Source organism: Aplidium turbinatum, chromosome 2, assembly GCF_918807975.1.
Source record: "Aplidium turbinatum chromosome 2, kaAplTurb1.1, whole genome shotgun sequence".
Lineage (NCBI taxonomy): Eukaryota > Metazoa > Chordata > Ascidiacea > Aplousobranchia > Polyclinidae > Aplidium > Aplidium turbinatum.
In genome coordinates, this window is record NC_137473.1 from 52,274,988 (window position 1) to 52,347,076 (window position 72,089).

At 38.0% G+C, this 72,089-nt stretch overlaps 1 protein-coding gene across 1 annotated transcript; it reads right to left on the minus strand.

The window, feature by feature from the left end:
- Positions 1–4,290: 4,290 nt before the first annotated feature.
- LOC145765052 (uncharacterized) lies at positions 4,291–48,877 on the minus strand. Its single transcript, XM_082576791.1, has 7 exons — positions 48,605–48,877; positions 36,696–36,938; positions 24,832–24,939; positions 11,909–11,950; positions 10,182–10,446; positions 9,366–9,421; positions 4,291–5,849 (listed from the first exon to the last, which is right to left on the minus strand). The coding sequence occupies exons 1-7, from the start codon at positions 48,855–48,857 to the stop codon at positions 5,797–5,799; spliced, it is 1,020 nt and encodes a 339-aa protein (XP_082432917.1). The 5' UTR covers positions 48,858–48,877; the 3' UTR covers positions 4,291–5,796.
- Between the last annotated feature and the right edge of the window lie 23,212 nt (positions 48,878–72,089).

Here is a 72,089-nt window from a genome sequence, read left to right on the forward strand (position 1 = left end):
TTTTATTATCCTTGCAGAATTTCATTGGCAAATAGTTATTTCGCAATCTGAATCAACCAATCTCTCAACTCAAAACACTTTCCGAAAATCTTACTTTTAGAGTGACTAAAATCAATGAGACAGAAATCTCGTGGAAAAAAAATTCGCAGCCGGCTATTTCTGTTGAATGTAGTGGTATTGTCGAGCCCGACTGTACCATAGATATAAGAAACAACAGTACTTTGTGTACACCAATTGCATTCCCATCAGCATAATCAACATTTTGAAGTCTCCCCACAGGTACCAGTGGAATGTATCATATTTGATGGCTTCCAAGATAGCTTTCATACTTTCTGTTGACTCCTTCATTGTTGTAGAATATGCAACAAGGACCGATGGCTTTCTATTCCCATTATGTAGTAGTACTGCTTTGAGACTTTCTTTAGAAGAGTCGCCAATCTTCTGAATCATGATCCCCTTCCAGAATACCCATCAGTCCCACAACATCATTGCAAAATGTCAGCTGAACCCCATCATCAATCACCTTGTTAGAGAAAAAGTCAATGAACTCCTTCCCTCGTTCACGAACACCCCGAACAGTGGCAGCTTTATCAGTAAGTTTCCACTGTTGCAACCGTGAAGCAACTCTGTATGTCTCATTGACAACTCCAGTGCTCTGACCAAATTGTGGAACTCTGGTAATGAAATTTTGTGGTGGTCGCATCGTGGTCTGGGTTCAAAGCAGTCAGACAAAAAAGCATGTGAATCTGATGCAATACTTAAGTTACCATCACAGTGTTCAGTCACTGGATGTACAGGAATGGATAAGGCAGGGTCATCAGCATAATGCTGGCTGCACAGGTCGTATTGCAGTGGGAACATGAGGATACCGTACTCAATGGCAGCCCGATTTGTCTTATTCAATACTTGGGGCAGTTTGGTGAGTCAAAAGTTACATGTCAGATGCATGATTAAAGGGTTCACGCCACACCATGGGGACGGTAAACAAACTTCTCTTCTGTCCTACTTTCCATGCAGCTAGCTTTGATGAACAATCTGCACAAACGATGTGAGTAGCCCAGCTTCTAGGTCTTCATTGCAGGAAAAAATCATCATTACACAGTTAGTGGCCCATATACACAGACATTACTTTGCATTTCAGATTTACGTAGTGTTGTGTAGTGTATCAAACAAAAATTCAATTTTTCGCAAAAACTGTACACAGGAGCATCTTTTAATGGCCATATCCGTGATCAGCGACCCCAAATCAGCTAGAAACGGCACTTCTCTACCCAGTGACATTTTGGTGTAGCCTACACACTGTGTAATCAATGTAGGCTTAAGTTACATTGCATTTGTACAGTGGATCTCAACAAGATGTATTATTTTTTAGGTGCTATTTGTTAGCTTATTTTTGAAATTTAGAAGTTTAAAAATGGCCGACAGAAATGTGTTTTAAATACTTCAAGCAGAGCTTAATCAACAAAATACCAGTGATACTGACAACAGTGACAGCGAAAAGTCATCAGGAGATGAATATGTGCCCCCTGATACAGGTACTTCTGATTCGGAGGAAGATTTAAGGGAAAGAATAGAAAAGAAAGAAGTAGATGATTCATATTGGTCACCGCGGTAAACCATATCTTCGTGGGAAAGTTGTAACATAAAATTCACGGATCCGTTCGTCTGTATGCGATGACCCCGAAAAAGAATACTCTTCTGAAACGTCTTTTTCAAGAATTGTATTTCAGCAAAAAAATAGCCACCGGCTGTCGAAAATTAGTGAAACGCGTATGCACTACGCAGTAGAAAACTTGTCACCACAATTCAAATTACTGAGATAAAGACGGAAATTTCGTCTAGACTCTAGTTGGTAAGCACCAAGCCAACAGTTAAATATTCGACCAACTTTTCAAAACGACAATTCTAAATTACGAAACTGACTTGAGATATTTCAAACGCACGTAACCAGCTTCTGTGACGTAATAGTCCATATGCATTGTAATGCAATTTCAAAGGTGTTGAAACGGTTTGTGCAATGTTATGCTATAGGTGCAATGTTTTACAGGTCTTACGAAGTATGTTGCAATCTCGGCTCATTTTTTAGCAATTTTCATCACGTAAAGCGCCAGCTAAGTTAAGTAGATCATAACAGTTTTATGTGACGTTTGGTTTGGTGAACGATTGTCCGGAACACATACGAAGAAAGATCAGCACAAGTTGTTGGTCATACAAGAGTAAACTTCACTGCACAGGATGGAACTGTATTGCAGCCCACACCACCAGAAAGATACAGCAACATGTGCAAAGCCAACTAACATACAAGGACTGGAGTAATAACTGACATTGTGCAAGCTTTTAGATTGTAGATATCCGATAAAGTTCTAGATATCATTGTAACTCATACAAATACAGAAGCTGAGCGGGTGTTTGCTGCTAAACGAAGATCTAGTATAGATGAGAACGAAAATAGCACAAAGAGGAGATTGACAGACAGAACAGAAATACTAGCTTGCATTGGGCTTGTTATTACTGCTGATCCCTTGAAGCAGAATTATTTGTTACAAAGGGACTTGAGGGACAAAAATATGGACCTCCAATATTCAGAGCTACAATGCCGCCTTGATTAGCTTCATGCGTTTTTATGACAAAGACACAAGAACAGCACGACGATCCAATGACAAGCTTGCACCTATTAGAGATCTGTTTAACGAAATCAATAAATTACTTCTTAGATACTACACAAGTGGTTATCTAACCGTTGATGAGCAGCTAGTACCTTTCAGAGGTCGTTGTCCTTTCCGCCAATACATTCCAAGCAAGCCAAATAAGTTTAAATATGCATACTTTTTAGTGTCTTTTTTCGAAACACGCCAACGCCTACAACACGCCAATACCTTCCAGCGCTGCAGTTGAAAGAATGTTTTCAACGGGCAAAGACATATTGAAACCAAAACGCAGCAAAATGTCAGATGAACACTTTCAGATGCTTGTGTTTCTTTGTGGAAATTCAAAATAAAACTTATTTGTTTCGAGTGGTTTATACCGTGTGAATGTTTGGCACCTAGCAAACAAAATAAGTTTACGCTAGTGCAGGGGTGGGGAACCTGCGCCCGCGGGCCGAATGCGGTTCCATGTGGCCCGCGTCAATATTTCTTTACCCAAAATATATTGAAACAACAGCTTAAAAAAGAGTAGGCTAGGCTCTGCATTCTCGGTATATTGCGAATGGTCTTCTATGGCTAGTTAATCCATCATAGAAGGCAATTTGTAACAACAATGTGACCAGTTATTTTTAATCGGTCAGTTATGCCAGTCGTGAAAAGTGTTTTGCAGAGTAGCCTACTTCTCAAATTAGCAAAATTTTACGTTGTATTATGGCTTCTGGAAAGAAAAGAAAGATTAGTGATGAAGGCAGAATGTTTCAGAAAGATTGGACAAACTTGTACTTTGTTGAAGTAGCTTAAGTGGCAAACCTGTGTGCATTGTTTGTGGTAAATCTGTAGCAGCAAAGAAGAAATCAAATTTAGAGCGTCATTATGACTTCTGCTATTTGAAACAGCTAACAGGGCAGGCGAGGCAGGATAAGATTAGTGTCCTGAGAAGACAGTTACAAGCGCAGCAAAGCACTTTGTCAAGGTAGGCTACTGCAAACAGGATGAAGATATTGTCAGAACGAGTTATGAAGTTACCATACTGAACTGATAGCAAAGAAGCTGAAACCACATGCAGATGGAGAATTCGTGAAAGAATGCATTGTCACCGCTGTCACACTACTAGCTAAAATTTCGAAATTTTTAGTGGCCGCCTGTGTTATTTCTTATTTTATGTGGCCAGCAATACTAAAAAGGTTCCCCACCCCTGCGCTAGTGTATGCGCTGACGCTCACGCTGCCAACTTTTTTTAATCGTCATTTCAACTTCTTCATTATAGCATCAGCTTCATTGATCATCCTCAACGAGCACAGGGTTTCCAAATCGTTTCACAAAGGGCATTTTGGGGTAAGCAAACTAAGTTAAAACTCGACAGTGTAAACGCCTGGCTCGTAGTTCAGGGTTGCCAAATCAAAAAAGTGATAACAGCCGAAATATTTTTTTCAAAGTTTGATCAATAAAATATCAACTATTGTCAACAATAAAATATCAACTTAACGTCTGCAGACGTTGAATCAATGTAAAAAAACGACTGATTGAAGTCTGGGTCATTTGATCCTCGGCGAGTAGCAGCTATCTTTTTACAATAAAGTAAAAACGTCAGACAATGCTAGCTCAGAAACAATAGCCTGATTGTGAACTGACACACAAATCACAATGTAAAACGTTTACTAACAAATCAAATGAACAAACATAAAACAAGCAACTGCAGTACGGTGTCAAAATAAAAATAATACTTCTAGACGCCTTAAACGAGAAATTGCTAGCACAGATATTTCTAGATCAGACATCGTTCTATTTTGGCATTGTACTCATAACGCAGAATGAACACAACTTTAAAAACAAACTTTATATAAATAAACATATGTTTAAAAAACGTGGGATAAAACAGTGCTGATATTGCAATATGAACTGACACAATTTTAAAAAATGACAGTGTTTATATCAGGGGTGACGAACCTTTTTGCGGTCGCGGGCCACTTTGTTAATTACACATGAGATATCGGGTGACACAACTTTTTAATCGTAACCTACTATGAAATATTGTAGAAGCGACTCAAGATATTATTCATGAAAAGTAACAAACGGCAAACGAAAGTAATAAAACCAACACAGTTGAAATTATTTTACGCAGAATCGAAACATACAACAGTAAAAATAAAAACAAATCAACTTGAGCAAAAAGGATAGAGCAACAGTACTTGCACTGAAGACATTTTAATTTTCCAGTTTAAGCGTTTGTATTCATATGAGTATGATTTCTTCTTTCTTTGGCTCTATCCTTTTTGCTCTAGTTGACGAAATGTTTCGACCATTATGCTCCGAAACAACGAATCAGTTAATGAAATTTCTTTTACAAACAACAAACAAAAGCCCATGCGAATCATACAGCTGAAGCTATCTAATGCAGCATTGAAGCATAAAATATTAAAAAATAACATTGAAGCATTGAATATTTTTGCTTAGTGGGATTTTTGGAAAGTTTTTTGCTTGACTAAGCGTTCAGTATTAGGTCGAACAGACGATGTGGCAACTCTTAACTGCACACTAAGATTTTCATCTGTCAGCCTCGACCTGTAGCAAAGAAAAGGTGCACCAGTGAAGGCATAAAACAGCTTTGAGATGTCTTTTGTCCTTAATGCATGAGCGATTGTCAAATTGTTTTGCCGCACAAAATTCTTTGACAGGCCGCAGATTCGTCACCTCTGGTTTATATGGTTTAAGATCTCCAGCTATCATCACTCAAGCCACAGCGGAAACAGAACAAAAAAGCATCAGGAAAAATATTTCTTCAATTATTATACAACGTTGTGACCAGTGACCACCTTTAGAAATAATTGGCCAAGGGGTCGCATTTTTAAACAAAACCCTACGTATGAAAGATAGGTAAAAAACCAAACACTGAAAGCTACCTACTGCGTGCAAGAAATACATAACAGCATACGTGAACGTTTTTGAATTACCTAACAATATTGCGTATCACACCCTGGACAATTAAAATATGGATTTTGCAATTTCAATAAGTTTGAAAAGAATAACTTTCGGTTGAATCCATTTGTCATTTTGTAGGAATGCTTTTGGAACCACAATGAACGACATGCACGAAGGGAAGCCCAAATTCTTATGCAAGCTCGATCCGGTCTCCCTTTTGTAAGTTTTTCTCTTATTCAGGAAGATTCCTACGACTGGTGTCCGCGTCAACGTATTTAGAAAATACTGAAAAATTACATAACTTTGCGTTAGATCGACGTTCTTCAATGACAAAAGTAAAATAACACGTGCAACTTTGTTAACTTTGCATAACCAAATGCTTAGGAGACGCTGATCTGACATTGGTACAGGGGCGTATCCTCTATGAAAGCAAGAGAAGCATTGCTTCCGCTGTCAAAATTGAAAGAGCAGATGGTGTTTTTCAGTAAAACAATTTCGTAATTCCTTTGCCTGAATACGAATTAAAACAGCTTCTAACTCATGTCCCCGCATGATTTCAGCTCGCTTTTAATCTTAAAAAAGTTGGAAGCTTACGGAAGCAGAGATTCGTATCGCATCCCTTGCTCTCGTTTTTGCTATACGAAAAAACAAGTGAGAAACAAAGGAAAAAAAGCAGAGCAAAGTTTGCGCGATTTACGTTTCTTTTAACTAATCTGTGGAAGCAATTTCAAAATCGCTTTCTCAGTTGGCTATTGTGCAGAATTGCAAGATTAGCTTTTTCAGAGTCTTTAATTTGGCTTTTTTTTAATTTACTCTACAAAATGCATACTAATACTGGTCTACACGATTTTTGCTCTATGAACTTTAAAAACTGATTTAGAGTAATTTTGGGGTGCTGAATCCGAATCTGGCCTCTGATTTATCCTATCACGTCAGGTTTGTGGGATATGATAACAAATTGTTAGTGGAAGTGGAAAAAAGTGGAAGATTAGACGTTGCGTTTATTGCACATAACATTGTGCTATATCCAGAAATCCAAGCCATGTGGTGCATAAGTAGCTGAAATACACCCACCAACTATAATTTTGATACCAATTTGTTCTCTAAGCAACATTATTAACAAGGCAGTAAAAACAAGCTAAAAGGGAGGCCAAAAGTATAACTGACCCCCTCCCCCAATCAATGTTTCGCATGAAACTGTAGTGTAAAGGCATAATACATGTTATGCCCTGAGACGCCACGCAATGGTAATTACGCAGCACTGTGCGCGTACCTGCCGTTGGCCGACGCAAGGACTGCCACGTGAGCGATGACTGAGGTTTCTGTGGTCATTCGAGACTAACCCAATAGAAACCACAAAGATTTAAGCAGGCCAATGGCAATGCTTGTCCAATAACCTTATTCATGCTGTTTTGGCCTGTCTAATGTTGGTGGTAAACGCAACGCCAAATCTTCCACTTTTGGCAAAAATAGCAATTTGTTGTTATCATATATCTCAAAAACCTGACGTGATAGGATAAATCTGAGATCAGATTCGGATTCAGCACCCCGAAATTACTCTAAATCAGTTTTCAAAGTTAATGGAGCAAAAAAAAATTCGTTTATTGTAAACCAGTGTAATCAATATTTCTCATATATCGTAACCTTACCGGATGAAACCATAATCACCATTGTTCAATACATGTTCTATACTTGTAATGTGACGCTGGCGCGGAGTCAGACTGCGCTCACCCTCTAAACCAGCCAGTGGTGCCAGATGTCACTACTGTAGCGGATTAAAAACTCATTTGCTTCAGTCCTTTTATACTTGCTATTTTTCAGGCTACTTTCAGAATTGTTGTTGCTACAATTTATTAAAATCCGCTGCAAATCATATTTTACTATTTTTAATAGAAACAGGTAAATATCCATTTGGCCTTTTTATGTAATATTTTCCTTGTCTTGGCCTTTTTTGTATTATTTTGGCTTTATGACCTTTTCATAGTCTGGCAACCCTGGTATTGTGCCAAATAGGCTACGTAATGAGAAAATCTAAGGCCCTGTTAGGTTTATATCTCACTCTCAAAAATAATTGTTAGTTTTCTCTCTCGTTGCCGACCCCCTTTGATTTTTTCTAGTTGCGCCGCTGGTTCTTCTTATAATAGTTTCTTTGCATGTGTCGAGAATAGCCACTTTAAGGTGACAGCAGTCTTCAACAGGGTCAGGAATCGAGTTTTCCTGAAGACGAGTCTGAATGCACTGTTGAAAAGTTTCACATGACTTCATGTCTTGTAGAGCTTCAATGTTCTATTTTTGTGGAACTTTTGCTTGATCATGATATTTTAATTGAGCATACAGTCTTATTTTTAGTATCGATGCAATGAGACACGGCTCCAGTGACAGCTCTAGTAAGGAGCACATCTTGTTGGTCACGAGACCTTACAATTACGTAGTCGATGAGATGTCAGTGTTTTGTCCGTGGATGTTACCAAAAATTTTAAGGCGATTACCTTGGTGAAATAAAGTGTTGGTTATCACCAGGTTGCGATCACGCATCTTTGGAGAAAAGGAGGGTTCCATTAGAGTTGACCTTCCCCATTCCCTCTTTTCCAAAAGTATTTCTCCAGAGATCCACTTGTTTTCCGACTTTTGCTATCCTCTGATCATGTCACTGTGTGAGACAGTGAATAAAACATGATCAAGTTGGCTATAAAACGTCTTCCTTGATTTCATCCTTTCCATCAAGAGGGGGGCGTAAGCACTGACAACAGTTGCATGTTGATTGTTAATTGCATTGCCAAAGCAATTTGGAGTGTCATCAAACGAGCGTTTATTCCAACTGGCTGTTCTACCAATTTTGAGAGGAAGCAATTCTTAAACGCAAAACTTACGCAGTGGATGCTCGAACGAAGAAGATCATGACCTTTCCAGAAAAAAAATGAGATTGCTTCATTCTTCACTTAGTTGACCCTCTCCAGCTCTCCTGGCTTCGCTAAGAGCCACAATGTGAAACTTGAAATGCTGTAGTTCACGAGCAATGATAGTAGTTCGTCTTTCTGATATATTTGAGCTTGAATTATCCATTGTTCTAACATTCCAGGTTCCAAATTTCGAGGCTGCACATATCGTTTTTCGACCGCAGGAAAGGTGAACCGTCTGGACGCGCTTTCCAAGCAGGTTGAGGTAAAGTAGACTATGTTCAGGGCATCTTTTCTAGCCCCTACCCTATTCAAGGTGAACAGAGTGCACCTTAAGAGGGCTGCTCAGTTGTGGTAACTGCTGCCGAACATCTTTCCTGCTTCTTCCGAAAGATAAAGCGACTGAAACAAGCTACCACCACTAACGTGTCGAGTCTGCACTAGAAACTTTCAGCTTTCACTTGCGACATATAATTCATATAGTCTAAGACTCTAAGTGTTGATCCATGAAAAACCGCATAAGTGAAACACCGTTTCACTTAAGAATGTATTGAATTATTTTATTTCTTTATCAAGATTTTAAGTTATTTTATTGCAGATTTCTTATACAACAAAAATAATTTAGAGCACATTTGTCTAAAGCCGTATTGACTTGGTGACAATAGTTTTTTTTTATACACAACCTATAAGCATACCATGATTAGATAAGCACTTTTCAACACTTTTTTCCTATTGGATCTGTAGGTAAGAACAAAATCTTGTGCATTTGGCGGATGAAAATGGACCCAAGCATAACGGATTGATAATATTGTAGAAATTAAAAAATTAAGCACCGTATCACACTATTTGGTAACATGCAGAATTGCAGATGTTGCTGCTTAAAGCAAAAATCGTGAAAACTCACTTGACAAAAGTGATGCCCTGCCTTTCTGGTATGCAGTCCTGGCGCCAAAATAAAGTCTGAATAAACCAAGATTTGTTAAAGAAAAGGTTTAACGTTTGTTGATCGGTCGTCAGACCACTCGGCATGCAACATTTCAGCAAGTTTTTCAACTCAGCAAGTATATTTTAGCTACTGCCAAGTCGGTAAATGAGATTTACGTGCTCACGTCGGACTTGCTTGGTCATCGCTTGTCAAACTCATTTTGCTGACTTGTGACATTCCAAGTTTTGGCTTGCTCAGTTGTTACTTGCTCAGTTTCAACATTTACCAATTTCAGTTACTTGCTGAAATGTTGCTAACTCAGTTGTCACTTGCTCAAATGTCACTGGCTCAGTTCACAACTGCTGACTTGTTGGAGACTCTTGAAGAACACAGTAACCAAACGCGCCATTTTTCGGCAAAATTTGCAATTACATGATAGTAATAACAGAGTACTTCAGTCAACAAAATTAAAAAAATGAAATATAATTGGACTAAAGTTACATCAACACTGGAAGAATCCAGTGTTGGCTGAAATTGTTCACCCGCTATGTTGACCAGTTTTATCTGGGTAAAACTTTATTTATTAACATTTTTAAATGATACAGTGATCAGTATTAACTGATGGTGAGTGTTTGTTACCAACATGCTTTGGTTAGTTAGTTAATTTATGGTTTTCAGTCCTTTGTTCTACGTATTATGAGAAGATTTCGATCCGGCTTGATGGTGCCTTTCCACGCAATTCCATTAAAATAAATAAACCTATAAAAAAAAATCTGTACGGATAATCGTGCTTACGTGCTTCGTCTTGGTTGACTTGACTTGGTGGCACGGTTGGATGACGCAGAAGCACCTTCTTCTTCATCATCATCATCTTCGTCATAGCCTTCCTTGAGGGTTAGCAATATCTTACGTTTCTTTTCGGCTTTTGTTTCTGCTCGTTTTTTCTTAGCCAATGCGGCTTGTCTTCTTTTTAATACAACAACCAGAATGATCACAAAAAGGATAAGAGCCCCGCCCCCACCCCCTGCAGCTCCTGCTACAAGAGCGATGGGAAAACTGTCTGAAAATAAAAGTAAAGCCAGTTTCCAGTCAGGTAGGCCATAGTAGGCTCATCAAAAATATCCAAAAAAATTACACTGGTCAAAACAATTTTTAGTGCAGTAAAGATAAGTGCGGTTTTGGGGGTTTTCGAGGGTGGGATATTCGAAAATGAAGATGAAGTGAATTCATTTTGAACCTCAGCAACTCAAATTTACCCTAAAAACAGTCTTTTTTGTTCATGCACCAGAAAGTTGGTTTCAAATTGTTGACCTGCGTTTAATAATACAGATTTTGCAGGTGAGCTTGTGCATTCCCAGACAGCAAATGAGTCGTTTTTTACATTGATTCAACGTTTTTAAAGGAACGTGGTAATGCAAATTATGTAACCTGCCCAGCATCTGTTCAGAAATTACGAAAGGCTAAAATGGAACTCGTGAAGTACGCACAAGGTAAGGATTTTTTGAGAGCTTATCTATTAGTCACGGAGACGAGATCACGTGTTTATGCTTTAAAGCAGGAATGTGTAACCTTTCATACTGCTGGCCCAAATATGCGTATCTGAGTTAGACCACGGGCCAAACTTTTATTTCTCATCGACTATCCTTATCACGAAAAAAAAAGCAATTTGGTTAATTTCAAACGTAAATCACATGTAATCAAATGTAAAAAACGATTGATTTGCTATCAGGCTTATTCCTTTGCAAAATTACAAAGAAATACAAAAATGATGATAATGTTCGCCTTTCGCTTCCAACGAGTCTGAATCAAGCTTTAGTATGTGACACGTGTGCACTGTGCATGGGTGCGAAGATGACTGGTGAGGCCTATCTGTGCGGTGGAGTTTCTGCTGCAAGATGGACACGGAAAGGATGGTTGGCTGGAGTTCTTCTTCAAGGATCGGAGCTTGCGCTTTTCCCGTTTTTTTGACAGCAGGTAGCATACGTTGTTTCTTGGCTGATTTCGCGCATTCAAAAATGAAACTGCGCCATGTTGGTCGTTTTGCGGCTAAGTCTTCCCAAGAATCAATGTTGATAGAAAATTCTTTTATGAAGGCTTTCAAAGTATCCTTGAAACGTTGAAAAGTAGAATGTGTGAACCATGGACGCATGGAACTTTGAAAAATAGAAAGCAAAGGAATGGCCTCCAAGGATACAACCATGTAACAGACCACAAACCAGCACATAAATTGGTATGTTATCTGTCAATCAAAGCAAAAAAGGACGATTTTCTAGCTGGGACTAAGGGAATCAAACAGACCTCTTCGCAAGTGTCATGCAGCCACAAATCTGGAAAAGTTTTATTCTGCAAAACTATTTTGAAAAATAAACTGTCAGAGTCTCTGGTAACTAACAACTTGAAAAACAAGGGGCAGAGCTAAAAATGCAAAAACTAAGCGTGCGGTTCAGCAATCTTTTCAAAAACTATGCCGTTTTCACGTTCAGAACTAGATGCATTGAAAATACTATTTGTACAGTACATACCTTTTTCTACGAACACGTCTATTCCTGGGGAAGTGTCAGGTTCTGCATAGAAAGATATCTATTTGATGCTAAATTATGCAAAATATATAACAAGTACAATGCGTTATCGTTTTAGATTCCATAAAACAGAGATCCCCAAATTTGGGTTGCGAGACCATCCACTGTGGGTCACAAAACAGTTGTCCTCATCAGGAATTACAATCTGAATTATGTATAAAAATTGAATTACAATTAAAATTGTGTCCTCATCAAGAATTACAATCTGACTATACATTGTAACTGCAACGACACTCCGAACTGAAACAGCACAAACTCAACAAGCGATTCAAGAACGATAACGAGTAAATAACACGGTGGGAAACAGATCACATGCAGTGTAAAATACAAGCATGTGACACGACCTACTAGAACACGGCCAAATATGTTGCAATTTGGGAAAAATTCTAAGAATCTTAATTGTTACAATCATAGCCATGACAAACCTGTCATTTTCCCACGTGCAGAAGTATGTAAAATAAGCAATATTTGCATCTAGACATTATGTTTGGCTTGTTTTGCAGGAGATTAGATATGTATGTTAAGCACAATTTATGCAATAATAATGTAAAATATGTAAGAATTTTCAACTGCACCCTGAAGGTAGTCTCATCATACAGACGTTAGGTTTTTTGTATAGCAGGATCTTTCGCCACAAGACATTATTTTACTTGCAAAATTAAACTTGTCGAAAAACAAAACAAACTAAAATTTAAATTGGCACATTAAATGAACATCTCACAACATAAAATCCACAAAAAATCCATGATATTTCAAATGGAACATGCAATTGCACCAAACGATACTACCTCTAGGGTGCAGTTGAAAAGTTTTACATATACAACGGGGACATAGTGAGTATCGGGACGCGAAGGCGATTTCAGGCGTTGTTGGGAGAAGGGCGATTGTAGCAAACAACTATTTTTGCACAAATAGGTTGCTCATAACCGTTCCACTGCATTTTAATGCGCAAAAAGCATTCATGACTATTGTAGTTGAAAATATAAATTTATTGCAGGTTTGTAAACATTATATTATACGGTATTCATTATTATACGGTGTTAGTATATACGCGCACTAGTCCAGCACAACATTGATTGCACTGAAGCACGTACAAGTCGTACATAGACTACTGTCATTGACACATTATAGTTACGCAATACGCATGTTACCTAACACTATTAACAGCTACACAGTAATGAAAACGATAACATCTATTTTCGTACGTTTCGTCAATCAATATAATTGACTTCTTCAAGAAGATACATCAGATGGTGTAACATGACAGAGCACAATACCATGCAATAGTGACAATCAAGGAAGCAAGTAAATGATAAGATTGATGATACAAGCAATTTGAACAACGTAATTAATGCTTCCCATACCTTGATCAAATTTACCCAAGTCAAATATTCTACAGTGTAAATGTCTACTTTATATCGCCATTTAGATTACACTATGTTTCGTAATATAGACAAGTAGACGTAAATATACAACAGCAACTTCACCAATACTCACTTCATACGATTCGTTGTAAATAAACGTGAAATAAGCACATAATAAACATTACAGTACAATATCATACCAAGCAAGCTTGCAAAAACTGTTCAGGTGTTTATGAGAGTAGCAACTCTTTTGGCTGTGAGGTATAACAAATAAAAATAAAGTAGCAATCATCATCAACAGTATCATAGCCGATGCGGCCTTTGATGAACTAGATGCTCAGTTCGTAAATTTTTCCAGTGTTCCCTTTGTCGCGCAGTGTCCCAAAGTGTTCTTGGTTGGCTGATTGATGTATTGAAATTGGATATAAATGTTGTTCTTTGTCTGCCACGAGCACGTTTCCCGAGAAGGCGGCCGCTTAGACAGAGATTTTCGAAATCTTCCTTTCTGATAATGTGACCGAGAAATTTGAGTTGCCTTTGAGTTATGTTGTTCAATAGTTCCTTATCTTGATGTACTTGGTTCAAAACTTCTGCATTTGTGATGTGATCAGTATATGAAATCCTGAGCATTCTTCTGTAAAACCACATTTCTGCTGCTTCAATGTTACGCCTAGTTTCTGTGTTGAAAGTCCATGTTTCACAACCATACTGGAGAACAGACCACACTAACACTTTGAGAAGTCGCAATAAAAACGTGTAAACAAAACATAACTAACTTTTGTGTGTGCTTTTTAAAGTAAGTTTTCAAACCTTTTGATTAGTCACCATTGTGGAAGGTCGCAAAGTAGCAATAAAAACGTGTAAACAAAACATAACTAACTTTTCTGTGTGCTTTTTAAAGTAAGTTTTCAAACCTTTTGATTAGTCACCATTGTGGAAGGTGCAATCTCCAGGGCATTAAATCGTTTCAGTTCATTTTTAGCGAAACATTTGAATGCAGTGCACACAATTAAGTTTACGTCGGAATCTCCATTACCACACTTTTGCTGAACTAAATCGCCAATACCACGAGACTCTTCGACATTCAAGATTGAAGTAAAAATAAAACGCTAATTCAACAAACTAAACAGTTTCGACTTAGCCAAGTCATCACACAATATAGCAGTGTAATATTGAACAGCCAGCGCTGTCAATGCAAAGCAGTATTCTGTGGGAGCGGATAAACCACCACGGTCACTCAGCTATTTCAAAAAGATGTGCACGATAATGTGGTACCGACTCAAGGAGACTCGGCCCATCAACATTTTTTACCAATAACATCTTACAAGCACTCGAGATACTGTGGCCAATGTATCCGCTCACAAAATACGTCACATTAGCATCAGCATCGGAGAGGTCATTCACATTAACTGCAGAAAAAAATTAGTAAACCATCAAACATCTGTAAACGGAACAGTTGACATCGAAACGTCAAAGCCGAGTGGAAAAGTATCAAGGGTTGTGAGGTTACCTGCTGCAAGAAGATCATGTTGCTGCAACAAACTAAGAGTGCGAATTTTTTTTTAGCTTCCAGAACTTGTTTTACAAACATGAAAAAATTACCACCATTGGCTTGTTGATACCACCCAAACCGTCCTTCTATTGAATTGGAGAAAAATTTTCCAGTGAGAACATAGGTGAAATGATGGTTGGTTATCAATGTTGCGCTAACTCCGGAACCGCACCCATGGTCTAAATGCATGCAGTAATTGTCTGTGAAGTGAGCCCAGAAAGGTTTCTTTTTTTCCAAAGTATAAATAGATCTCTAGCTTTTCCCAAGAAGGTCAAACTCGGTTGTTGTTTGATTCCATCAGCTTCAATTGGAGAACACATTTTATCTCTTTTTCGAAAAGCTGAAAAAATGCGGTGCACATTAGTAATTTCTGAGTAGTGTACTACTGTACACCCATTGGTACACAACATACAATTTAGACCTACTATCCTCGCCAGAACGAACCTTTTTTGCCTCGAATCCAAGTCAGAAGACGGTGAATAAATGAGAAAAAAAACTTATTATATTTGCTGGGCCGTAATAAGTACTGTTGTCACTCTACACAATTTCAACCTAATTAAATAAATTTAACAACCAAACTAAAGCCATTCTTTTGATCTTATTCTTACCTTTTGTAGGTGTTGTAACAGACATGATTTTCCACACATTGCAATTAAATTTATGAAACAAGTAGCATTTTTTTTTCATTTCTTCATCTTTCGGAAATCAAAACATTGGTACTTTCACTACAGTCTTGTACCCACTTTTACAGCTTGTTACACAATACACAAACCCCATTTCACAAATATAGATTATTCAAGCACTGAATTTATCACAATAAAACCTAAATGAAAGATCAGATTAAAACCTTGGATTGCTACTAAAATTTAACATACATACTTTTGTTTATAAATAACTTTCTGGACTACTAACAAGCTAGCCCTTTAGTTAGCCTATACTGATGTACGGTACTTCATATTATAGCATAGGCTTACAGCTATATCCGTAGAGAGCCACTTTAGGGGGTAAAAATGTGTGCAATTTTAATGAAAGTACCCAAATACCAAAACAGCCATCGACTGAGTTTAAGAATATATAGGCCTAGCGTATATTACAACTACAGCTACTGTGAAACTGGCCAACTCTGCACTTTACGTTTACTCTGTCTGTTATGCAGTAGACTACTAAGACCTTTGTCCTTTAGAATAAAAAAATAACTATGGTCAGTATGATATTAACAAAGTATCATATTGTATTAGCTAGTATTAAGCAAACAAAGTATATATATATGGTATTCAAAACTGATGAGCAGAGCTGCATGTCAATTTTCTCTAAAACAAGGTCTTTCCATAATATATATTTCTTATTCCTACACTGAAGAAATGTTTTTGTTTCATAAAGGAGTGATTGAAAGTTTTTAACATTTTTAATCAAGTAAACAATTCTTCAGGTGGACATGAAGTAGCAAAAAGTGTAGGCCTATTCAGTATGTTTACAGGTTTTTGCAATTTCTATTTTGGGCAGATGCACAAAGGTTTACAAATGATTTCATGTCTGTGGGTACAAATATTGCTATCCTGTTATGGAGTTGTAGCCTACAAACAATAAATTAACATAGCCTACTTTATCAGATTGTGCTAGTTTTGTAGTTTCCCAAACATTAATTAATTACATATATTTTTGCCAAAATTAGTGACTTAGTTGATGATAGAGCCCTGGGCAACTGCTTCATCTGCCTATGGCCTAGCACAATTTAATATGCACAAAGGTACATTGGATTAGTCAATGATACTAGTCAGTGTACGAATGGTGTGATGTATTGAAATTAACCCATACTCTTACTTACTACTAGCTTTTGTTCTGACAAATTAACTCTTGAAAGCTCTCACTACAATGACAAGGCTACATATCCAATGTACCGTAGGCCCACAAACTAATCATTTGTATAAAAAGTATCCTCAGACCTCAGTCATGTTTTTAATACAAAAAATAAACCTTAATAATCTCAGAACTGCCTGTTTTGTTTCTTATTATTCCACTTTGCATAGAAAACAACACTGATCACACAAATTTGCTTCAATGGACAATACAAAATACCGTAATGTCTAATAAACCTAGTCTAAATCCACTTGTAAAGTATTTAAATGTGTATTTGCAGATAGCCTACAGAAAACCAGCATGCAAAAGACGTTCATTAGCCTTTCTGTCCCTATTGCACAACTAAACTTCATTACTAACTAGTCTTCAACGTGCATCCCAACCACCAACAGCCCTGTTTAAACTTTGAATGCTTGCCAAACAGTGACACTACTGTGCGCAGAAGTGCTCTCGCGAGGTCACGTGATTTTGTATCTCGAAGCTCACTATATCCCCGATATACAATAATACATTATTATTGTGTAAACTGTGCTCAACGTACATACCTAACCTCCGATTAAACAAGCCAAACGTATGTCTAAGTGCAAATATTGCTTTTTAAATTTTACTTACTTCTGGAAATGGGAAGATGACAGGTTTGTCATAGCTATGATTGTAACAATTCAGACTCTTACAAATTTCCTCAAATAGCAACATATTATTGGCTGTGTTCTAGTAGGTCATGCATGTGACAACAATTATAAGACACAAAGAAGGAAAGACGAGCAACAGGCACGTTCTAATTGTTCACATGCTTGTATTTTACACTTCATATGATTTCAGTTCGGAGTGTTGCTACAGTTATAATGTAGGCTATATTGTATTATATAAGTAGATTTATCTTATAATTTTTATTTTATGTTTATTGCAGATTTGTAATTCCTGATGAAGACAGAAGTACGTGTCGAGAACGTTAGAGTTCATTTTATTTTAATTATGTTATATTTTTTGTGTGTAATACATTATGTTAAACCAGTTAAATGTACCTTGTTTGGCAAAAACAAATATAATAACCATACATTCTTTGACGTGCTAAGTTTCATACCATTTTGTATAAGAAAATCTATACTTTCAATGGTAGTACAATAGTCCCCGCTCTAAGCTCATGGTTAATAGGTATATACACCCGCTTATTAAATAAATTATATATTAAATAACTTATATATATATAACTTATATATGAGTCATTCCATTATAATTCAACAAATTTTGAAGAAATTTTACACCACCATCTCTTAGATTTTCTTTATTTTTACATATTTGGTACATATTTTAGAATAATATTCATAACTGTTGGAATTTTTTTGATACCTTGTGTCGTTTTCAAGTTATCGCAATTTAAAATTTGACATTTTTGCCACTAGTGGCGCCATTGTGCGTGGGAATATTTTGGGAAAATGCTCAAAAGTCACCATTTCTTGTCCAATTATGATGAACGAAGTGTCTATTCCCACGTTCTCATGGGTGAGGAATTCAATTATGCTATTAAAATATCAAAAAAACAATTGCTTGATATGAAAATCCTCATGTTATTTTTTAAAAGTTCCTCAAACTTTAAGGCCCTCCCACCCCCCCATGATTGCATAAATTTTTTTCTGATTGGCTCCATTTTGTAAAGTGATTGTTTATTTACCAGGAAATGAAAAATCTTTCACTGAACTTTTCTCTAAGTGCTTTTATCACATTAACTGTTAGCATACCCATTGCAAGCTAATAATTATATTTAAGCTATTGTGAAGTTAGGGATAACAATTATGACTTCAGAGCCATTATGACTTCACAAAGACATAAAAATGATATGGTTAACCTCAATTTAAAATAAACAATATCACACCAAATCAGAAAAATCAATTTATTAAAATATAGAGCTTTTGCCACACAAGTGTGGCTTCTTCAGTATAATCTTATTCGAATAAAAACTATTGAAAATATTTAAATATAATTCTATTTGAATAAGATTGAAAATATTCAAATATAATTCTATTTGAATATGATTACACTGAAGAAGCCACACTTGTGTAGCAGAAGCTCTATATTTTAATAAATTGATTTTTCTGATGTGGTGTGATATTACTTATTTTAAATTAAGGTTAACCACATCATTTTTATGTCTTTGTGAAGTCATAATGGCTCTGAAGTCATAATTGTTATCCCTAACTTCACAATAGCTCAAATATAATTATTAGCTTGCAATGGGTATGCTAACAGTGAATGTGATAAAAGCACTTAGAGAAAAGTTCAGTGAAAGATTTTTCATTTCTTAGTAAATAAACAATCACTTTACAAAATGAAGCCAATCAGAAAAAAATGTATGCAATCATGGGGGAGTGGGGGGGCTTAAAGTTTGAAGAACTTTTAAAAAATAACATAAGGATTTTCATGTCAAGCAATTATTTTTTTGATATTTTAATAGCATAATTGAATTCCTCAACCATGAGAACGGGTCTGCTACTATTCGGCGAGTCCGATTCGTCGAGTCCGATTCGACTAGTCCGATTCGACTAGTCCGATTCGGCGAGTTCCCTATTCGGCGAGAGCCTTTTTCGGCGAGTGCCCTATTTGGCAAGTTTTTGAAATTTTTGAAAGGAAATTATCGGGTACCGTAGCCTAATTATAATTGCCGTTTTTACATCGTTTTAACGTCGCTAAACGTTGAAATCGTGCAGAAAGGAATAAAAATAAAATGTTTGAACTATTAAATTAAAATTCTTCATGTCAGTTCAGTTGTTTTCATTTCTGACCATCATATGAAAAACAATACACGTCAACATAGCAAAGGTAGAAGCGACAAAACGCGAACGTTTAAACGTGCTTGAATTCGTCATGTCAGTTCAGTTGTTTTTATTTCTGATCATGATATCAAAAACAATACACGTCAACATAGCAAAGGTGTGGAAAAAGGTAGAAGCGACAAAACGCGAACGTTAAAACGTGCTTGTGACCGAAGTAAGTTATTGAGTTGAAAGAAATTTGGCACGGTTGAAAGAAATTTGGCACGGTCGCAACACTTTCAGAAAAATTTAAGATATGAAGGGAAAATAAAACAAAGAAAATGTTACAAAAAAAAAAAAAATAGATCATGTTTATGTCTATAAGTTAGTACTTTTGAATAGTTAAAATGATTAGTTTGGACCAACAAATGTGTGGCCTACAGCTTGGATTGAAAGGAAGTTATCGGGTACCGTAGCCTAGTTATCCCGACCAGCAAAAATTTGTTCCAAGAACACAGTTCATTTTTACATTGTAGTAACAGAATGAAAAGGCTAAACAAATGTGTGGCCTATCGTGTTAACGTCGCTAAACGTTGAAATCGTGTAGAAAAGGGAGCTTTTGCTGACTAGGATACTTTGAAACTGAAAAACATTCACAGAAGCCCTACGCTTTGTTCCAAGAACCCATTTAGCATAACATTTCATTTGTACATTGATTCAACGTCTGAATACATTATCTTAAAAATGCAACGTATCGTAGGGCTTCTGTGAATGTTTCTCAGTTTCAACGTATCCTAGTCAGCAAAAGCACCCTTTTCTACACGATTTCAACGTTTAGCGACGTTAAAACGATAGGCCACACACTTGGTTAGCCTTTTCATTCTGTTACTACAATGTAAAAATGAACTGTTAGGCTAACTGGGTTCTTGGAACAAATTTTTGCTGGTCGGGATAACTAGGCTACGGTAGCCTACCCGATAATTTCCTTTCAATCTAAGCTGTAGGAGTGTAGGTCACACATTTGTTGATCCAAACTAATCATTTTAACCATAGGCGCCTAAGGCGTGGGGACCAGGCCCCCACGCATATTTCCGCGTGGGAGCAACTTTTTATACGGCATTGATACATAAAACAATAGATGAACTAGCGATCGGCAGCAGGAAAACATTTTTAAATGCAAACCGCAACAGCTTGGCAGTAAATAATCACTAGAACGAGTAGCGATGCTACAATCCCACCCCAGACAAAAAAATCTGTCATTTTTACGTTGATTTAACGTCTGCAGACGTTGAATCAATGTAAAAATGACTGATTTTGCTGCCTGTGACATTGCAAAAATCTACCATTTTGCGTCGATTCAATGTCATCAGATGTTGAATGCACCCAAAAACAACATAATTTGCTACGTTGACGCAGCGTGCGTTTAACTTAATGCGCTTGCAAACAGCCTCGCTGTCGCTTTCGAAAGTCGAAACCTCTGCAGAGAATTGTCGCGGCAGTGAATCGGTTGCTGTGAAAATGAACTTGAAGTCTCGGCCCGAGGTTACCACTAACCAACGTAACAAGGGCTGGTACAAACCGCACTGCCCACAGTCGCACAAGCGGCATAATCAACACAACAACGGACTCGTGCAAACTGCGTGCCCGTTGCCATGGAAACCCGATCAAAGGCGGGGAATATGCGCATCTTTTGTTTCATCTGCAACACGAAAACGGGCGTATTACAGCGAATTGGAACTTGAAAGCTGGTCAGCCATAAGTTGCGATATTGTAGTGAAAAGGGAGCAATGTCAAGTCGAAAACTTAATCAAACGTCTCTCTGTAACTATTTTTCAAGGGCTGTTTACGGATGTCAGCAACTTTTAAATTTATTAAAGGTGACGTGCTGTTGAATTGATGTAAACATGAATGATTTTGCTTTCAACAGGTATATTTTCAAGCATATGATCAAGTTAGTATTTTCATTCCATTTACAGTATACCTTTTAGTAAACCTTTTCGTCTCTTGTTTCATGCTAATAAATCTAGTTCGTTGCTAAACTTTATGTTGTGCTTAGCTTAAAGAGTCGCAGTCCATCAACCGCTAGCCAACGCAGACGCATAGCATGTGTTTTGGTCGAGCTTTGTTTATAATAATTAACGGCAGGTCGAACGTAGCGATAACTCCGAGTGTGGCAATAAAAGCAATCCTAGTGTGACGACATAATTACGTCATCCATCTGCGTGACATTTCGCTGAATTTACGTTGCTGCTGATGAAACACGCTTTCGCCCCCACGGCCAAAAAAATAGTTAGGCGCCTATGATTTTAACTATTCAAAAGTACTAACTTATAGACATAAACATTATTTTTTTTTCTAACGTTTTCTTTGTTTTATTTTTCCTTCATATCTTAAATTTTTCTGAAGGTGATGCAACCTTGCCAAATTTTTTTCAACTCAATAACTTTGTTTGGTCACAAGCACGTTTTAACGTTCGCGTTTTGTCGCTTCTACCTTTTTCTACACCTTTGCTATGTTGACGTGAATTGTTTTTGATATCATGATCAGAAATAAAAACAACTGAACTGACATGACGAATTCAAGCACGTTTTAACGTTCGCGTTTTGTCGCTTCTACCTTTGCTATGTTGACGTGTATTGTTTTTGATATGATGGTCAAAAATAAAAACAACTGAACTGACATGACGAATTCAAGCACGTTTTAACGTTCGCGTTTTGTCGCTTCTACCTTTGCTATGTTGACGTGTATTGTTTTTGATATATGATGGTCAAAAATATAAATAACTGAACTGACATGACGAATTTTAATTTAATAGTTCAAACATTTTATTTTTATTCCTTTCTGCACGATTTCAACGTTTAGTGACGTTAAAACGATGTAAAAACGGCAATTGTAATTAGGCTGCGGTACCCGATAATTTCCTTTCAAAAATTTCAAAAACTCGCCGAACAGGGCACTCGCCGAAAAAGGCTCTCGCCGAATAGGGAACTCGCCGAATCGGACTAGTCGAATCGGACTCGCCGAATCGGACTTGCCGAAACGGGCCATTCCGCATGAGAACATGGGAATATACACTTTGTTCATCATAATTGGACAAGAAATGGTGACTTTAGAGCATTTTCCCAAAATATTCCCACGCACAATGGCGCCACTAGTGGCAAAAATGTCAAATTTTAAATTGCGATAACTTGAAAACGACACGAGGTATCAAAAAAATTCCAACAGATATGAATATTATTCTAAAATATGTGCCAAATATGTAAAAATAAAGAAAATCTAAGAGATGGTGGTGTTCACCATTTGTTGAATTATAATGGAATGACTCATATAACTTATAAATTATATATAACTTATATATTAAATTACTGAAGGTACAGGAGTCAGGAGTGGCAGAAAATCGTCTCCCGCTTTAAACACCTGTGCATTTAATAAGCCTAAACTCGTCCGGTTTTTGATGTGGGCTTAATAAGCAGGGACAATCGTACTGAAATCGATATTAAATTGCAAAGTATTTTGCACAAAATTACATGCCACCGAAACGTTTGGATCGCAAAGATTTAGAACAATTGTTTTTGAGTCATGTCAACAAGTATTTTCGGACCCCTGCTTCAACATATCGAAAAACGTTTTTCTACCCCTTTGTGATCCTTGGAAAAAAATAGTGTTTCATGTTTTTCATAAATCGAAAACTAACAAAACAATTTATGTGTTGTTAGCTTTCACCAGAAAAAAGTCGGCTGCATTGCCGAATGGTGAGAGCAATAATGCAGCACTTGAAAGGGCGCTGGTTCGACTCCGCTCAAAAGCATGCGGCTGTGTCTTTGAAGGGACACTTAATAAAGGCATGCCTGAACATGGACACAAAAAATAGCTTTCTTGCCTTCCCAATTCCGATCCACTTAATCTAAATCTTCAACCACCAAGTGTAAGTCTAGATGCGACATTCAATCTGAATTAACGATGAAGAGTCAGCAGTTCAGTCCCTAGGTAAACTTTATCAACATCAAAATATAAACCTTAAATTTACAACAAAAGTACCTGGATTAACTATGAGTAGTTAACTATAATTCTATCAAAGTTCAAGGGGCAATATGTTGAACCAAATCAATAATGAGTAGGGCCCGCAAAAGTCAATAAAGTCAAAAATTTTTAAAGACCTTGTTTATCAACGAATCAAAAACACAGTTGTTTTCAGCACCTAGGGGAATAAGAAGTTTATAGGTCAAAATAATGTCAAAATTGACGATAAAGTCAAATTTTCAATAAAGTCAAAATTTGTCAAATTATGGCTTTTGACAAATTTTTTGTGTTTCTTGAGAGTAATTTTTGTCAAAATTCTCGTGGAATCGTTGTAAATCAGAAACTGCGACACAATTAAACCATATTAACCCCTAAAAGCAGAAAATATGTCACAATGGGGTCATTCCATATCAACTCAGCCACCCATGTATATGGCACCTCTCAGATTTTGCTGAAAAGTTGTCATACCATACCTTAGGCTACCAAACGAAAGAATCCTAAGTTTTAGATCAATATCTCAAACGGTTTTCACATGGCGGCCATTTGAATTTCGGGCGCTACCCTCGTTTTTGACTTGGAGGGGTAGCAAATAGCAATTTCAGCCATTTTCAGAGCCCCATAACTTTTATTGTAATTGTGGTAGAAGACTAAAAATTGCTGTGCTAGTTCATCATAAACTATACTACACAATTCAATAGTAACAAACAACATCTCTTGATGCATAAGTGTTAGGTGGGTCATCATAATCCTGTTTTTTTGCCCCGTATAAGTGATTTTTTCAATTTTCAAATGCTTCTACCACCCAAACCAATCAAAATATTTCTCTAAAACCTAATTATTTGTAATATTTGGAAACTTTTCTTCTGCCAACTTGAATTTGGGAGTTGTGGTGCCATTAACAGAGATCTTATGGGGGTCTGAAAACCCTATCAGGCAGAAATGGCCCTTTTTTACCCCTATGTTTAGAGCCCCAAATGACCGCGTGGGCATTTTATGGTCATGCTGAAATTTATACCAGACAAACACATACATTTATTCTTTCATTTCATGAAATAAAATGTTTGAGTATCAAACTCCTTCACTATAAATTTTATGTTTTTAAAATGTAACATTTTGGTCATTTTTGGCAAATAATCTCAAGTCCTTAATGTAGGTCAGAGAAAATTGGGAAGCCATAAAGAGAAAATTGGGAAGCCATAAAAAGAAAAAAAGAGCATGGGCAAAACACGTGGGCAAGGGCAAGTAAAAAAAAAGCATGGGTAGAACACGTGTCAATCGCTGAATGCTTGCTACACTCGATTGCCGAGAACCACAATTATCCACCTGTTGTTGCTTCCTCTGAAGTGACATCAAGGGTGGTCGCCTCTGGGGTAGTTGTTTGCACTTGTGTAGTTGCTCCTGTGAATCCAAGTGTTGTAGAAGATGGAGGCACTAAAAGACCGACAAACATACAATTAGTCCAACAATCGAAGAAAAACTTGCAAACGTCTTTCACTTACGTCTTCACTTAGAAAAATATGGTGTCCTGGTCTGAGAAGCGGAAGAAGGAAATTTTGTATACTTTTAAGGCATGGCCAAAGAAATTTTAGGTGAAATGAACTCAATAACAGAAACATTTTATGAGACTGTATTCAGAAAACTGATTCAATCTATTAGCTGTCACAAATAAAATACAACAAACGCAGAATATTTACGCCATTTTACCATAATCGTGAAGAAAGTGCTAATTGCTAAGAAAAATACTTTCAAGCAAAATAAAATAGAACAAAATTATAGCGTTATTGGAATATCATCATGTTGCTATTCAATGACCCTCACACTAAAACCAAAATGATGCTAAACGCCTGTAAAACTTGCCTATGCTTCTGAAAATATGCTTAGCATCATTGGAAGAAGCATCTAGATCTTTAACTACAAACTCAGTGAGTTTTATTGCCGCAATTGCAAATTAACCACCGGTTGAGTTAACCTTTTGCACCCAATTAAGACATATATGTCTCCCTTCGTTCAAATGGATTTATAGAATATGGAACTTTTTACTTAACAAAGCGATTTGATCATCTATCTGCTTTCAGTTTCAACACAAAAAATGTTGAAAATGAAGTACATGTAGCCAAGAAACATTTTGGTAGGATACACGACATTCTGTCATGGGTGACCGGTCGCAAAACTACAGAGTACATCTCACTGCAAAACTACTTGGTGCGAATTTTACTTTATTCCTGCTTTATGAAGATATTTCATGTACCGTAAAGACTTTTTGTTGAACTTGTGGCACGAAACAGCTTAATCCGCTTTCAGGATTTTGTTCTATTTACATACCACAAACCTAAGTTGTTTCTGATAGACTAACTAAGTCTCGGGTCATTTATGTGGGACTTGGGCATACCTGTCTTGCGACGTAGACAACCATTCATAACAAGAGACATACCATCTCTCAAAGAAATCAACAGAGAACTAGCCATCTACCAGATAATGTCCGGCCAGAAAGTGAACCAGGGAAAGACCCAGATCTTGGCGTCCAAACCTGATCTGGCCCAAAAAGCTCAGCAGCTCTTTCCAGAAGCTGCGATCTTGAACAACATCAAGATCTTGGGCATCTGGCTAGGAACAAACAAAACAGAACTTGATAAATTGAACTGGCAGACCGCCATCAAAAAAACTCAGACAATCGCCAACATCCACAAACCACGAAGACTCTCCCTCTACGGAAAGATCTCCATCATCAACACGCTCATGGTATCCGTCACTTTGCATCTGAGTAGAGTGCTAATGCCAACGAAACAACACCTCAAAGAACTCAACAAAATCCTGTTCGGCTTCCTCTGGCATCTTTCGCCATTTGAACAACTCGAGAAGCAAAACACTTCCTCCTGTCAAAGATGGAGGCATCAACATGGTAGACATCCAATCAAAATTCCAAACAAGTCGCATCGACAGAATTCGGCACCTCTTCCCACTAGAAGACGTCACAGAAATCTGGCACAAATGGGCAATGTTTAATTTGAGTTACAGAATGAGGCACATCAATCCTCTTTTGTTCTCCAACAGCATTCTGCATGCCCCAAATCCAAACGAAATACATGTAGGGGAGACCGGGGCAATATGAACCACAAAAATTCGGGATGCTCTCATTCGCCCCCTAATTGATGTAGAATTATGAAATTTTCAGGTTGCATAGTCTTTAACATTATCTATAACATATCACAAGCACAATTCACTAACTTCTCCAAAATTTGAATTATTACAGTTTTTCATGAAAAAATGGCCTGGGGTATTATGAACCTTGCCGGGGCATTATGCACCAATATAAACAACTTTCCATAAAATGCTTCAAAGCAGTGATTGTCAACCTGGAAATTAGTAGAGTGAGGTTAAGAAGATTTTTAGGAAGTTTTTGCCTTTCAGGTCTGACTATTTGCATTATTTGAATAGGAAAAGCTGAAGTTATGAGGTTCCAATGCAGTCAGCAAGTCTTCACTTGCATGGTAATCTACACAACTGGTCTCCTAACAACAATGGTTGTGTGGTTGCATGCAAAAACTTAGCAATGGATTCAGACAAAAAACTCATGACCAACCACTGGTAAAGAAAGCTAGCACACAAAATTGATTTTTACATTTTTTAAAGACATGCAGATTATGAAATCACAACAGTTCACTTAGTCACATAGGTCAATGTTCGGTTTACTTAATCAGTTAACTTCATGTTCAGTGTTGAAGTGGCATTCAAATCGGATTGAGCCAAATGTTCTGGTTGTCTGCTCTGTGTAGGTGGGATAAGGGAGAACCTGCTTAATTTGGCTAGTTTCTACATATTTCCACATCACCAGATGGGGGCTTTTTGAAAGTGAATTTTCACTTTTGCGGTAGAAACCATCTGGTTCATAATACCCCGGCTAGAGTGTTCTTATTCAAGCTATTGCCTAACAAAACGAAATCAACATAAAGCTTAAAATCAGTTTGCATCAGTATTTCATACATATAACCTACCGGTATCCCTGAATAAAAATCTAGATTTCTAGAGTCCCTGTACTAATCATGCCAGGCCTACCAAAATGGAAAACTGAATTTACTTTTGACCTCTAAAACTACATTTTTCCAGTTCTACTGAGAACAAAGCAGTGCTGATCAAAAATGATGGTACCAAAAAAAGCATGGTGATCCTGTGACTAAAATATGCAAATGAGATCTTAGGATTTCCAACAGTTTTCCAGAAAATGGCCTGGTTCATAATACCCCGTGGTTCGTAATACCCCGGTCTCCCCTATACGCGGACATATAAACTGACATATACGCGGACATTATAAACTGCAAATTCTGCAGAAAACCTTAAGACAACGTGGCCCACGTCCTAACCGAGAGCTCTTTTGGGCTAGGAATATGGGAGCGCCTGAAGCAACAATACTCAGACCTAACCAACAAAGACATGGAAATAACAAAGGACATGATCCTCTATAATCAACTCCCGGCGGACAAAAGAACAACCCCATACTTTTGAACATGATCAATGTCACCAAACACACCATCATCCAAAAGAAGATATTACTGGACATAGGTGACACATACATACGGAACACAAAACGGTCCACCATCCAAGCCCTGTGGGTGATCATGACAAAAACAAAAGACATAACACAAAAGCATAACATATCTTTGTCATCTGACATTTCTCCTTCTTACGGTCATAAGAAGAACCAGTCGAGACTCTCTCTTCAACGGCCCTCTCAGTCGTCCTCGGTAGTAGAGACGACTGATTGCAGCGGTGGTCTCACTAGCACAGTATGGTCGTAGAACATCTTTGAAGAAGCTTAGACAACCAAGGGCATAACAACCCATCTTTAACCCGTCCCTCTCACTCATCTGAAACAGCCTGATGCCGGAAGACTGATTGTAGCGGGGAATCTTTAATCGTCTCTCTCCGTTGTCCCACTCGCCATGGGATGACTGGATTGCAGCGGCCCATCCCAAAAAGATTCTGGGGTCAGCGAAAGCTACCCTCCTTCTGGTTGCTCTTCTCTGGCATCTCCGCCAAATGGGATGTCAGACTGCAGTAGGCCTAGTCCGTTTTCTACAAGCAGGTGCCCTTCTTCAAGCGAGCAACAAGAAGAAACACACACACACAAACAAACTCAAATAACATTAAAATCAACTCCCTACCAAAACGCGCTAGTTCTTGAGCTTGACCAGCCATCTCCTAGACTAGGCTCCAAGATCAGCAAGAGGAAAGTCGAGACAGGCAGATCAGCTTGAGGCAGCAAATAACCAAACTTTTACATACGCAGATTACCATCTACCACGGTGGGTCCCTTTGGTCATAGTAAGTCCCTCGCCTCACTGGTAGGTATCTTCCATGTAAGTATGGTGTGCCTGCTGAGTGTTTGGGTATGTGGACGGCTCCCGGAGCGAACGCAATAATGATGAGACAGGGAACAAATCCATTTCATATGAAAAATTGTAAACCTGCAAGATGCAGTGGTATCCATCTTGAACTCTGAGCGTTGCGCAAAAAAAACAGTAGGAATCGCGTCATTCGAACCGCGGCATTAAGTTGTGTGCCGATTAAAATCACATTGCATACCGGTACGTGTCAAAACGTACAATGCATAATTTAAAACAGAGGTGACAAACCTGCGGCCCGCGGGCCGCATGCAGCCTGTCAAAGAATTTTGTGCGGCCCGCAAAACAATTTGACAATCTCAAATGGTCATCTGTTTTCGGCAGCACGTACCTATGCGAACAGTTCTTTTCTAAAATACACTTTACAAAAAGTCGATACAGGTCGAGGCTGACAGATGAAAATCTTAGTATGCAGTTGAGTGTTGCCACATCGTCTGTTCGACCTAATCAATGTTATTTTTTAATATTTTATGTTTCAATGCTGCATTAGATAGCTTCAGCTGTATGATTCGCATGGGCTTTTGTTTGTTGTTTGAAAAAGAAATTTCATTAAGTTAACTGATTTGTTGTTTCGGAGCATAATGGTCGAAACATTTAGTCAACTTGAGCAAAAAGGATAGAGCCAAAAAAAGAAGAAATCATACTCATATGAAAGCAAACGCTTCGAAAATTAAACTGTCTTCATTATCAGTGCAAGTACTGATGCTCTATCCTTTTTGCTCAAGTTAATTTGTTTTTATTTTTTACTGTTGTATGTTTCGATTCTGCGTAAGATAATTTCAACTGTGTGGGTTTTAGGCCTATTACTTTCATCTGCCGCTTGTTACTTTTCATGAATAGCCTAACATCATGAGTCGCTTCTAAAAGATTTCATAGTAGGTTACGATTAAAAAGTTGTGTGGCCCGATAACTCATGTGTAGTTGACAAAGTGGCCCGCGACCGCAAAAAAGTTTGTCACCCCTGATTTAGAACAATAGAGCTTGTCACAAATCTTTCTATCTCTTACCAGGAAAGAGACTTGGAAAGAATTAATGACGTAGTTTAATGAGATATCAACGAAAAACAGTCAATTAAATGGTCGAATAGTTCTACTAACTAGTGAGATGATAATTGAAAATTCATGAACGACTTTAACAAATGGCTCAACACTTCCAACAAATAACACTACGTAACAAATTTCAAAAAATTTTGGTTTGGCTACATTTTTTAAGTATATCTTCACGATTTTCAAGCTCTGATTCCAAAAATGCTATCAATTTTTTTCTATCATCAATCGTTTTCAAAATACAATGATTTCCGGTTTTTTTTGTGATTTTTGTAAACTATAGGTTTTTTATACGGTTATGGTTGCTCATTATATTGTTTCGGACAGTATCTCTAGACTACATTTGGGGACGGACGTTAGTACATCAAGATTATTCATGAACACCACATTGACTTTGTGGCAGCTGTCGATCTAATCTTGAAGGATGATTGAGTGGGCTTTGGAAAAGTTACGTCATCTGCGATTCCGTAAGTTTGAGAGACTCGAAAATCATCATGATGATTTTGGATAATAAACATATCGAAATATCGCAAGATCAGCGGAAAAAGAGCTGTGGTGTGACATATCCAAGTAAACGCTCATTCATCGCAATTGTTCCTCACAGTTCAGCCTGACCAGTTCTAAACCCACCATCAAATGTTAGTTTTTTCTTTGCATCACTAACAGTGATTTATATGCTCTGAAACTGGATTCAATTTCTTATATGCTGTGTACTTATTCTTCATTATTTTAGATAGAAAATTAATATAATTCAGTGAAGACTCAATAACAAGCAAAAATACAGACACTGATGCGGAATATGTACCAACTTAGGGTGCATCAAGACCCCCTCATGAAAAAATTTTCTCATGGCAGTATATTAAAGTTGTGCTACCTCTGGAAAAAATCAATTGTGTAAAATGTTACCAAATTTGGATGAACTCTACCGGGTCCACATCGAGCCTGAAAAAACGAGAAATAGGGTCATTTCACATGAAAACAGGCAATATAAAGATATCTCGAATATGATACCTCTCAGATTTGGTGAAAAGTTGTCATAATATGCCTTAGACTATCAAATGAAAGAATCCCAAGTTTTAGATCAATATCTCAAAGGGTTTGTCCATGGCGGTCATTTAAATTTCAAGAACCACCCTCATTTTTGACTTGTGGGGGTAGTGTATAGCAAATTTTGCTATTTTCAGTGCATCACAACTTCTATTGCAAAACGTAATTTGAAAAACTAATGATGCTATTCTAGGTCATTATAAACTATAGGCTACTATACAATTCAACAATAAAAAACAACATTTCTGGATGCATGGGTAGGCCTATTAGGTGGGTCACTAAAATCCTAATATTTTGCCCCGTAAAGGTGTTTTTTTTCAATTTTTGAATGCTTCTGACATCCAAACCAATCAGAATATTTTTATAAAACATGATTATTTGTAATACTTGGAAACTTTGTTTCTGTCAAATCAAGTTTGAGGGTTGTGGTGCCATTAACAGAGATCTTTTGAGGATCTGAAAACCCTACCAGGCAGAAATGGCCCTTTTTAGAGCTCTAAATAACCATGTGGGCATTTTATAGTCATATGGTCGTCCAACTGCTTGTTGTAGAGTAACACAAAACTAAAGTATTTTATTCACTGCTGGACGATCATGGACATTTTCATCCTTGTCACCCAACATTACAAGGAGCACATCTACATGATGAGCAAGATATGCATTTCTTTGAAGATCCTTAGCCTATTAGAAACCTCCTGAACATTATTTCTTGAAAACCACATCGCTCGTTCAACAATATTAAAAAGTTTGTTGATCCATCAATAGACCTAATCTTGTTTGATTTGAAACCAGCTGGAAAACAAACTTTATTGCATATTCTGCTAACGTAAGCAATTCAAAGCAAATGATGAGCTTTCTTGTTACGTATAAAAACAAAGTAGCCCAAGGCTAGGTTGGTGGTTGGTTTTGAATCTTTATCCTCGAACTAACAAAGCCCTGATAGGTTATTCCTGGTAGTTTCACATACTTGTAGAGGCTTTTGACGCAGAGCCGGTTACCGAGATTGACAAAGTGAAGTTTCCGATTATTGAAGTGTTGTTGCCGAGAAATAATTCCGGTGCCGGTGCCACTGAATGGAGAGCAGTTATTAGAATGTGTTGCCCAAGCGCACACCGCGAAAGTCGAACCAGCACCGCTTGATCTTGAAGCTTCTTCGTTCACGAAGTTACGCGCTAACCAACTGAGCTATCGGGGCGGATTAAACCATTTACAGTGGTTGACGCTTGGGTGCCAAATAGACTAATCTGTTTTTATACGTCACAGGAAAGCCCATCATTTGCTTTGAGTTGCCTACACTACTCACTAGCACAATATGAAATAAAGTTTGTTTTCCAGCTGGTTTCAAATCAAACAAGATTAGGTCTATTGATGATTCAACGAACTTTTTAATATTGTTGAACGAGTGAAGTGGTTTTCAAGAAATAATGTTCGAGAGGTTGCTATTAGGTTAAGGATCTTCAAAGAAATGCATATCTTGCTCATCATGTAGATGTGCTGCTTGTAATGTTGGGTGGCAAGGATGAAAGTGTCCATGATCGTCCAGCAGTGAATAAAATACTTTAGTCTTGTGTTACTCTACAACAGGCAGTTGGACGACCATATGACTATAAAATGCCCACATGGTTATTTAGAGCTCTAAAAAGGGCCATTTCTGCCTGATAGGGTTTTCAGATCCTCAAAAGATCTCTGTTAATGGCACTACAACCCTCAAACTTGATTTGACAGAAACAAAGTTTCCAAGTATTACAAATAATCATGTTTTATAAAAATATTCTGATTGGTTTGGATGTCAGAAGCATTCAAAAATTGAAAAAAAACACCTTTACGGGGCAAAATATTAGGATTTTAGTGACCCACCTAATAGGCCTACCCATGCATTCAGAAATGTTGTTTTTTATTGTTGAATTGTATAGTAGCCTATAGTTTATAATGACCTAGCATAGCATCATTAGTTTTCCAAATTACGTTTTGCAATAGAAATTGTGGTGCACTGAAAATAGCAAAATTTGCTATATGCTACCCCCACAAGTCAAAAACGAGGGTGGTTCTCGAAATTTAAATGACCGCCATGGACAAACCCTTTGAGATATTGATCTAAAACTTGGGATTCTTTCATTTGATAGTCTAAGGCATATTATGACAACTTTTCACCAAATCTGAAAGGTATCATATTCGAGATATCTTTATATTGTCTGTTTTCATGTGAAATGACCCTATTTCTCGTTTTTTCAAGCTCTATGTGGACCTGGTAGAGTTCATCCAAATTTGGTAATATTTTACACAATTGATTTTTTCTAGAGGTAGCACAACTTTAATATACTGCCATGAGAAAATTTTTTCATGAGGGGGGGTTGATGCACCTTAACCAACGTCCAACAATCTCAGAACCTCATTTTCCAGCTCAAAAGAATTGTATGAATTAATACTTGATCTGGAATTTAAAAAATCTGAAGCAGAGTTATTAACATTCAGGATAAATGAGTGGAATCTGCTTGGTGATGACTTCAGAGTGCTGCTTCCAGAGATAGGCACTTGGAATAGATCATGATCTTACTCAGTGGCATTACACTTCTACCAAAAGTCATAAAGCAGTGCAACTTCACAATGGCAACTTATCGATCCGTCAGTTTCATTTGCTTATGCAATACAGATGAAAGATTATGAAAATGCCAAGCAACTGCTCATTAACATCAGTTACGCTCAGTTTAAGTGATATGTTTGTTTTGACTTTGGTGGCTCTTGCTTTTTTGTGCTTGTGGTCTGTGGAGTAGTACTAGTAGAGCACTGAGCACTATGAGAAAATTCATTGGCCAACACGGGAAAAATTAACTCCAGAAATGTACGTTGCTAGGGAGTCCCTTCTAAGCAGGGGAAAACATTTACTGCAATCCCTTCATATTAACTGAAGTCTGGTAAAACAGTTTGTGAAAGCTTTGGATTTTCAAAGACAAGTTTTTCAAAAAATTGGCTCAATGTTTCTTAGACTATCGGTTGGCAAAACAAAAGGAGGAATATTTGTGGGTTCCCAGATAAACACAACACTAAAGCTTAAAAAAAAGAATGAAACAGAAATGGAAGAATGGAAATTATCTTGAAGTGTGGTTGATAGAGTTTTAATAAATAAAATAGACCGAAATTACAAAGAGTTGGTGGAAAAACTAATCAAATGTTACCAAAACATGGGTTGTCTCATGTCTAAAAAACTATTTTTATGTTCTCATCTGGATGTTTTTTAAGAAAATCTTGGTGACTTCAGTAAGGAGCATGGTGAGAGATTTCACCAAGATGTTGAGCAAATGTAAAAACGATATAAAGGCTACTGGGACAATGCAATGCTGGAAGACCACATTTGGTCTTTAATGAAGCCAGACAGGGGCGGTCATAAAAGAAAAGATCACCCAAAAGTAAATTTTTGAATGACACTTACTGTTTGCAAAATTGTATTACAGTTATCTTTAAGCTTTCTTTATGAACTTAAACTGGATTTAGTGTTCAATAAACCAAACAGGATCTTGATGTCGAGTTGAAATCAACTGCAAGAGTATAACACAATTTGCGACATACAGCTACATCAGATAAAACTAAAGATGTACCGATACCAATATTTTGGCTGACACCAATATCACTTTTTTAGGCCGATACCGATATTTTGGCCAATACTTTAGTGTTACAAAAAGAAGCAATTTTAGTATTTGCAAGGAATTCCAGTATAACAAATGCTAAGTTTGACCTTATTTGCATAAACTATAGTTCAGTGAATAGCAATAGATTCCAACGTCAGTAACTCATATAATCGACTTTAACGTACTTCACTCACAGCTTTTTATAGGGATGGTAGAAGTAGTATTCCATCGTCCCTACCTTCTCATACAACTCTAATCTCGATCACAACTTATAATAGCACCAACTCTCATCTGCACTATTCAATAACTTCAACTCTCAGCAACCATCTCACTATAATCTCTACATCTATTACCATCAAAATTACGCCACTATTTATAGCAGGTTTGTTTTGACTAAGAATTTCCTGAAGGTACGACAATGTTATGTCATAAGAACTCATTGTTCTGGTAAAGTTTTACTACCCGTAAACATCTTTGTGACGTCATAACAACCGGTTATAGGCAAATTGTTCATAAGCAATTGTTCGTAAAGCAATTGTTCGTAAGCAATTGTTCGTAAAACAATTGTTCGTAAACTGTTTTTCGTAAAACGAAATCCGTAAAAGAATTCTTTGTAAAGCATTTCTTCGTATACATCAAATTTTAACTGCATGCACGAAAAAATGCTTTAGGAAGAATTGTTTTACAAAGAATTAATTTTTACGAACAATTGTTTTACGAACAATTGCTTTACAAACAATTGCTTATAAACAATTTGTCGGACACCATAACAACCTACCACCTTACAAATTGTTCGATCTAGGTGGAGAAGCTTCTAGTCTTGCCCGTATGCAGAACCTTCTGGACATATGTCACATAATAAAGATTTCGCAATCAGAGGTCAGGTCACTATAGAACAGTAACCGATAATAACATTTCGTAAGAATTATACAATTAAAACAGTACGCTTGGTCAAGATGGTATGATACTGTTGGCATTTGCACAACAATCTAACCTCTTTTTTGATAAGCCGCGATTTTTCAGCTTGTTTAAAATCTAGCAAATTCCTTTTTTGTTCTTTTGGTAGTGTCTTTGAATATCTGTTTGTTTCAATGAGAGTTTGTTTCATAGATACCATTTGATTTTGTATTGATCTAGTTTGCTGTTGTAAAAGCAAGTCGAAGTCCATTCCTTTTCTGTCATTTGAAGGTAAAAGTATTCGGCATGTGATGCATCTTGACAAAAACACCATCAAAATTTGCAATTTTATCAATTTGCATTTTTTTAAATTCTTACTTTAGGTACTCGCGATTCTAGGTATAACAAAAATCTTGTTTCGTCTATTTATGCCGGAATCTGCTTTTCCTGAAGTCTAACTGAGGTGATTGTTGCTCTTCTATAAAGATGGTACTGCTATTTTGCATTGTAGCTTGTCGTGAGCCTTCGCATATTGATTGTGACAGAGCTTCACTCCGTAATTTTAAAACAAAATCATTTTTTCATACTTTTTTTCAGATGATCACAAACAGATAACACACAACAAATTTACGCTATACACTGTATACAGTCGGAATGGCCCGTTTCGGTGAGTCCGATCTCTTAGCGGGGGATTTTTTCAATTTTTTTTTTAATTATTGGGTACCGTAGCCTAATTACCATTGCCGTTATAGGGTTAGGGGTAAGAGGTTAGGAACTCACCGAATCGGACTCACCGAATAGTAGCAGACCCCTATACAGTACACTAATGTTATTAAAATAAGACAAGTAAACAAACATAATAAATTTGGCATGATTTTTTTTTACAGCATTGAGTAATCACTTCCTTACTGTTACCCTTGTAGGTACTGCAGAATAGCTGCAGAAACCCACAAACAAAAAGGACTTGAAAAGAGGTCTTAAGACATGTACAGCTATGTGTACAAGTGACAGACTGCTGTAGTAATTACCAAGTCCTGCTGCAATAATTACTAACTACTCACAGCCACAAGGAGGCACGACTAATCAAGCGGACGTGACTCGGTGCAATGCACTGACACTACCGGTAAGGCAATAAACACAACGCCAAACTAACGTTACTGAACTGCATCACTTACCATACGGTTTTGAACAAACATAATGAGCCCTAGAATCTCGTCTGTGCACACTATAAAAGGGAAAGTCGGGGTCATATGAATGTTTATCTCCCATGACCACAACATCTGCTTTATAACCACCCTTTGGATGACCGGGAGCCCATCTTGGATCGTTTTTAGCAAGGACAGTTCCATCTTCAAACATATATTCTTTTTTGTTGAAATCAAAATTCACCTGAAGATGGAATCGATATGGTTGTTGCACTGCAAAAACATAGACAAATAATATTACTGCATAACTGTCACAATCCAACAATAATAGTAAGAAAGGAAAAGGATCAAATTATAAACACTAGGCTTAAACTATCGTCGTCCGCCCCAGCCATTGGCGTCTTTTTTTTTACTGAAGAAAGCCAATTCCAAGAGGCAAGAAGTCTCCGCTAATTCTGAAAGCGATTTCCAAAAGTTGCCGATTTTTAGCCTAAACGAGTATAATGCATTATTTGTGGACCCACATGTCAGTCTGTCGCGATTGTCGTGCAACATTCTTGGCTGTAATTGCGTAACGTTGACCGAACACCCTGGAAGACACAGCCTTCGAATTTGGCGTCGGCAATTGCCGAGGTTAATGCCAAAGTAAAGCAATCAAACAAAATATGAATTGAGTTGCAATAAAAGTGCCGACGCAAATTTCGAAGACAATGTTAATTATAGAAACCCAGTGTTAATTACAGCGAATCAACTCTTTTATATTGATTCAAAGCCTGTAAACGTAGAATCAATATAAATAAAGGGCTGATGTACGTCAGCAATTGCTTAACTGAATCAGAAAAGCGAGTCCAGTAGAGCAAAGGAAAGTTGTAACTTGCGATGTGAGCGTCGATATCATTGAAAACAACTAGAGAAGTACATCCTTGAAACATCAAAACAATTGAGTTCAAAGAAAGCTAGGTCAGTGAAGTGTGCGATGAAGACTCCCATTACGTTCTTGAAGCAAAGATACTTGCAATGTGTAAGAATTCAATCAAAAAATGATAAAAAAAAAAGACATTGAATGGTTTGAGTCAAAAATTTAAATATTGCGGCTTTAACGTTCTCAACATTTGCTTCTTCGATTTCTGTACCGAAAACGTCACACAATTTAAAAATAGCTATGCAAGTTACTGTAAACAATGACTTTTCGAGCATTTTTACTTTATATTCTCGTGTTATATTATGGAAAATTTTTTTTGTGTGATCAGTTGCCTGCATAAGGACGTCTATTACTGCTATGATTATACCTTGCCCAGAGTTTTTCAACTTTTTTGAGCCACAGAACACTTTACATATTAAAAATTCTTGCGGAAAACTAAACGAAATTTCATAATGATAAACAATACAGCAACAATTGATTCACTTTCAGTTTTGTCAGTACGATATCTGAGCCTGTTTAGATGAGCACAAAATTGAAAATAGGACAGGAATTCCAGAAAGATAAGCACTAAGCTCTTGTGATTCGACCTAATAAATTTCTTGCGGAGCACCTGACAATCTTTCACAGAACACCGGTTGCAAATCACTGATCTCTAGCTAACCAACATCATTGTTTTAAGATCGACTGTAACTGTCATAGAATGCTACGCAATGAAAACGATGTATGCAAAAACTTTTTTTTTTCTTTTTTGACTCATGTAAATATTATTGTAATAAACTTAAATAGGCCTATGGTAAATTTGATTGCATGGCTGGGCTTCGTTTGCCTATGGTTCAACAAGACAAACTCTCCACCAAAGCTCTATCAATTGGTTAAAAGTGCGAGAATCTGCGCTTCTACAGCATTCTGCTATCGTATGATATTGTCTGTCAAAAATTTTTCAAGCTTGCGTTATTCGTATGTCGCAACATCAAAGTCTGGCGTCATTCGAATATTGTAAAACATTATTCATTATTATTATTTTATATTATTATTATCAGGCTATTATACATTATTATTATTGAATATTGTGAATGTTGTAAACAAAATGGAAGCAACTCGTCTGCAGACGTTGAAGTAATGTAAAAATGACGGATTTTGCTGTCTGGGATCGCGTCTTGCGGCATAGAGATCATGTGACACTTCATCCCATTTTAAAACAATTTTTGTTACCTTGGTGCAAGCACAAAACGCAAAAGATTTTGTTGCAGCAAAATAAATTTTGAATGCTGAAAAGCTTGGGTGTTCATAAGGACAATTATCGTTTCTAGCACTAGGTGCAACGTTCATCTGATGAAAAGAAAAGCAACAATCAACAGCAGGCCTCGAAATTCGTTTTTGTTGACAGACTCGCTTTAGCAAGGCCTTTGTTGGTTTGTTTATTGTTGGTTGGTTTATTGCTTCACTGACGTTTCACACACCATGACAATGCGCATCATCAGAGCGAATAACATACAAAATAAAATTTACAAAGTCATATACTACAGTGCGAATGAAGGCAAGAAAAAATAAAAACACACAATATTTTAAACATTGGCCAATGATGTGTAAGTGGTTACTTTCCACGTTAAATTACGTAAAAACTTTCAACAATAAACATAAATTCGAAGCAGTGAAAACCAACAGAAATTCGAGACAAAATTAAAATAACGTTTCCAACTGTGTTCAAGTAGGCATGAAACCTGCTTGTCAAGACAATAATGATTTAAGAGCTTTCGGTAATATATTTCCATCGATCTGGTTGAGTAAATTGCAATGTTTTGATGTAATGTTGATGAAGCAACTTTCTGCCATGGTTTGTTGATAATAATTTGTTTCAATTTTCAAAATTTTTGTTTCTAACCAGTTAATTTTGTGGTCTTCTTTTAGCATGTGTGAACAAAGGGCTGACATGTCATTTTACATATTTTTGACAGCTCTGAAATGTTCTTTAACCCAGGAATGTATGCTACGTTCAGTTTGGTCAATATAAACTGCGTTACAATCATTGCACGGAATTTCATACAACAACACCACATTTATTGTGAAAACAAGTTGGGTCTTTTGGTAGTGATAAAATATTGCCGATAGTTCGAAACGGTTTCATAGCGACTTTAACTCTGGTGCGATTCAATGCTTGCCTTATCGACTCAGAAACTCCCTGTATGGTGGTGAAACTGTTATTAGGGGTAGGCTGTACATGTGGTTAAAAAAGTTATCATTCTGGATCATTTTGGTGACACCCCTATTTTGAAGTATATTGTCTCCTGAGCATTTTAAGCCATAATTCAATAAATTGGAGAAAAACTAAGGCAGTGCCGGCAAAAACGGTGTCCGGAATGCAAAAAATCGAAATGGACACTTTTAACGCTAATAATGCATCTAATACAGTCATAGGTGTCGATTTTTTCTTAGAAGAGAGAAATTCTGGATGGGCGAAGGTTTTCAAACAGATTTCATTAAATATGTATGTTCGCAAATTTGCAATGGTTAGTCTTTCTCACAAAGACTGCTTTTAGCGCCGCTGCAGCAATTAAGCTTTAATAAATTTGATGTGTGCTTTCTTGCAATCTTATGAGCGCTGCTAAACTAAACAAACTTCTTTTAGGCTTTACTTTTAGGTTTTCGTTTTCGTAAAAAGCGCGTGACTCGTAACCTGTTATTTTTAAAGTGGCACATTCGGATTTGCCGCAAAATGTTCGAACAGGTGACTGCGTTTTGTACCGCGCCAAGATTACGTACAATGTGGTCATTCAATCGCGCAGCACGAGTTCAGTGGTAAAGTAGTCCTGAACAGAAAAAGATTTATTCGACCAACTTTTTCAGATTCAAAATAATTTTTCAATTGATCATCATCATCATAATCCATCGTCGGTTTGTTCCCCACTAGTGGGGGTGGCCGATTGTTTCCGCGCAGCAATTGTTTTAATCCCTTTTCTCCATTTCACCCTGTCCCTTGCATCTTCCTCCTTCAGTCCGACTTTTTTAAATTCATCCTTCACTTGTTGTTTCCACGTTCTTCTTGGACGACCGCGTTTCCTCTTCCCATCCACCTTTAGATCTAGTGCCTTTCTAAGAAAACTTCCTTCCTCCCTCCTTATCACATGTCCATACCATCTTACTCCATTTGCCCTTGCCAGTTGGTCTATGGTCTCTCTCATCTCTAGCATATCCAACAATTCTTCAGTCCTTTTTTCCCTTCTCGTTTTCACCCCACACATTGCTCTCACCATTGACCTTTCCGTTCTTCTCAGGATTGCCAGTTCACTCTCTCTCAATATCCATGTCTCGCTACCATATAGCATTGCAGGCCGCACACAGCTCCGATATACTTTCCCTTTCATCCTTAGTGAGAATTTTCTGCCATACAACATTTCCCCACATTCCCTGAACTTTGCCCAGCCCAATCTTGCCCTTGTTGTCACCGCTGCTTCACATCCACCACTTCCATCTATCCGATCACCCAGATAACAGAAGTCTGTCACTGTTTCGATGCCATGGCAGAACTCATCATCATGGCCTTCCACTTCATTCCTTCCTTTACTGCATTTCCCACAAACAAAACACTTCGCCAATCTTGTTGCGGCTCTCTTGACATTAGCACATCTTGCATGTACCCACTTTCCACATTCCTTGCATTGCATTGAATTTCTCATCACTCTCTTGCCACATATTCCACAGGGATCTACTTTGCTCTCAACAACTGTTCCTTCTGCTCCACTCACCATCACTTTTGTTTTTTCAAGATTCACCTTCATACCCTTGGTTTCAAATGCTTCTTTCCATTTCTCAAACTTTCTCTCCAGTCCCTCCATACTATTACTTGTCAAGACCAGGTCGTCTGCATACAAAATTTCACTCAATAAGCCCTCCCTCACTCCTTCAGTTACAACGTCAACCACAATAGCAAATATCAGAGGTGACAAAACTGATCCTTGGTGTACACCAACCTTCACAAAAAACTCGTTTGAATAATTTGATCCAACTCTCACTTTTGTTCTTGCATCTTCATACATAGACATCACAGCTCTCACTAATACCTCCGGTATACCTCTTTTCCTCATTGCCCACTCCATCACTTTCCTTGGTACTCTGTCAAACGCCTTTTCTAAGTCGACGAAACACATATATAGTTTTCTCTGCTTCTCTCGGTATTCCTCCTGCATTCTTCTCAATATAAACAGAGCATCCACTGTACCTTTTCCTGGCATAAATCCAAACTGCATATCATTTAATTTCACCAATGTTCTCAACCTCTTTTCTAGTATTCGCTCCACAATTTTCATTCCATGCTCTAGTAGTTTTACACCTCTATATGCACTGCAACTTCTCACATCCCCTTTTCTCTTGAACAATGGAACAAGACTACTATGCTTCCACTCCTCCGGCATTCCCTCTCCATCTAATACCCTTTGGCTAAGTTGTAGCATTACTTCAATTCCCAACTCTCCACTTGCTTTTATCATCTCTACGCTCACTTCTGATGGACCGGCTGCTTTATGCAGTTTCATTTGCCCCATTGCCTCCACCACTTCATCACGAGTAACCTTTCCCACTGGACCCTCCACCAGATCAACCTCTGTCATATGATCCCATACATTCTCCTTATTCATAACATTTTCCATATGTTCCTTCCACACTTCTCCTCTGCTTTCCGGGCTGAAATGCAACTTCCCATCTCCACTCCGTATACATCTTCCCCCTACAATATCATTCCCATCCTTTTTCATTTGCTTTATGAGTCTGAATACTTTGTTTTGGCTTTCCCCCATTTTATTAAGTTCCTCCTCAGCACCATTCTTCATAGCTCTTGCAACAACCCTCTTTGCCTTCTTTTTCATACTCTTATACTTCTTTTTATTCTCTTCTGACCCATTTTTGCGCCACTGCTTGTATGCATCTCTTTTCTGTGAAATCGCATGCTTCACCTCTTCATCCCACCACCATGTGTCTCCACGATCCCTCCTCACTTTCTTTTTCCCACATACTTCATCACATGCTGCTAGGACACCTTTCTGAAATGAAGCCCACGCGCATACTTACTTAACGTTTGGCGGAAATGTATTCAGAACTTCTAAAATGGAAACAAGATGCAGCGTGACATTATACAAAAAAGCAAACGTAACCAAGACGGAAAGAAATGTAATCTGTTGGAAATAGGCGTACATATCCGAAAGCACTGATAAAAAAACCCAAGAAAAAAATGAATGACATACAGAAAGGCAACACACTGTTAACTGCTTCATGTAGTCCATTCAAACTTGTTGCGACGCGTCTGGCTCCGTTGGTCTGCGGCAGATAACCGATTGTTTTCCGAGGCCCACAAACAGCAGCTACAGTAACAACTAACAAGTACCATCAGGGTCAAGACACATCCACTGGAAATCGGAAAAAAGCTTCCTTTGCAACACACGACCTTCCCGAACCGGAAGCTGATCCAGCAACGTCAAATGGAGCAGGTAGAGATCCATGGCTCATGCTGTCTTCTACAACTACGGGTTCATCAATGTCATCTCTACGTTCATTTGTGCTGGACGTGGCTTCTTCAGCATTATCATCTCGACGCCTTTTGGAAGCTGGTTTTAAGCAGAATGGCCCGTTTTGGTAAGTCCTATTCCTTAACGGGGGATTTTTTCAATTTTTTTTTTAAATTATCGGGTACCGTAGCCTAATTATCATTGCCGTTTTAGGGTTAGAGGTTAGGAACTCACCGAATAGTAGCAGACCCGGTTTTAAGAATGCGCAAATAGATGTTTGACTTTGATTCATGTTTAACTTTTCAATAATGAAATGACAACATCGCGCGGTGCCCCAATTTATACCGGAATGGCCCGTTTCGGTGAGTCCGATCCCTTAACGGGGGACTTCTCAATTTTTTTTTAAATTATCGGGTACCGTAGCCTAATTACCATTGCCGTTTTAGGGTTAGGGGTTAGAGGTCAAAAACTCACCGAATCGGACTCACCGAATAGTAGCAGACCCAATTTATACCCAGCAAGAAGTTTGTGAGGAAAGATTTGTAAAAAGCGATTGTTTCAGTACGTCTTTAGTTTGTATCGGTTATTTTATTGTCATGTTCATTATGATGTCATATTCATATTCCCTTACGCTGACTCGCAACTGAAATTTGATTGTGACGTAACGAAAGTGAGACTATTCGGAGAAAAGATTAAACGTGGCTTTTCTCTCACCAGGAATTGCCAGTGTGTGGCAGTGGCAGTTGCCGTAGCAAAACAATGCAGTGAGTACCGAAAATGGTTTGCAGATGTTGATTTTTTTCTAACCGTGACGATATTCAACATGTAAATAGAGGACACATACAACATTACTTTTAGAAAAGAGGAGTGCGGTAAATGCGCTCACCGCTCATCCGATTTAGCGTTTCAAGTGCAGACACACTTGTCAGCCCAATTACGATTACCACGAAAAGCTAGGCCACGCGGATTCTAATAATTGTCTTGGCTTTCTGCTCTAGACAGGTTTTCAACGGGCGACGTCCCAAGAGAGAGAGGAGTTGGGCGGATTTACAGCGTATTGGCTTGATATCTTTGTTTGGTCAATTTTGATGTATGGATGTGAAACCTGGACGCTAACTACAAAAACCCGAAAAAAGCTTGAAGCTGCAGAACTGTGGTTTTACTGAAGAATTCTTAAAATTCCATGGACAGTAGGGTGGCTCTTATTTGGCAAAAAATGAAAAAAATATGAATTTTGTGTGGGACACCCTTTTAAAAGGTGAGGTTGTCAGAAAAAATAACTCCTGCAAAAAATTTTTGAATTTGAAATTGATTTAGAGGTGGCCTTCCCCCCCTAAAGTTTTGCGCCCTCCTCCAAAATACCAAATCTGCATATCTCAAAAACTGCTTGAGCTAGAGATACGGTTTTTGTGTCAAAAGATGCAGAAAGCATGATTTCCTATCTGCTTTCTGAACAGTGATTGCGTCTATCTTGAGTAGAAAAGCAGTTATTTAGAAAAAACCTGTTTTCGGTATTCTAGCACAAAACAGTGCTAAACAAGTATTGTGGCCCAAGCTATTCAATAAACAAAGTTCATAAACTAACCTGTAAAACTGGTAAAGCAATAAACGAAATAAGTATTCCTAAACTTTTATGCATTCATGCATAGCTAAAATGCCCGTTTTTTATCATAATCCTTGGAGAAACTCCTGAGCGTGGAATCCGCTTTCAAGCTTCAGGTGCTATGCATCGCACTTGTTGGATGGCGAAGGCGATTTATGCAAAAAGCTTGGTCTGCATTTATGGTACCTGTCCGAAGAAATGGTTGGTCTAGCCTTGTTTGACTCTCGATTGTCTGTGGAAAGTAAAAAGCTAATGGTGGCAACCATGTTAGATGAAACAGGAGAACGTCCACCAAGGAGACCAAGCATCAAAGTAGATGCGTTTCTTAGCAATAAGGGTCTAGATCAGTATTGCACCTCTAATTCAAAATGGCTTCTTCAGCTGTTGGTGTTGGGTGAAAATGAAGCAATAATTATACTTTCAAAGGATCCTGCTCATTGGACTGAAGATGGTGCATTTATTCAAGCTTTACACATGGCGAAGGGACTTTCAGTAGTCGATGACAGAGCAGAGAGAAGAGTTGCTCTAAGTCTAATCCAGGATTTTAACAAAATCTTAACTGAAGATGAGTACCAACTTCAGTTTCTTTTGCAAGTTGTTACTGAACACAGGAAACTGTTTCCAAATTCCAACAAGAACAATATTGTCTATTCTTCTTCGTTTAAACTTTAAACCTTCTTTGTTACTCCAGGGGTCAAGGGCTCTGTCTTTTACCACTCTTGGGCAGTGGCGATGCCGTTTAGATGCTTGAGCAGGTGTTGAGCAGCAATCCTTTGATTCGTCCATTGATCCATTGATTTGTCATCCAGTTCAAGCAGACCACGCACACCATTTGGTGCAGTTACAGATGGTGTGGTCTGTGGTTTGTTCCTCTTTGCCACACTCACAGATTGCGGATGGAGCCATCCCCCATTTGTGCATGTTGAAGCGGAATTGTCTGACTCCAGTAGGCTAGCCCAGTACGCAGGCGGTTGAGCCGCACCCAGGCCTTCCTTGGCAAATTATCCATTCCGGTTGGATGGCGGCTGGTGTCGGAGATACAACTTTAGAGTCTTGGGGAGTTCTTCTTTCACTCTGAGCTCCATTTGCTGTCCTCCCAGGTAGCCGCGCTGATGGATTGGTCTTCAGCGGTTTTCATCAGGAGTTGTGCGTCACATACAAATGGGTGTCTCGATTTCAGTTGCCGAGGATGCTCGATTGCTCGCTCACAGATTCGTAGAGATTTGAGTGGAGCAAGTGGTTGGGGTTCGTAGTGCGGCGAGAAAGAGACAAGATGGCTTCTTCGCGACGAAACTCAGCTGGTTGGTTGCCTGCAAGGACAGGGAAATTGTCCGATGGTGTAGGTCGCAGACATCCTGTCACGATACGCAAGGCAATATGTAAAATATTGTCAATAATATCGCTTCTTCCAGTATGATACTGACCAGAATTACATTTTGAAATGAATATCGTTACCAGTGTTCCCTCTAAGGTGCAAAAATTAAGACAAAAAAAAAGAAATTTTGTAGACGGTTGCGTGGTCACAAAAAAGGTTGTAAAATCAAGATTTGGTCAAATGCGTTTTTTCTAAATAACTGCTTTTCTACTCAAGATAGATGCATTCAATGTTCAGAAAGCAGATAGAAAACCATGTTTTCTGCATCTTTTAACACAATAACTGTATCTCTAGCTCAAGTGGTTTTCGAGTTACGCAGATTTGGTATTTCGAGGGAAGGCACAGAACTTTAGGGGGGGAGGGCCACCTCTAAATCAACTTCAAATTAAAAAAAAATTTGCAAGAGTTGTTTTTTCTGACAACCTCACCATTTGAAAGGGTGTCCCAAGCAAAATTCAAAAACTCAATTTTAAGAGCCACCCTAATGGACAGCTTTTCGAACCAACAGAGCAGTTCTCCAACAGATGGGCCAGGAGCAGCAGATAATGAGATCTATAGAAATGCGGCAACTGAAGTTCTTGGGTCACAGCATAAGGAAAGGCAAACTTGAAGATTTATCTTTAAGTGGAAAATCAATAGGAAAACGGTCAAGAGGAGCTCAAAGATTCACGTTTTTGCACAATTTTCAACCACAAATCAAAAACCCTGCTAAAATTTGGCAAGACGCACGAGATCGATCAAACTGGAACATCATTGTACATCGAGGGCTGTATCAGCCATGATACCTACAGAGAGAGAGAGAGGCTTGATATCAAATCGTGCCCAAACGTCTTTTTTTCAACGCAGCGTTGTTGCGGAATTGCTTTGTTCTGTCGGATACCTAGCGTGAGACATAGCGTAAAACAAGAAGTTGCCATGCAGTTGGTTGGATAATTCAAGGTTTAACAAAAACGGAAATAATTGTAACGAACACTTCGTAAATGTCATGAAAACAGGGTGGGCAAAACATATTTCGCCCACCCTCGTTTTACGGCAGGGTGGGCGCCGACCACCCGGCCCACCTTATTTCGACGCCTATGAATACAGTATATAATGTCGCCATAAGCCAGCAAATGGCCTTACTGTTTACAGTGATGACATTCAAGATGGTGATTGTTTACAGCAGTGGTTCTCAAAGGGGGCAGTATCGGCCCCGGAGGGGGGGGGCGGTATCGGCCCCCAAAAGGGGGGGGGGCGTTTTGATTTTGCATGGGGGGGGGGGGGCGTTTTGATTTTGCATGGGGGGCGGTATGATAACCTCGGCTTAAGGATAAACAATTTCGTCAAAGAGCTCATATCTTCGTGGTAGCATTTCCTACCTCATACCTGGTGGAAAAGAAATTCAGCTGTGTTGTTCTGCTACATACCAAACTGCGAAACCCACTTGACATATCCATAAGAGGTGGTGTTTGAATGTTTCTCACTGGCTTTACACCGGATGTGAAGAAACTGGCACTTTGTCACCAAGCCCAGGATTTATACTGACTACCAGTAATAGGGCTCGCAAATATATATTTGCTTTTCATCAAATATAGTTATTACTTACTAGTCTCTAAAACCCTTTCAGCCTGTTTCACCCTAAAAGGGGAAAACAGAAATATAATTATATTTGAATAAGGACCTTCTGATGATCTCCCTTTTAAGGTAAAACAGGCTGTAAGGGTTTTAGAGACTGGTAAGTTGGTAACTAGTCTCTATTTGATGTAAGAATATCGCTCTGCTTGGCTTTTTGCTTTGCATTGAGCACTTTTTTGTAGTATTAACCGTATCTGTTACTGGCGTAGACCCTATGGTCTCGCCCTCTGCTAAGTCAGCAATTTCACATAGAAGCAGTGACGCTAGAAACCTGAGATTTCTTGACTTTCACTTTTTTTTCTTGCCCCAACTTTTAATCCCAACTATGTTGGTATCAAATAATTGTGAAGTTCACAATAAACCTTTCGTCACAGTCAGTCATGAAATGCAAGAAATTTGCTGATATTCAATAGCTTGATTGACAGTTTACTATTAGCATGCGGTTTCATTTTGTGTTTGTCACCATAACGCAACAGCGCTAAAATTCCATTCCTTGCCCAGACAGCAAAATCCGTCATTTTTATATTGATTCAACGTCGATTTTGTTGTCTGGGTAGGGAGTCGATCTCTGACGCGATATGAGTCATTCTTTGCAGGCAGACAATAATTAGGAAGGTAATTTGTTAGGCAGTGGCTATTTGACCGGCTCCGGTCTTTGAAACACTATTTGATCGGTCATGACGTCACTATATAGGCCCTTTTTATTTTCTCTTTCAAAGCAAAAGACGAGAAGAGTGCCTATATAAGTTCTAAATTCGACAATTATGTTCAACTGATTTGATGGCGCGTAGGATACGTCTCGGGCTGGTGTTCCAGAGGGAATGAGTTCAATAGCATCCAACTCCACAACCCTGGCTACATCAACCAAAAGAATAGCCTAACCACTGCGTTTACAAAACTCAACAATTCATTTTCATAATTCACACTTACAAAATGGTGGTGGAAAAATTGTATCTTTTATCCATTCTATCACATCAGGGTCACTTGGTCCTACAACTTTTCCTCCTCTGCCATTGCATATGTATACCATATTTTCTCTTTTAAAATATGAAGATGCCCATTGGAACTGTATATAATAGGCTGTATCTCTAAATGGTAGCCATTTTGGATAATGTGATGGTATCACTGTATCACTTAACCTAACAATTCCAAAAATGTACACAAAAACAATCCAATTTAGCATATCATCTGTCCTAATCTACCTTTGGGAAATAACCTAAATGTGAAATGAAATAAATTAAACCACTTTGTCAAGACTTTTGTGTTTTTAATTAAATTCAGTACATATAATATAAATTACACAGTGTAACAAAAATAGAAAAAAAAAATGTCCTTGGAAAATAATTTCTATTTTCGGTTTGCTTTTGCCAAGAAAATATAAAAAATCTTTAGCCTATATCAAATATAGTTATTACTATCTGAACCCTTAACAGCCTGTTTCACCTAAATAAGGATCATCAGAAGGACCTTGTTCAAATAGAAAAAAAATCTATTTGAATAAGATCCTTCTGATGATCCTTCTTTAGGTGAAACAGGCTGTTAAGGGTTCAGATAGTAATAACTATTTGATTTAATTCGCTCTGCTTTGCTTAGCATTGAGCACTTTTTGTAGTACCGCTTTAATAGTTTTCATTGTTTTAAAAAATCTTTATTGTACCACAATAACTTCAAGTTTGTGTTCCTCAGATTAGTTTGAATTTTTTCTCATTTGTCATGAAAATAGGAATATACATAAAGTTGAAAATTTACTGTCAGCTGCTTCCTGCAATGGTAATGTAATAATGGGTACAATTAAGTAACAATTGGATTCAGTTTGCACACAAAGCCTTGCAAGGTTTTGCTTTTGTGATGAAACAAAAAAGGTTGAGTATTTTTGCAGTCGCATACCTTACTTGAGCAATTTATTCAAATTTACTGCTTTGCGACATGCAACCCTACGCAGTGTGTTTGTCTTGTCTTCAACTGCGAGTTACTGGTGAAAAGCGCCCTTACTACCGCCAGTAAAAAGATATAAACAATAGTGTCGGAAAATTGTCATTGACAAAGTCCAATGCTGAGCTATTCATTTCTGCAATAGAGCAATGGGACTTATTGGATGACAGTGTTCAACTTATTTTACAAAGAAGCTTTTCAGTGTTTTAAGGTACACATTTAAAGACAGTTTATGCTACTGCCACGATATAGAAGAACTCTTTCAGGCTAAATAAGCATTTCCCGCAATCCTTGAGTGGAAGCTCTTCATCGACAGCTCATCTAGATCTCACAGCTGTGTTGTTGAGTAATGCAGACAAGCGTCTCTCCATTCTTCCGGCTTACTCAATTTATATGAAGTAAGAATATTAAAACATCAAAATCGTGATGAGTGCATTGAAGTAGGACATCTACAAACGGGATGTCGTTGGTGATTTCAAGATGGTGGCCTTCATGATGTCACTTCAGGGTGGTTCTATCAAGTTTCAATGCCGTCTTTGTCTCTGGGATAGCAGAAAACACAACTTTTCACTATAAGAAGAGGAATTGACCTCCAAGAACCAGCTATAAGATTGGCTCTTATAATGTAAAACAACACCTTCCGGTTGATGCAACAAACATCCTGATGTCTTCTCTCCACATAAAACTAGGTCTTAAACAACTCTACACAGGGTGGAGCATTCAAGCAATTAAAGAGCTGTTTTAAAAACTGCAAGATGCAAAAACTAAAGCTGGAGTATTTAAGTGATCTGAAGTGAAGCGACTGATAAACTCCATTTATTTTCCTGATTGAGAAGCTGTCTGAAGTTTAACAGACAACTTGGACCTGTTTCATGTCTGTAGTTAACAGATTTTTGGACAATCACAAGACAGAGAACTACAGAAATCTGAGATACTAGAATATGAGATGCAGGATGTCACTGAAACTACACGCACTACATGCTCACCTTGATCAATTTAAAGATAAAAAGAGCGACTCCTCAGGGAAACAAGGTGAAAAATTTGATCAAGATATCAGGTTTTTGAGGAATGCTATATAAAGACCAGTTGGCCTACAATCAACTAAAAGTATGATGGAGGACTACATATGAAACGTTTACGTGAAAGAAAACTGATATATCAGCGCCAATCTAAAAAAAACAACATTTCTTTGTGATTATGTTATCAGTTTTAAGTGCTTTAAGTGACGACGTATAAGTTTGCTCTGTAATAATTTTGACCACAAGCCTGTAGCATGGCATTCAGGCCTTTAGGTTTTCTAGGCCTATCGTGTTTGTAGCCTTAATTAAAATCGCGTTCTATACATTTTTTGTTTATGTATTTAAAGAATCTCTGAAACAACGTTTATCGTCATTACTCTAGAATGACAACACAGACAACAATAAGTACCGTATTTATCCGTGCATAAGTCGCAAAATTTTGCACCCAATCTTTCCCAAAAAGGTTGGGGTGCAACTTATACACGAGGGTGCGACTTATACACAAGGTTCTGAACTTCTGACAAACAAATGCTACAGATCACGCATTAGCGCTGCTATTAAGCGTTTGTATTTTGCGTGCGAGGATTGCGAGCATCGTATTAACATGTTCACTGCACAGCATGCATGTGAATTTTAACGTGAACATCTCGCATGTGCGGCACGCTTGATTGCCCTGAGAAAAAGGCACGTCTCGGCAAGCAAACACGTGGCGACATGAAAGTACGGTATTTTTTTTATTTCAAAACAAAACAGTTTGAAGGCTTTTAAAATTTTGATTGTTGTTTTTCAATAAAATTTGCTAAAAAAAATTTTGTACCAATATTTGAGCCAAATTTTGGGGTGCGACTTATACACGAATGTGACTTATATGTACATGGATAAATTCAGTAATCTTAGATTTAAATTCTTTATATTGATTTAAAAAGATATAGTGGGAGCCATTGCATTAAAAAGGCACAATTAGCTAAAAAATCCAATAAATGAATCTCATAGTCAAAACCGAAGTTTGAACTTTATGAATGCTCATTTTTGTTGATTTAGGCCATATTAAATCAGAAAATAATAGTTTTAACCCAAGGACAAATTTTGTGTTACATAGTGTTATTAAGGAAGTGACGAAGTGGCTATATTGCTGGGGTGCAAACTATTTCGTCCCTTGAACACTTTGTACTCTCATTTGGTACTCTAAAAAGATTATGGAAAAAATACAACAGAGCCGAAGTCGCTGACTGGAGTTGCCAAAAACATTTCAAAATTTCTCTCAATCTTTTCAGGGGACGAAATAGGTTGCAGGCCTCCAAATTTGATTTTGTTGACGGCGGACAAACGTGTCCGGTCTGACAAAAACTAATATGCGCTACCGCTACTTCTATGTATTACTGGTACTTTTTTCTTACTGAGTCAGTAATACTAGAGCTCGACCGATATATTGGTCAGCCGATATTTATCGGCCAATATATTGTGTCAGCTATTTTTCGCCGATAAACATCGGCCAGCAAAAGCACACTCAAAACCAGTCGTACATGCCTTTAAAAGAAACACAAGTTGCTCAAACGTGTGTTTCTTCAAATCAAATTTTGCTGCGTGCAAAATCCATTTTTGCACGCATTGAATGTTTTTGAATGTCTTGTTTTGTGCACGTGAAAGGGCGCTCTTCTAGCTGCCTATTTAATTGGTGCTGCCTGGTTGTGCTTCCGTTTATCGGGCTAGTGGCAGTGACACCGGTCTTTGTGCGAATCCTAGCAGAAACTCCTGTTGTGTTTGACTGATTTACGATGACAAAAGATGTCTCTTCTTGGCATGAATGCTGAGAAACTCTGTTTTTTGAACTACAATTTGAAACTGTTGAACTTTGATTACACAAGCCAACAAAAAATTTTTTTTAAAAGGCACGACATGTTAGAGTCATTTTAGGGTATTTCGAAGCCCATGATTCCGAAAATGCACTTAGTTTTTTCAAATTGGCTCTAGTTTTTGAAAGTGGTGAAAGTTGCTGTCAAGGGGTTTTTGGGGGTAAAGAGCTAAAAAAATATATTAAAAAGTGTCTCAGAGCAACAGAAAAAAAGTTATTAAAAAATCGATACGAACAGTCGTGCATGAATGATTTTTTTCGCAGTCACTTCATTCCTACAATGAGATGTATTCCTTAGGCACCACAAATGTTAAATGCCTGGTGTCATATACAGTATAACGTGAAACCGATCATCTCAATGTAGCTAACATCTGGGTACCCATTGCACTTGATGTTAGAATACACGCTTCATTGCTCGGAAAGAGCTCTGATTAAGTGCAAAATGGTCACGATCCGCCACAATTTCAATAGCATCTTTCACCCAGCATAATGTAGTCTATGTATCTAAATCATGTTGAAAAAAAATGGATTAAGTCAGCTGAACTTAACATTAACCTTCTGTAATGCATTTCAGGTTTCACTATTGATCAGTTAGCATTTTCTACTTGTATCTTGTATGATTATATAACGTATTGTATACACTTCTGTTTAATATTCTGTGTGTATTCATTTATCCATCATGGAGCTGAGGAAGAGTAAAATTAACAATGGTGGTTTGCTTGGTAGTTTGCAGCCTTTAAAACATTTTAAGGAAGAACAATTTGGACCAACTACTGGAGATGTTCTTCAGAAATACATATATCATCTTCAATTAAATCCTCGTAACCACCATAGTGGGAAGCTCGTAGCTTGGGATACAGCAGTATGTCTAGCAAAAGTATGGCAGCCTGCTTGCATTCCACTGATGACAAAACAAAATATCCAAAACAAAATTATTCGTTTGGTTGAATACAAATGAATACAAGAAATACAAACATGCCAAAAAGGAAAAGTCCGAGGATTTGGGAGGTCTACTACACATTAGGGTGTTACACTTTTTCAAACCTACTACAATATAGTGTTTTTTTGGTGGAAAATGCACTCAAACAAACTATGTCAAAATATTTTTTACTTAAAATAATATTTTGAGGTTCCACACTTGCATTAATGATTCACCCGATATTGGCGATTTTATCATATGAACAACACAGTAACAGTATGAGTAATAAAAACAGAGAGAGACTGTTCACCAGGCATTTTATAATAAAAGTAATTTGCGTTCTTCTGGTGACTATTTACTAGGTTACCTCCTGATGTTAAAGATGATAACTAGCTTTTGTATTTCCGACGTTTCGTCGTCAGTATGAGTAATGTTATTGAATCTGTCCTGGTAAGAAACACAGACATGGGCTAATACATGCAAAAGAGCGTCGGCAGAATTTTTTTAGGGGGGAGGGAGGTTTATAATTTTTTAGTTTTTGTTGTTGTAATTTTGACACTTTTTAGGGGGGCGCCACTTGAGTAAGCTACATAAATAGAATTACTTTCGTTACTTTACACCTCTGGTCATGGCTAAGTGGAAAATTTGGGGCATTTCTTATTGAAATAGTGCGTTTCACAATCATATTGATTATTCAAATTCCAGGGGGGCCAATGCCCCCCCTGCCAATGCCCTTGAATACATGCACTGTCTCACTAAATAATATCAAACTCTCATAGTTCACAGTTCACTATAGCGTATCTGTATATTTTAAATACACGAAATATTACAAAAAAATCAAGTGTCCTACAGATATTCGAGACTGGTGGTCATGCAAGTAACATATCCTCTGATCGCTGTATCAATCTTTTTCAGTTTTTCGTCACTCATGTCATCATTGCTATCCTTGATTTTCTTTTCCTCCAAGCATTTCTTAACATTCCCAATCAGTCTTTCATTTGGCATTTAGTTATTTTTGAAACTTTGCCATATTCCTCCGTCACCCAATGAAATACAAGGAGAACATTTACTGGTGATATCAAAGAAAGCTTTTAGGGGTCTAGCTGACCATACAAGTTTTCTTGTATCAACAGCTGGCACTGATATGTCTTTAATTTGATTTAAAGTGAGTGGTGGTTTTGTTGAATGGCAAGAGATGGCAACATTTTTAGGAGAAAGCCAAAGAACCGAATGGCGAATGAAGCAAGATTTTGCATATTTAACAATATCAGCATTCGATGCTTGCATTAAATCTCTTGCCAGAAGCATTAAGGCTGGTCCTTCAACCGCACTGGGTCTTTTAAAAATGGAACAAAACATTGGAGTGTAGACATCAACAATAAATTGAGAAATTTGATTCAGAACGACATGTTGCGAGGAATTCAACTGAAATGGACAAAATTATAAAATGCGCACATACCCATTTGCAGTTGTTAGCCATCTTGCATGTCCCACTGTCTCCTGCTTGTAAAATAAATATTTTTGGAAAGAACTTGGAACTTGTCTGAATGTATTGCAAGCCAATGCTAGTAAAACTGCTTGATCATCTCGAATTGATTTCTTGAAAGCAGGTTTAGTGGACTCAGCATCCAAAAAGTTAGATAAAATCTGTTGACTTTTTGTAGTTGGTTTTAAATTAGGGGTGGTCAAATTATTAGCTAGAAGATGATGCTTTGAAATTTTCGAAATAAAGTTAAAAACCGATCCATGCTGCAATAACTCTGGTGATGTTGTATCGCCATCAAGTCAGATAGTCTGATACGGTGAGTCCGATTCGGTAAGAGCCTTTTTGGTGAGAGCCTTTTTCGGTGAGAGCCCTACTCGGTGATTTTTTTTTGAATTATTTTTTTAAATTATCGGGTACCGTAGCCTAATTATCATTGCCGCTTTTACATTGTTTTAACGTCGCTAAACGTTGAAATAAGACCCTAACCCTTAACCCCCAACCCTACCCCCTAACCCAATAACGGCAATGATAATTAGGCTACAGTACCCAATAATTTTAAAAAAAAATCACCGAATAGGGCTCTCACCGAACCGGACTCACCGAATCGGACTCACCGAAACGGCCATTCCGGCAAATGTGCAATAGGCTATACCCTACCAAAAGTCTAACATTTTTGACATGTCTGATCTGTTGAAAAAAAAAATTCAAAATAAATCACAGTTTGATTCCGTATGGGACTTGCAACTTCCATGGCTAGTGAAATTCTGCGTAGCTTTTTTTCAGATTGAAAAACCACTTTTTACAAATGCACTTTCTGATTATCCAACGGTCTGTTAGTAAAATATGCCTCATGATTTTGACTAGTCTGTTAGTTGACAGAGAAATTATGAAATAATGTAGCCTACTGAAACGCTGTGAAAACGTTTTTCCATGCTTGGAAAATACAGATGTCAAAACACAGTAGATAAATCAAACGCAGAGGCGGTCACATGCGTATTGCGTAGCCTATGACATTGTGAGAATTGAGGCTAATAAAAGTTAATGGAATAAATATACCGTGATGGCCACCGGGTGTAGTTCAACTGCAATAAATACTCAGCCGGTGTTAAATGATTTTTTATTTTTAATATTTTTTCTTCCTATCCACGAAGATTTCACCAGGAAAATGCACAATATCAAATGATAAGTTTAAAACACAACATTAGAGAACAATTTTTATATTTCTTATTAAGACGCCAAAAATGCAGTATGACAGAACATTACGCTACAGTTAAAGTTAACATTATTTGCAGTTATCAAAAGTGAGAAAAACTAACTGGAAAAGGTGATCTGGTACTATGACACTTCCTCAAATGGGCGATCTACCTAACACAGAAAGCAATCATTAAGAAAACAAATCAATATTTTTTTTTCAAGTCTAAACCTTAAATCATTTGACCAGGTTAACACTCACAATAGCATTTCAAAAAAAATATTTAATATATATAATTTATGTTGTGGAACTGTTTTTTTTCCAGCAGTGGCCGAGTGGTTACTGGTTAGCGCGTTGGGCTCGCAGTTGAGAGCCTGCATGTTGAACTCTAGCCACCCGCACTTGCCGTTGTTTCTCTGGGCAAGAAACTTTACGATAATTGCCTCTACCTAGTGATCGATTTCGAGTAATGGGTAGTACCAAATTTAAGTCATAAGTAGAGTAAACAACCGAAAACAGACATTGCCGTCGGCTGCAGCGTGGGTCAGGTGTACGTCGGAAGGCAAACACCGATGCATGGCGCTCAAGTCTGCTTTCCAGCAATGCAGGATAAATATATGACAAAATAACAAACAAACATTAGGAGTCATCAGCAAAACTGAATCGAAACAAAAATATTACAGTAGCAGGGAAATATCAGCACAACTAGCCCAAAGAATTTTTTATAAATAAAATATTAAATATTTTTTTTGAAATGTTAACCTGGTCAAATGGTTTAAGGTTTGGAGTTGAAAAAAAAACTATTGATTTGTCTTCTTATTTGCAGTTAGTTGCATTATTTCGTCATACTGCATTTTTTGCATCTTAGTACGTATATAATATAATTGTTTGCTCATTTTGTGTTTTAAACTTTATCGTCATTATATTGAGCATGAAATCTTCGTGGGTAGAAACATTAAAAATAAAAAATCATTTTACACCGGTGGAGCATAATTGCAGACTGCAGTTTAATAGAATAAACTTTAACTAATATTAACAGGACTATAACATATCAAGCTGTTGAAAACTCGACAGGGAAAGCAAAATGTGGCATCCTTAGTTTCTGAATACTCCAGCTAGAGATAGTCATCAAACCATTGGTTACCGTACTTACTGTATTACTTTAGTAGACTTTGTTTAGTTAAATCTACATTAAATCCTTGAAACATTGAATGACCCACTGCTGTATGCACTGCCACCACTCAAGAACCAAGCAAGAGCAATCTGCTGAACAGCCGATAATAATTGTTACGTGACAGGCAGCAGGCGAAGTACGTGAATAGAATCACCAAATTGTAATAATAACAGCAGCAGAGCAAATTTAAAATAAAAGAGAAAGCTTTTACCACCCCCCACTCCCCCCCCCTTGCAACTTGGGTTGACATCAGGTTGGGATCCAAATATTAAAAAAATAATAACAAAAATGTAATAATATAAAAAAGGAAGTGGCTACACTTACGTCGCCGTAAATACACCCGTTCCATGCCTTTTTTTAAATCTTTACGTCGCTATTACTGCGCACGCGCCCTGTTGCTGCGTCTGCGCACTTGCTGCGTATTTTTTCTTCTTTCACCTTCTCTTTCTCAGCGAAAGACAAAAGAACAAATGAAAAAAAAGTGCATATATAACTTCTTAATTCAACTGTTTATTCCAAGTGAATTTATGGCACGTGCGATCTTTTTCTGGCTCGTACTCACAAGGATATGAGTTTGATACCACCAGAGATGATTTTATTTTTTGACTCAATTGTTATGCTATGCATTTTGTGGCCGTTCAGTTTAGTTTGTTTTTAGTTCTGACCACCACAAGAAAAGATTTTTACAATAATTTTTTTTTTCGAGGGGTATTTTTTCAGTATTTTTGGAAGAAAAATCAAGTTTTGGCCACTTTCTACATGAGATAGATGATTTAAACCACCAAAAATGGATTCATTGCTGAAAAATGAGTAGGAATACACTTTTAAATCAACTGATTCCCTCAACTGTGTCAGATTTTATATCCAAAATTAATTTTTATGAAAAAAATTCCCTCGCAATGAATGGTTTTTCAATATTTTGACCTAAAATTTGGTATACAGCCTAGATTTAGCATATCTATCAAAATAAAATAAGATATACTAATTTTTGGGTACCCCCCCTCTGGTCTCACGCCCCTAGTATAAAAGAACTGTAGAGAATGAGTTTTAATCCGCTACAGTGGTGACATCTGGCACCACTAGCTGGCTTAGAGGGTAAACGCAGTCTGACTCGGCGCTGGCGTCACTTTACTCACATTAAGAGTATTGAACAAGTAGTAGAACAGTAGGCCTATACTGTAGAACATGCATTGAACAATGGTGAATAAGGTTTTCATCTGGAAAGGTTATGATATATGAGAAAGATTGATTATGCATTTTGAACAATAAATTAAAAAAAGGCCAAATCTAGAAAAAGGCCAAATGTATAATTTCTAAGGCCAACAGACTCTAAAAAAGGCCAATCTGGTAACCCTGTTGCTGTCTGCTCCATCTCCTACATTTTTAGTAGTAACTGGTTTGGACACATGAAAGGCATTGTGGGTAACAATAAATAAACAAAAAAGGGGCGCTTCTCATCAATCAATCAATCAATCATTTTATTTTTCGTCATTAACGCGTCCGGGACGAAAAAGATAATAACTACAAAAATCGATATAAACCTACCAGCACGTTAATGAACGGGAAAAGGTGGCAAAACCTTGAAAGGTTTAAAACGTGCTTGAATGAAAAATTATGCAGTAGGCTATATATCAGTAGATAGCACGGCCACAAAACCCAAAAAAACAAATAGCAAAAAATTAAACAAAAACAGAAAGAAGCACACATGTAGTAATCAGAAAAATAATGCACAATTAATGGAGTTTTAACATACTCACCCATGTTACAGACAATCGTTTTCCAAATGAAACGTCACATAAAACCGTTATGGTCTACTGAACCTGGTGTCTTACGTAGTAGAATATTACAAAAAAATGATCAGAGATTGCACAATCCTTCGTAACCCTTGTAAAACATTGCACAAACCATTTCAACACCTGTGAAATTGCATAACAATGTTTATCACTGTTTCGTCACAGAAGCTGGATACGTGCATTTGAAATATCTCAAGTCAGTTTCGTCATTCTAGAATCGTCGTTGGAAAGGTTGGTCTGTTTTGCTTGTGCCAACCAACTAGACAAAACTTCCGTCTTTTATCCAAGTAATTTGTATTGTGGTGTTAAGTTTTAGTGGTGTACCGTGTTGCACTCCATTTTTGACAGCCGGTGGCTAGTTTTTGCTAAAATACAATTCGTGAAAGTTTTCAGAAGAGTATTTTTCGTTGTTATCGCATACAGACGAAAGGATTCAGGAATTTTATGTTACAACTTTCCCACGAAGATATTATGATTTACCGCTGTGACCATAAAAAGTAAAAGACGTTTTGTTATCAGTTGGGACAGAAGTACATCAAGAAAGAAAAATATAAGACGCTTTTTTGTCAGTTGGGACCGAAGAACTTCAAGCAAAATATTAAGACGTCTCTTTGTTGGTTCGTGGCAAGAAGGAAAATTAAAAACTATCAATCTGTGCTTGAAGATTCAACTGGACGAATCCAAGCAAGTTGTGTGGAACTTTCAATAACCTAGATTGGAAGACTCCAGAAGGGGTTAGACTTCATATATCCCTACAACTACGGTACTGTGCATTTAAATTTTGTTTTCTATTTTTTACGGTCATTGCAGTTAAGTTTTTATAACTACTGTAATTGTTTGTGTGTGTGTAATTTAATTTTAATTGTTAAGCCCAGCAGTATTTAATATGTCTACACTCGCCGTCGACTCAATTGGATTTAAACCTGATGATGTTCTTTGCGGTCGGGCAGGCCATTCTGGGGAGGGACCCAGTAACGATGAGGATAAGTTGGTCAGGGAGGCCCGGTATCTTAGAAGGGATATTTTGACTCGAATTGGGGAACTTTCTGTAGCCCTAGGCTCTTTGGGTGATAAGCGGGAATTGTTAATTTTTAGACTTAAGTTCTCTACTTTAGAAGAGGATTTACGGCATTTCCATGCACTTTTGAGTAAAATTTTTAACTCTGAAAATTTGGCAGAACTTCGTGATAGGGTAAATCCTGAATTTAACTTGTTAAAAAATAACTTTGAACAAAAAGAAAGTGAGTACGGTAGGCTACTCAGATAGGTTGGATGCTGACATACATCCTGAGGATAGCGCCTCAAATGTAAGCACTAGGAGCTCGTCTCGGATAGTGGCACAAATTAACCTACAGCTAAGAGGAGAAGAGCTCCAAATACAAGCTGAGGCCGAAGCGAGAGCTGCTGAGGCCACCGCGAGAGCTGAGGAAAATCCCTCTCTAACTTTACAAGCCAGGAAACGAAAAACTGAAAGCGCTGTGACGTCACAACAACATGCTCACATTTGCGCGATGGCGCGTACCAAAGTATGGAATTTACCAACTTGATAAACACCGCAGTGCGTGTTTTGAAACAAAGATACGGTAGTTTAGTATGCACGTTCAGAAACACGGAGTTAGTTGTATGAAAGGTAGGAAGCTTATCAAATTGTGTTCGCAGTAGCCTACTTTTTGTTTAAAATAAATTTATTTTGAACTACGATACAAGGGTAGAGGCAGTAAGAATTGCTAGGCTGGTATTTTAACTTCGCCATAATCCTGAAGTTTGACTTAAGTTTTAAACATGCTATGGTTGCTTGTTGTTTCAGTGTTAATCAATTCCCAACAAAAACCTTTTTTAGTATTTGTGACCGTAGTAGGCTATAGATATATGGTCACGCTATGAAGATCAACTGAAAAGTCCCCCCCTAGCGCATGAAATCCAACCGATTTGAGACTAGTGGTAAAACCTCCATGTGAAGGGAATAGCTCAGTTGAGCTCAACTGCAGGGAATAGATGTAGTTAGCAATTTCACTTCACTCCTATTTTAGGTTTTGCCAAGAACATCAATTTTTTTTCTGAATTCTCCTTTTAGTAGTGAGCAAGTTGGATTGTTTGTCTTTTGTATAGCCTACCGAAACAAATCAATATTTTAATTGCAGTACGTACTTAACTGTATAATTATCATCTATATCTCAGTTAATCAGAGCAATATTTAATAATGGTGAATAAGTATTGTGTTCCAGGCTGTAAATCTAATTACAACAGCAGTGTAGTCACTGAAGGGACTGTAAAATCCTTTAGCTTTCCAAAGGAGAAAAACTTGAGAGAAAAATGGATGCAAAAGATTCCTAAAGAGGGTCTTGTTGTTACCAAAAATTCAGTGGTGTGTTTAAAGCACTTTCAAGACTGTGATGTCATTAAAGAGGATGTGTTAAAAGGAATGAATGAGGAGCCTGATGTAAGAATACCACGTAAGCATTTTAAGCTTAAAAATGATGCAGTGCCATGCATTTTCCCTAACCTCCCTTCATATCTATCTTATAACGCCGAAGAGAAAAGCAGGCCAAGCCCGTCAAAACGACGCAAAACATATGAGGATTACCAAACTAGCTTACAGGAAGATTGGTTGAAGCAAGATAAAATACACTCATTTGATAATTTTTGTAACAATGTCCTTGAAAAGTGTGTCTTTCCGTCAATCAGCATTCACAAGCAGCCAGGTTATGTGATGATCTACAAAATATCTGTTCCGTCTGAACATTCTAGTTTGTGTCCAACAATTGAATCTTGTGTTTGTGTTTACAATTCACTAATCTCATTGTTTACAATTCAATTATTATTTATGTTATTTTACGAAAGTTATTACAAGTAATGCCTAGGGGGGGGGTGGTTGACTTGATGACCCTCCGGTCCCTTTGCCACCTCCCTAGCCATGATAGTGTGTTTGTCATTGTCGTGACCAAAAAAATAAACTTCTTGACTTTCTTAAATAGCTATGTTGTAACATCGAACAAGAAATAAGTGCATCATGGTTGTAGTCACATTAGATTGTTATTGCCAAATTGGCATCTTGCAAAAACATAATCATATTATTCTTAAAGTGAATTTCAGTAACAAGTGAGAGAAAGCATCTCATTCTCATTGTATTCTTTAATTACCTTAATAAAATGTTATATTTTTAGTGCCAGTACGAATTGTCTTGTACTTTTGTGTCAGCAATAAACGTGGTTAGCCTATACAATTTTCGATTTTCCAGTGGGTTATGTTTGCAGATTTTATTAATTTTTTTTAATTTACTCCAATTATATGGCTATAACAAACCCGATATAAGTTGGTCCCAAGACTAACGTAAAAATATGTAGAAAACGGAATTTTTTTAAATAAGGCAAAGTCAGTCTTCAGTGGTACTTGTAAGCTTGTATCAAGTCATTAGTGTGAAAAGTCTGCATAGTTTATGCTGATTTATAATAGTTTATGCTGATTCAACGTAAAACGACTCTTTTACGTTAATTCAACGTTGAATCAACATAAAAGATTTTTTATTTGACAATAAACGTTGATTCCACACAACATTACGATAGTGTTCCCACTGCGAGTGTCTTAGCCATAACGCATTGTGTTGTTCTCAATTACCGCACAGTGGAAGTTGAGCCTGTTTTTCCGCCATCTTGGATTTCGTTTCCTGGCCTGTAAATTTATAGATGGCCTTGGCTGAGGCCGAAGCGAGAGCTGCTGAGTTCGCACTCAAAGACGCCCATGTGAGGGATGAACAACGTAAGGAGATAGCTTTAGCTGAATATCGATCAAAGGTGGGCTCCCGGCGTAGCTCTAAGAAGGGCTCTTCTAGGCATTCCAGAAGTGAACATCAATCGCGGTTAAATTTACATAACCTTTTCCATACGCCTGTTCAATCCGTAAGTGAACCAGTACAATCCACATGTTTTCAAGCTGTTACAGGAGGTCTCGGCGCCGCGGCTAAAGGTCTTCCGAAGGCTCTAGAGCCAAGGCCTGCGAATCATAGCCGAACTCCTCCCCCAGAGAGTACAGGTCACAGGGCTTTTATCAGAAGTAATCTTTTGCCCCCTTCACAGTTTTCTGCGCCGCTAGTTTTTCATCGCCCAGCTACACGCATTTGAGTGGTTGTGAGAAGCGTATCGCGTCTACTGAGTTTAATGAGTGTGATGATCGTGATCGGGCTGTGCATGTGACTGAGCCCCTCACCCCTTAAGGGATATAGCTTGTCTTATCCCGCTAAATCGAGTTCTCAACAACAGGATTGCTTTTTTGAATACCAAAATAGTAGGACGTTTTTCGATATGGCGGCCTTGATTGGTTACGATGGTAATAGTGTGCCATTTGTCTTCTTTGATGGCAGCTTCTCTTTTTAAAGGGGTTCGTTTGACTTTGCTACAAGCAGCTTGTGTTAGAACAGCTGCGCAAACGATTGCTAAATTTGGTTTCCGACACTCCTGGCTTATCAGAGGAAGACAGGATAGAAATGTCGTTAGATCGCTTGTCCTAACGTTTTGGAGTTCGTGGAGGTCTTTTCGTCGAACCGGAAATTAGGAAGTACCGCTATGGTAGCAAATTGACTTCAATCTCTTCTAGTAACTTGAAAGAGTTTAAAGATGAATTGTCGCAGTGCCTGCTGTACGCGCAAGCTTATGGTCAGCGCGATAAATTGGAAAGACGTTTTGTTTTGGATTTGGCTAAGCGACTCCCGTTTGACGTTAAACAGCGTTATCTTGACTTTTTAGGTGATCAGTATGGTAGCACTAATGAGCCTACTTTTCAGAGTTTGTTCGATTTTGTTGTACGGGAGGAAACGCGTCAGTCGACTGATTTCAGCATTATGTTAATGGGCGATTCTGGTGAGTCGCAGCATTTTAAAAAGTTTGGCAAAGGAAAATTGCCTTCATGTCCGGTTAGGCAGACGTCGGTAAAACCCCATGATAATGTGATTTCAGGGAGTTTGCAGTACTCGATTGCTGTTGGCGCACCGCGCGGTGGTAGAGACCTACCAGCATGTATTTATTGTTCGTCACGTGGTCAAGTTGAACATCATTTTTTTGTCTAGTTGTAAAGAATTTTTGCGCTTGACACCTAAAGATCGGAGAGATGTTGTTGTGAAAGCTGGCAAATGCTTGAATTGTTTGCGCCAGCATATGGTTAAGGGACTGTAATCATGCAAACAACTGTCATAAATGTGGGCCTAACAACGATAGGAAACACTTTTTTCTCTTGCATGACTTTATGTGACGTCAAGTGATTCTCTGGATTCGGTCGGCAAAGAGTATGCTTGTGCCAGAGTTCCTGTGCGTAATGTTAAGATTGGAAACGTTAAAGCAGCCTTTAACTGCATCACTGCTGCTCGTGTTTTGAATCCAATAACTGGTAAATCGAAGTTGGTGTATTGTCAGCATGATCCTGGTTCGCAGTTGACGTTTGTTTCGAGTGATTTGGTGTGCGAACTTGGCGTTAAACCGTATGATAAAGCGTCGTTTAAAATGGATACTCTGGCTGGTCAGAAAGCTACTTATGCTGACCTTGTCAAACTCAACATCCAGTCGTTAGAGACTGATGAACTGTTTTGTGATGTAGGCCTATGCTCGGTAGTTAACCCAGCTTGGGCTGACGATGTTAAAAGTTTACCGCATAAGCAGGATTTAAGTGGTTTCCGTCATTTTCATGACGTGAATATGTTTCATTTAAGTGAATATAGTACTGTAGATGTACTGATTGGCAAAGACAACGCTTATTTACGTGGGCAGGCTAATGCTATCTATTCCGATAGTGGAAGCACTTTTCAGACGGCATCTAAGAAGTTACCCCAGTTGATAAAATCAGCTGAATTTCACAACGCCCTGAGACAGAGGGAGATAAACTGGGAATTTGTACCTCCGTATGCTCCGGCGCAAGGTGGCGCTTGGGAGGCAATGGTAAAACAACTTAAAATTGCATTTTTTCATATTTTGGAAGCTTCAATACGCAAGCCCAATTTTATTGAACTGCTTACATACACGAGCATTGCCGTTCGGATTGTGAACGAACGCCCTTTGGTACCTTTGAGTGACGACCCTAGGGATTTTACTGTCATCACCCCTGCCTCACTTTTGACCCCATATTTGGACCCATATTGTGCTGTTAGACAACCACATGATTGTGACCAACTAAGAAAAGATTATCGGTTTAATTTGTCACTTTCTCAGCAGTTTTGGAGTAAATGGATCGATTTTTACTCGCCAGAGCTTCAGGGCCGGAAAAAATGGTTAAAAATGGCCGAGAATTTGGAGCCTGGTCAACTTGTAGTGGTGGGTTCTCTCCAAGACATTGGTAAACGTGGGAAGTATCAGCTTGGGAGGGTGCATGAGGTGGTCCCACAAATTAGGAAAGGGAAGCCTGTGGTTCGGAGAGCTAAAGTTGCCGTTTGCAAATATGAAGAGAGTACGGGGAAAGTGAAAGTGGACTACGTGTTGAGGGACATTTCGTGCCTCGCCCCCGTAAAGAACACCTAAGAGTTAGGGTTTGAGCCTAGTTCTGTCTGCGGTGGCCGACACTTGTCTGAGCCCAGAACAGTCGGTTATTATTATTGCAACCATTGTATATAGCGTGTACCTATGGTACAAATTTCATGTATCGTCGTGTATTATTCTTATTGTTGTTCATTCTTTGCATGCCCTTATTATTTGCGTATTAACCTAACCGTAAGTGATGCAAAGAATTTGTGTATCGTGTGTTTTTATTTATTGGTTCACGATTGTCGTCAATTCTTTTTTAGTTATGCTATGTCAAACTGTCATAAATAGGGTCCGCTATGTTACAGACAGTCGTTCCCCAAATGAAACGTCATATAAAACCGTTATGGTCTACTGAACCTGGTGTCTTACATAATGGAATATTACTAAAAAATGATTAGAGATTGCACAATTCTTCGTAACCCTTGTAAAACATTGCACAAACCATTTCAACACCTGTGAAATTGCATAACAATGTTTATCACTGTTACGTCACAGAAGCTGGATACGTGCATTTGAAATATCTCAAGTCAGTTTCGTCATTTTAGAATCGTCGTTGGAAAGGTTGGTCTGTTTTGCTTGTGCTAACCAACTAGACAAAATTTCCGTCTTTAATCCAAGTAATTTGTATTGTCGTGACAATTTTTATTGGTGTACCGTACCGTGTTGCACTCCATTTTCGACAGCCGGTGGCTAGTTTTTGCTGAAATACAATTCGTGAAAGACGTTTTAAAAAGAGTTATTTTTCGTTGTTATCGCATACAGACGAAAGGATTCGGGAATTTTATGTTACAACTTTCCCACAATATTATGGTCACCGCTGTGACCAACCCCCAAAGCGTAAGTCAACAACTGTCACTTTAAAACGGACAGAAACGTATTACAAAAAGCTACAAAACAAAATAGACAGTGTAGTATTGAGGAACGTTTTTTTCCCATGCTTTTTGGAAGTCGGAAGCAAGATTTTTGCTCTCCAGATCCAAGTTTAAAAGCTGGATTTGTGCAAATTTAGGACCTGGAGACAAGCTAAACTCAAGAAAATACAAAGGTAAAATTCAAATTTCATCTTCTTCAAAAGTTTGCAAGGGAATTACGAAGTGGAATGCCAGAAAAGTGTGAAAGAAAAGAGAAGACAAGAAGTAGGTTTTCCAATTGAAATTCGGTCATCAAAAAAGCTGCCTGTGTTGGACTGAAAATGTGATTATTTATATTTAAAATACAACTTTAAATTGTGCAAATTAGTTATGTTTGTCATCAAATTGCTCATTAAATTATATGTTGAATGGTAGCCTAACTATATTTTTAGAAGTAGTGCTGCCAGACCTTTTTTATTTTTTGTACTAATTCAATCAATATTTTATTTGTCAGTTGCAGGAACATAGGTACATGTTTGAAATATGCAAGTAATAGCCTATACACAATGCAAAAGTTGTACCGAATGCTGTCTCGTATTCGTCACCAGCCGGTATTCTGCGGTGCAGTCCAACGTTCTCATAATTCTGTACTGTTTAGCCTACTTACAAGTTTTAATATTTTTAGCATTGCGTCTGGCAGCACTCGCCAAGGATGACTGATTTCGCCTATAAAACAGACTGGTGTGGTAATCTTCTTCCTTTTCAATCAACACACTTCCGATGGAGTGACGTGACATTTCTGAATCCGCCTTGATCGCTTCAACATGTGGCTTATTGTAGCCTACATGTATCGTTTTCAACCACTTATAAATAACTTCTATGCCATGGTACCTTATCCCTGTGGTTGCTATAGAAACCACTGCATGCAAAACTTTTTTTAAATGTCTGTAATGTCAACTAACTACGTCATGATGTCTCATTGCGCTCTGGTCAACTGTCAGCGCAAATATTTCTTTGTTTATATAAGCAACCGCCATCTTGTACGTCATACGCTAACTACCCTAACTGTATTGTTTCATATGCCCAACGTATCGTAAGCTACTTTTTCATTTACTGACAATCTGTTACCGTTAAGTCACTGCAAACTCACTTGTCAGCCTACCGATTTTATCTCGGTATGTAGGCCTACATCACAGCCTCTTGCACTGCTTCAGCCTGCGTTTGCCGCTATTTTTCATACTGTAGCTTACCGTCCTGGGCAAGACGTCAAAACTGCATCCATTCAGTAGCTTACGTCCTGGAAAAGACGTCAAAACTGCATCCATTTTTCCATTCTACAGTCACTCGTTTAACTACAGTCACGTGACGTTGCAACAACTCTTTATGCTCGTGTTTGTCTTTTTTTTAATGAGTGCTGAGCCTACTCAGTACCTATACTACGACTCTCATAGTTTCATGTCTAGTTTCCTACCTATCATCAGCCGGCATTTGCTGCCATGATCACCTCATTCCTTGTAAATTTAACAACTTGTGTGCCTGCATGTATCGCCATTTTTTTTGTAATGTGTCCTTATACTGCTTATGTGTTACATTCTAGCGGCTCTACTTTGTAGCAATTTTGTTTCAGACGTGCCCATCAACACGGTTGCTGCGAGACTTGATGTGCGACTTCAAGGGACTTCAATACAGCACCACGATGATGACACGACAAGCTCACTGATGAGACCACTTCAACATGGCACCACAGCACCCCATGTTCTCCACGACTTGCACTGAGTTGAACAGTCCCTCATCACATACCTCAACCACGAGATGCCTCCACGGAGATGATTTTCAATAGGGTTATTCACAGCCGGCGACGCAACCAACATGGTCAACCCCATGTCTGCCGCTACTTTCTGTGACACACCTTCGACGTGCAATTGCTGCATTGTTCATCATTCAAGCCTTCTCTGCGTCAGAAGCACACCGCGACGTTTCAAGCCTTCTCCACGTCAGAAGCACACTGCCGACGCAACCAATATGGTCAACCCCATATCTGTCGCTACTCCCTGCGACACACCTTTGACGTGCAATTGCTGCATCGTTCATCATTCAAGCCTTCTCTGCGTCAGAAGCACACCGCGACGTTTCAAGCCTTCTCCACGTCAGAAGCACACCGCGACGTCAACCAAACCAGTGCCGCTATTTGCGCCTCTTTCGACATGCAATGGCTGCATGTCACACAGCTTGCAATTATACAAGCTGGCCTCTTTCGTGTCATATTCGGCACACATCAACGGACTCACAACTCAACAGCTGTTGTGCTCGTCATCCATCAATGGACTACTAACTGAACTGCTTATCACCAGCTGTCGTGCTCATCATATATCATCAAACTTCCACATCAACTGCTGTCTCGTCCTCCCTCATCAAAATACTCGAACTAATAGTATGACTTAAGAACATCCTGTCTCGCACAACCGTGCGCGCACCGTTAGGCTACATACATTTTTTTTACCTTTCTGGTTTGCTTCCATGGGTGTCAGGTCCTATCTCTTCGGAGGCAGGACATGGACAGCCATGGACGCTTACCTGTTTGTATACATGCTTAATTTTTTCTCTAAACACGCTTGTAAGTATTTTTCTCTCATGGCTGATTTTACAGTTGCGCCCCAGTATTCAATTTCAGTTTCTAACCCTCAATCATAACTTAATTTGTTTTCGTCATTCACGACATCTCTCCTACGTTTTAATGTTGTTCTGACTGGGGCCAACGTATGTACCGACTGCTGTCTCGTATTCGTCACCAGCCGGTATTCTGCGGTGCAGTCCAACGTTCTCATAATTCTGTACTGTTTAGCCTACTTTCAAGTTTTAATATTTTTAGTATTGCGTCTGGCAGCACTCGCCAAGGGTGACTGATTTCGCCTATAAAACAGACTGGTGTGGTAATCTTCTTCCTTTTCAATCAACACACTTCTGATGGAATGACGTGACATTTCTGAATCCGCCTTGATCGCTTCAACATGTGGCGTAATACAAGATGTATTTCCTGATTTCAACAATCTAGTGTCGTTGTCAGCCACCTTAGTCAGAAGCATTCAACCGGCAATCCTAGGAATGTTGCAAAGTTACACAAGTTCCCATACCGACAACGAGACGACCATACGGTCTACTATTCAATTGCCACCCAACGGAAATGACGATTTTGCCATAATAAGCTTACAAGAGAAAAAAAATTAAACGTTAAAACGTTCCCGCGCTTCAACATACGCACCAAAAAAAAAGTGTGTTTAAGATAACGCAGACCTAAACACAAATGACAAGTTGGTTTCATATCACATAACATATATCTACATATCACACAGCATAATACACAATACATATCACACTACATATCACACAGCATAATCACATAGTCCATAACATATCACTTACGATGCACTGTAACTTTGTAAAATTAACGTTTTGATCTCTTTTTTGAAACAATAAAATGATGACTTTTTTAGCCTACTTGGAACTTCTGACCAGACCATTGGTCCCAATACCTGCATCATCTGCATGGACTTTTTGCCAAGTTCTGTATTTGATCTTTTTATAAAATAGTTGTTGCCTGTTTGATATCTTGTGTTATGCTGATGAATGGATGAAGCATTTGTAAATAAATTACAATACGTAGACTGATACTGATTCATATGAACTTTGTACATATGTTTTTATTTTTATTTCAGTGTTATAATATATATGTCTTTTAGTTTCAAGATGTTCATTGTGAAAAATAAATTCGTATCCTCAAAACTACAGTAGGCTACTTTACTTCAGTTGCTTTAATGTTTTATACAAATTGTTGCAACTATAATCTTTTTCCCTAATTTTCTTTTGACTACAGTTTTTTTTTTGCTTGTTTATCACTACCTTTTTGGTGAAAATATAATTGCAGTTAAATTGCCATAAAATTATTTCACTTGTAATTTTTGTAAAACTTTTGGAAAGTGAAATTGATTGCACAAAGTTTATTTGAACAGAAGTAGTAGCCTATGTTTGTATTTTATTATACTTTTATTGACTTTTTTCTTAATCCGCATGGTCGCACTGAGCCGGTTTCCTGCAATTTTTATTTTTCTGAGTCTTTTACAGTGTTGTACGTTGACACCGCGGCTGGCGCCGCCAGTTTATTTTTAGTTGACGGAAGTGATAGCGATCATCTATTTTGCCGATATCAAACATCACGCGCTATGCGTCATTTTTGTTTTCATGAAAAAGATCAGGGGCGGCTCGCTAGTATGTGTGCTGCGGTGCTGCAGCACTCCCACAAAAGTTTTCACAAATGTTTTTCAAATATCTTAGCGTCTCTTCTGCCCAAAATGCAGTTTATGTTCTCTGTTCACAGAATTGCTGACTGTGTAAATTATATTTGGCAACTCTGCGTGCTGTGAAATATTTTGCGCAAGGTTACAATAAAAGAAACACTCGATCGTAACGTCAACGAGCCACGTGTTTTCTTGAGTTGCCAATACAAACTAATAGCAAAAGCTTGTGCTGTGTACAATTTTCTATGATGCTCCGAAGATGAAAATTCTCACTATAGCAATAACGCTATTTAAAACAGACCTTGTGTCGTTAATACATTGCGGAAATTTTCATGAGAGATTTTGCGAAGAGGCGTCATACGTCATGGAAACAAAACAACTCATCATAACGTGCAAAGGAAAATCAACTACGTTGTGTGTACCGTAGCCTACCTTTCTTTAAGGCTATAAAAAGCAAACTTTTTTTGCTTGTAGCTATTGCACAATCAGGTTACAGAGAAATGAGTTACAGTAGGCTATAAAGTGGACCGATATGCTACAGATAAGCAGAGACCAAAGTCATTTTTGTTGTGGTTTATGCAATTTTTACAAAATTTAACTGCCTACTAGAGTGGTTAGCATATCTTTGCACTCCGAAAGACTATTCTAAAACTTTATGAAGTTGCGTATGCTTGCAAAGAAATTAAACTGGCAGCAGATCTAACTGTAGAAAATTTAGTAAAGTGAAAATTTCAAGAGAGAAAAGGTATTGTAGATTAGAAGTTTCACTTCAAAAAGTAGATGAGAGCCTGGGGCGAGTTTCCCGTGACAGTTGATTGGTTGGTTGGTTTTAAATATTTAGGCTATCCTCGGACTGACAAAGCCTTGATAGGTTATTCTTGGTAGTTTTGTATACTTGTCGAGGCTTTTGACGCAGGGCCGGTTACCAAGATTGGCAGAGTGAAGTTTCCTCTAGTTGAAACGTTGTTGCCGGGGTATTATTTTATCCACTACAAAGTGCTGTTGAATGAAGAGCTGATGCACTGTTCAAGCACACACCAAGAGAGCTGAACCAGAGCCGTGTGATCTTGAGTCTGGCAAGTAACTACTGCGCTAACAGAGCGGACTTTGACAAACTTTGCTTTGGTTTTGATGTTTTAAATTGCCAAGTAAGTAGCCTTGGCGATTGGCATGGCACGTATGCATAGGTAGGCAGGGCTGTTGATAGGATGATTTGGGACTAGTACCAATGAGATCCTCGTTACCAAAATCAAGACACTTCCAAGAAAAAATGCATCCAAAGAATATGTGGTGGTTTCGTCTAGTTCTTGGACCCCTTGGAAAAGTTACTGGCCCCTAGTTTCATCCTGGGTCTGGTCCAAAAGTACTCCCTATCAAGTATCAATGGTATACTGATTTGAAATAT

Excerpts from the sequence above, each read along its gene's own strand:
- LOC145765052 (XM_082576791.1), bottom strand. The coding sequence starts at position 48,857 with ATGCTAAATTGGATTGTTTTTGTGTACATTTTTGGAATTGTTAGGTTA. Across the intron at positions 36,939-48,604 it reads AATTTTTCCACCACCATTTT|TGCAACAACCATATCGATTC; the intron begins GTAAGTGTGAAT and ends ATGTTTTTGCAG. Across the intron at positions 5,850-9,365 it reads CAGGGCATCACTTTTGTCAA|TATTTTCTAAATACGTTGAC; the intron begins GTGAGTTTTCAC and ends GTAATTTTTCAG.